The sequence below is a fragment of the Mustela putorius genome, unplaced genomic scaffold (genome assembly GCF_011764305.1).
Source record: "Mustela putorius furo isolate JIRA1106 unplaced genomic scaffold, ASM1176430v1.1 tig00003875_pilon_pilon_pilon, whole genome shotgun sequence".
NCBI classification, from domain to species: Eukaryota; Metazoa; Chordata; class Mammalia; order Carnivora; family Mustelidae; genus Mustela; species Mustela putorius.
This window is the reverse complement of record NW_025422026.1, coordinates 12,943,521-13,015,308: the sequence shown is the minus strand read 5'-3', so window position 1 is coordinate 13,015,308 and position 71,788 is coordinate 12,943,521. Positions and strand designations below refer to the sequence as shown.

Sequence of the window (71,788 nt, the reverse complement as noted above, 5' to 3'; positions counted from 1 at the left end):
TGTTGCCTCCAAGAAACACATTTTAAGCCCGAAGACACCTCCAGATTTAAAGTGAGGGGGTGGAAAAGAATTTACCATGCTAATGGACATCAGAAGAAAGCAGGAGTGGCAATCCTTATATCAGATCAATTAGATTTTAAGCCAAAGACTATAATAAGAGATGAGGAAGGACACTATATCATACTCAAAGGGTCTGTCCAACAAGAAGATTTAACAATTTTAAATATCTATGCCCCCAATGTGGGAGCAGCCAACTATATAAACCAATTAATGACCCAAAATCAAAGAAACACATCAACAATAATACAATGATAGTAGGGGACTTTAACACTCCCCTCACTGAAATGGACAGGTCATCCAAGCAAAAGATCAGCAAGGAAATAAAGGCCTTAAATGACACACTGGACCAGATGGACATCACAGATATATTCAGAATATTTCATCCCAAAGCAACAGAATACACATTCTTCTCTAGTGCACATGGAACATTCTCCAGAATAGATCACATCCTCGGTCCTAAATCAGGACTCAACCGGTATCAAAAGATTGGGATCATTCCCTGCATATTTTCAGACCACAATGCTCTAAAGCTAGAACTCAACCACAAAAGGAAGTTTGGAAAGAACCCAAATACATGGAGACTAAACAGTATCCTTCTAAAGAATGAATGGGTCAACCGGGAAATTAAAGAAGAATTGAAAAAAATCATGGAAACAAATGATAATGAAAATACAACGGTTCAAAATCTGTGGGACACAACAAAGGCAGTCCTGAGAGGAAAATATATAGCGGTACAAGCCTTTCTCAAGAAACAAGAAAGGTCTCAGGTACACAACCTAACCCTACACCTAAAGGAGCTGGAGAAAGAACAAGAAAGAAACCCCTAAGCCCAGCAGGAGAAGAGAAATCATAAAGATCAGAGCAGAAATCAATGAAATAGAAACCAAAAAAACAATAGAACAAATCAACGAAACTAGGAGCTGGTTCTTTGAAAGAATTAATAAGATTGATAAACCCCTGGCCCGACTTATCAAAAAGAAAAGAGAAAGGACCCAAATAAATAAAATCATGAATGAAAGAGGAGAGATCACAACTAACACCAAAGAAATACAAACTATTATAAGAACATACTATGAGCAACTCTACGGCAATAAATTTGACAATCTGGAAGAAATGGATGCATTCCTAGAAACATATAAACTACCACAACTGAACCAGGAAGAAATAGAAAGCCTGAACAGACCCATAACCAGTAAGGAGATTGAAACAGTCATTAAAAATCTCCAAACAAACAAAAGCCCAGGGCCAGACGGCTTCCCGGGGGAATTCTACCAAACATTTAAAGAAGAACTAATTCCTATTCTCCTGAAACTGTTCCAAAAAATAGAAATGGAAGGAAAACTTCCAAACTCATTTTATGAGGCCAGCATCACCTTGATCCCAAAACCAGACAAGGATCCCACCAAAAAAGAGAGCTATAGACCGATATCCTTGATGAACACAGATGCGAAAATACTCAACAAAATACTAGCCAATAGGATTCAACAGTACATTAAAAAGATTATTCACCACGACCAAGTGGGATTTATTCCAGGGCTGCAAGGTTGGTTCAACATCCGCAAATCAGTCAATGTGATACAACACATCAATAAAAGAAAGAACAAGAACCATATGATACTCTCAATAGATGCTGAAAAAGCATTTGACAAAGTACAACATCCCTTCCTGATCAAAACTCTTCAAAGTGTAGGGATAGAGGGCACATACCTCAATATCATCAAAGCCATCTATGAAAAAACCCACCGCAAATATCATTCTCAATGGAGAAAAACTGAAAGCTTTTCCGCTAAGGTCAGGAACACGGCAGGGATGTCCATTATCACCACTGCTATTCAACATCGTACTAGAGGTCCTAGCCTCAGCAATCAGACAACAAAAGGAAATTAAAGGCATCCAAATCGGCAAAGAAGAAGTCAAATTATCACTCTTCGCAGATGATATGATACTATATGTGGAAAACCCAAAAGACTCCACTCCAAAACTGCTAGAACTTATACAGGAATTCAGTAAAGTGTCAGGATATAAAATCAATGCACAGAAATCAGTTGCATTTCTCTACACCAACAGCAAGACAGAAGAAAGAGATATTAAGGAGTCAATCCCATTTACAATTGCATCCAAAACCATAAGATACCTAGGAATAAACCTAACCAAAGAGACACAGAATCTATACTCAGAAAACTATAAAGTACTCATGAAAGAAATTGAGGAAGACACAAAGAAATGGAAAAATGTTCCATGCTCCTGGATTGGAAGAATAAATATTGTGAAAATGTCTATGCTACCTAAAGCAATCTACACATTTAATGCAATTCCTATCAAAGTACCATCCATCTTTTTCAAAGAAATGGAACAAATAATTCTAAAATTTATATGGAACCAGAAAAGACCTCGAATAGCCAAAGGGATATTGAAAAAGAAAGCCAACGTTGGTGGCATCACAATTCCGGACTTCAAGCTCTATTACAAAGCTGTCATCATCAAGACAGCATGGTACTGGCACAAAAACAGACCCATAGATCAATGGAACAGAATAGAGAGCCCAGAAATAGACCCTCAAATCTATGGTCAACTAATCTTCGACAAAGCAGGAAAGAATGTCCAATGGAAAAAAGACAGCCTTTTCAATAAATGGTGCTGGGAAAATTGGACAGCCACATGCAGAAAAATGAAATTGGACCATTTCCTTACACCACACACAAAAATAGACTCAAAATGGATGAAGGACCTCAATGTACGAAAGGAATCCATCAAAATCCTTGAGGAGAACACGGGCAGCAACCTCTTCGACCTCTGCCGCAGCAACATCTTCCTAGGAACAACGCAAAAGGCAAGGGAAGCAAGGGAAAAAATGAACTACTGGGATTTCATCAAGATCAAAAGCTTTTGCACAGCAAAGGAAACAGTTAACAAAATCAAAAGACAACTGACAGAATGGGAGAAGATATTTGCAAACGACATATCAGATAAAGGACTAGTGTCCAGAATCTATAAAGAACTTAGCAAACTCAACACCCAAAGAACAAATAATCCAATCAAGAAATGGGCAGAAGACATGAACAGACATTTCTGCAAAGAAGACATCCAGATGGCGAACAGACACATGAAAAAGTGCTCCATATCACTCGGCATCAGGGAAATACAAATCAAAACCACAATGAGATATCACCTCACACCAGTCAGAATGGCTAAAATCAACAAGTCAGGAAATGACAGATGCTGGCGAGGATGCGGAGAAAGGGGAACCCTCCTACACTGTTGGTGGGAATGCAAGCTGGTGCAGCCACTCTGGAAAACAGCATGGAGGTTCCTCAAAATGTTGAAAATAGAACTGCCCTATGACCCAGCAATTGCACTATTGGGTATTTACCCTAAAGATACAAATGTAGTGATCCAAAGGGACACATGCACCCGAATGTTTATAGCAGCAATGTCCACAATAGCCAAACTATGGAAAGAACCTAGATGTCCATCAACAGATGAATGGATCAAGAAGATGTGGTATATATACACAATGGAATACTATGCAGCCATCAAAAGAAATGAAATCTTGCCATTTGCAACAATATGGATGGAACTAGAGCGTATCATGCTTAGCGAAATAAGTCAAGCAGAGAAAGACAACTATCATATGATCTCCCTGATATGAGGAAGTGGTGATGCAACATGGAGGCTTAAGTGGGTAGAAGAATAAATGAAACAAGATGGGATTGGGAGGGAGACAAACCATAAGTGACTCTTAATCTCACAAAACAAACTGAGGGTTGCCGGGCGGGAGGGGGTTTGGGAGAAGGGGGTGGGATTATGGACATTGGGGAGGGTATGTGATTTGGTGAGTGCTGTGAAGTGTGTAAACCTGGTGATTCACAGACCTGTACCCCTGGGGATAAAAATATATGTTTATAAAAAATAAAAAATTAAAAAAAAAAAGAAAAAAAAAACCCAAAAGCAGGTGTTGACAGGATGTGAAGAGCTGGAACCTGTAAATTCCTGGTGGGCTTGGAAAATGGCGCAGCCACATTAGAAATGGTTTAGTAGCTCCTCAAAATGCTGAACACAGAGTTGCCATATGACACACCAATATCACTCCTGTGTATAGAGCCAAGAAAAAAACTATGCCCACACAAAAACTTGTGCATGAAGGTTTAGGGTTTATTCGTTATAGCAAAAAGGTGAGAACAACCCAGATGTTCATGAACTGATGAACAGATAAATAAAATGTAATCCATCCAGCCAGTGGAATATTATTCAGCCTTGAAAAGGAATAGAATTTTGATACGTGCAATGACACAGAGGAGCCTTGAAAACATTCTGCTGATTGAGAGAAGTCAGTCACAGAAGACCACGTATTGCATAATTTGATTTATCTGGAATTTTCCAGAATAGCTAAATCTACAGAGACCGAAAGTAGATTAGCGGTTGCCTAAGACTGGTGGTGATGGCTAAAGTTTTCTTTTGGGGATGATGAAAATGTGCAGGTAGTTCAGTATAGTATAGTTAACTATACTGAAAGCCATTAAATTGTCCACATTAGATGGTGAGTGGTATGGCCTGTGAATTATATCTCAATTAAGCTGTCATCAAAAAATGCAAAGAACTTCTATATTTATCAAGTAGAAAAAGAATGAACTTGATTAAAAAAATCAAAAATGGGGAAAATAAAAACAAAATAAGATGGGAGGAATAAAATCATGACTATTTATCATTACTTTAAAGGTGTACAGATTGACTTCTTCTATTAAAGTGCCTATCGGGGGGTTACAGATCCACGCTGTTCAAGAAACATACTTAAAATGGCAAACGGGATTGAAAATGTATCAGGTGAGGAGATACCATGCAAAAGAGAAAGCCGGACTGGCAAAATTCATCACAGACAAGTTGGGTCTAAAGTTATAGGGACTAAGATGAAGAGGGACATTTTTAAAGGCAGAGATTGGAAAGAAGATGTTTAAGGTATAAGCAGGTATACATCTAACAACATAATACCTAAAGATGCTAAAAATGCAAGAACAAGGTAAAATTTTAGCTTTTCAAATGGGAGTATCTACTAGAAGGAGGGAAAAACAAGGACACACAGAAAATAGACATCCTGGGGGACCTGGGTGGCTCAGTGGGTTAAAGTCTCTGCCTTCGGCTCAGGTCATGATCCCAGGGTCCTGGGACCGAGCCCCACATTGGACTCTCTGCTCCGTGGGGAGCCTGCTTCCTCCTCTCTCTCACTCTCTGCCTGCCTCTCTGCCTACTTGTGATCTCTGTCTGTCAAATAAATAAATAAAATCTTTAAAAAAAAAAGAAAGAAAGAAAATAGACATCCTTATTTCCCTCGGAAAACATTTCTTTCTTACACCTTAGAAAAGCCATATTTGTAAAGATTAATTGCATACTAGGCAACAAAGGAAACCTTTACAAGCCTTCCAAATTAAAGATATAAAGAACAGTTCTTTGATCACAATCCAGTAGAGTCAGAATTAGATAACCTGGTAACAAAAAATTGAAACTACATACAAATTAAGAAATACAGTCTTCAATCAAAGAAGAAATCATAAGAGGACCAAAGAAAATCTTGAAAGCAATGGAAAGGAGACTATTTCATACCAAAACTTACAGAAGACACCAGAAGTTATACTCTAGGGAGACTTTAGTGTCAAATGTCTTTAATTTCAAACATTTTTTTTGAATAAAAGAAACTACTCATTTAAATCCATCAGAATAGGGCAGCTCAATAAATCAAAAGAAAGGAAGTAATTATAATAAAGATAAATTTTTATACTAATAAAAAATACGAGGGGCAAATAAACTCAAAGTTGTTTCTATGAAAGACTAATGATATAACAATAAAAAAAACTTCTTTGACATATTAAGGATAAGAGAGGGGGAATATGGGGTGTGGGAGGAGGTGGGGAGAGAGGGAAGGGGATGGGGAAAGGGGGGTTTTAGGGAGGAGGGGACAGAGAGAGGGAGAGAGAGAATTGCAAAACAGATAAGGATTGGGAACAGAGATATAAAAGCAAATGCATAATACAAAAGAATCACTAAATTGCAAGACACTTTATACTAATCAATTTGATAACCTAGAAGAAACGATGATTTCCTAGGAAAACAAAATCATCCAAATGATTCAAGAATGGAAAATTCAGAAGATGAGTTCCAAGACCAGACAGGTTTGCAGCTGGATAACTGTCATTTTACTGTTAAATGGCAACAGGCAATTAAACAATAATAAGCCAATTCACTTGATGAAGCTGAGCACAATTTTAATACCCAAACCTGAGAGGGGGGAGAGGGGAAGCTATTAACAAATCTGGCTTAGGACAGATTAGTTAACAGAAACTGAACTAATGTTAGCAAATAACAGAAGTCAGGCATCTATCAAAGGACTATATCCTGAGACCAACTTGGATTCATTCCAGGAAAATAAAGGGAGCTCAAGACCAGAAAATCAATAAGATTTACCTCATCACTAAATTAACTGTGAAAAAACTCTTAAGACCATAGCAATAAATGCATTTGATAAAAAATAAAGGCACCTGATAAAAGGTGAGCAGCCATTCTTTATAAAAATGAAGATAAAAACAGAAGGACATTATGTAGGAGGGATTATTAATGGGGAAGCACTAGATCAAGAGGTAGATAAAATGAGTCCATATTTGTTAAACAGTGACAGAGCCCCATGCGTGCGTGGATAGAGGCGAATGAGCTCATGGATGAGCACCAGGATGTCAACAGGTATCATAGGGACAAAGGCAGCGGTGAGGAGAGGAGAGTCTTAACAACAGGGAATAAGGTAAAAGGAGGATTGCAGTTAAAAATTGTGCATGATACAAACACATGCAAATAAGACCGGATATTTTCCCGTGTATAGTTTTTAAAACCCTGCACACATTACTGGAACTACCAACTCTTGCTTTTAGCTTCGCAGCCCTCGCGTGCTTTCCCAGTAACAGGAGGCAGGGGTAGATCCTCCGTTGGTGACATCCTATGTCATTGTACTCCTAAAGGGACAGGTGAGTCAGCGCAGGAGCTGCAGGTCGGAACTTAGGCATCGCTGCGCCCACCCAAGCTCCCTGCTCACCCAGCCCCCACTCTGAAGCAGCGGGCACTTGGAGCTGTTAAGAAGCAAGGATCTGAGCAGTTCCCTGGTTTCCCCTGGAGCCATCTGCATCCATTATGTTTCCCACAGCTCTCCCCGAGTGTTGGTGCTGGCTCCCCCCGAGTGTTCCCTTAGCTCCTAGCACACCCTTCTTATGAGAGCACCTAGTACTCCCCGTCACAGTGCTCTGTCGGTCACATACATCCATTGATCCACTTTGTGCTGGTTGAGGGCTGGAGCCCCCTCCTGTTAACTTCTCAAGTCCGTTTCTAATGCAGCAGCACCTGGCACTTAAGCACCCTGTCAGCACCTGCCAAATGAATGAAATGTACTCAAAACATAGTATGAAGTCTGCGTTCTGAAACTCCTTTTTGGAGCCGTTTGCTATCATTTTCCCAGGCAATTTAAAAAATTTCCAGCCTTGCTGCCAATAACCTGAAGGGGTAAAGGAATGCCAACGTGCCCCATGGGACATGTCACTCTGGATGGTCCTTTGCAGCAGGGACTTTGATAGTGCTCTTCCAAACCCAGCAGGATGGTGGAAGGGGTACATGGCTGAGTGCCTCCTGTGTCTGACCCTGTGTGACGCCACCCGGTGCCTGCAGCTGCCCTCTGGAAGGTGTTGCTTTAGCGGCAGAGCCGGAGGGCACCAAGCGTGTGTCTGTCTCCAAAGTCCTGGGCACCACATCACAATGCCTTCCTGAGAAGCAGAATCAAGGACAGTTGCTGATCTTCATCCCTTCCCACCAAAGGTATCTCATACACCATCTTTGAAAGTTGGAGCCAGGGGGCGCCTGGGTGGCTCAGTCGCTTAAGTGTCTGCCTTCAGCTCAGGTCATGATCCCAGGGTCCTGGGATCGAGTCCCACACATTTGCCTCCCTGCTCAGCGGGGAGCCTGCTTCTCCTTCTCCCTCTGCCATTCCCCCCACTTGTGCTTTCTGGCTTTCTGTGTGTCAAATAAATGAATAAAATCTTTTTAAAAAGTTTGGGCCATACTCTTTGGCCATTCTACTTTCCCTGGGGTAATCTGCCACCTCCCTGAATTTATCTGCATCTTTCCCAAAATCTACTTATCTTCCAGCCTTCTTGACCATAATGAGTCTATAAATTTTCAATAGACAGTGTGAACTTACACTTGCTAATATTTGCATAACATGCACCTCTTTTGATCTCAAAGAAAAGCTTCACACCGCAATGGTCTCTAATCTCCAATTAGGTTCTTTTCCGGGATCCCACTGGAATTCTACGCACCTGTCCCCTAAGATGCCATAAATTGTGGTCCAGTTTCCCAGCCAGCCAAGGAAAGCACATGGGAAATTTTCCTGAAGTATGAGTAAGAGCCAATGAAAGGGAACATATTTATCTGCCTCGAATGCTGGGACCTGAGGAAAGCAAGTTTCATTACAGACAAATCAGGAAGGAGGTGCAGATTGCTTTTTATGCCACTCTGGAGTGGAGGTCTGCCATTGATCATTAAGGCCATTTCCTGCAATGCACTCACCAAAGTGATACTCACTTCAGAGTGGACAAAACTTAGGAAATGGCCAAGGGGAGCTCTGCTTACACTTTACACTCTCAGCATTTATTTGTATAAATTTCTTTATAGGGCAGTATAGAGACATGAGGCCACATTGAAAAAGCAAAGCTTGTCATCCTATGGCCTTGGGTCAAGAATAGAGATAGTGCTGCTCATGTCAGTTTCAACCTCCAGTGGCCAAGGGTTTGATCTGATGCTCTTTCAAGTTTTCACCATAGCCTTTCTCAAGCTCAATGTCCAATAATCCCACAGGAGGAGATTTTAGGGCCCTCTCAAACTTCTGTTTTGATATCTCTCCCCAGCCTGCTTTCTCTGCAAAAATCACCACTTTGCCTGTGCACTTACCACCTCTTAGAGCCTTTGGAATCAGCCACGAATTGCAGTGCTGATTCCTTCCATGACCACATATTGTTTACAGAAAAACTCTTCTTCGTTATGCCTTGCCAGTCAGAGTGACGGTTTCATCTGCAACCTGGACCAGGTTCGGGAATGTTCTACACATAAATGTGAGCAAATGTCTTCTGTATTGAGAGACACGTACATTCTGTAAATGGGCTCTATTGAAAAACCAATACATAGGGTACACTTATGTCCTTACCCAGCTGGAAGGAGGCACTTCATTTCCATCTTTCAGAAAATTGGTGTAACACATTGATTTTCATAACAAAGAAAGCAGTTTTGTGTCCTCTACCAAAAGACTGTCATAGTAAGCAATAAATTGCCTCTTTAGAGTGAACAAATTAATAAGATATTTTCTAAATTTCAAAATAACAAAGACAGAACGATGTCTGTAATGCTAAGTGCATCCCCTTAGTTGCAGGACATTGTGTCATGGACCACCTGAGCAATGACACATGGCGGCCGGTAGTCTGATTTGTACATCAATTCACCTGGCAACCTGTTAAAAGAAAGTCTTGCACATGACAAGCTTTCAATAAGACACTGACAAGATGGCCAGGAAGCACCCTTAGCTGGCTTTTTCAGGTGTCCAGACATCTAGTCAACCTACCTCACCAACTCATCACCATGCTTACTGGAGTAAACCCAATCTCATCCTTCCCCCCTGGAGATGGGAGAAGAGCCACTCACACGTTTGTATGGAATTCTCATTCCCCCTCGCTCTGTCCCCACATGGCTCTGTCCGTGTAATAAATAAACAAATCTTTATGTCACCTGGTAGTTCCTGGGTCAAATTACACAACTCGGACAATTTTGGGTCACTACAGCCTTTTGTTTTTCTCTCCACCTTAAGCCTTCTGGGTGACCAACAGCTTTCTAAAACTCATGTTGCTGCCATATGCTGTTGTTCTGCTTCATCTTCCCAGTAAAGTTCAGTATTTTTCCCTAAAGTTTGGTTTATCAGTATCTCCAGCGTCTATCTCCAGCTCGGGTCACGATCCCAGGTCCTGGGATCAAGTCCCACTCTGGACTTCCTGCTCTGTGGGAAGCCTGCTTCTGCCTCTGCCTCCCATCTCTTATGAATAAATAAAGAAAATCTTTAAAAATTAAAAAAAATTCTATCTCCCTACTTTTAAAGATTAATTCTAGGAATTATTGCTACAAATCCAAGTGTCCTATCTCTTTCTTAAAAAGTCTTCTCCAGGGCACCTGGGTGTCTCAGTTGATTAAATGTCTGACTCAAGATCTTGGCTCAAGTCATGATCTCAGGGTCATGGGATTGAGCCCTAGTGAGGCCTCTGCACTCAATGGGGAGTCTGCTTCTCTCCTTTTCCCTTTGCCCCACCCCCCTACTCACATGTGCACACACGTGTTGTCTCTCTCTCTCTCTCTCTCTCTCAATAAATAAATAAACGAATCTTTAAAAAGTCTTCTCCAAAGGGAGTTTGAGAAATAGTCCAGTAAGGGGCTGGAAGAAAATATTACAAGTTTTATTCATATTTCATGTCATCCATTTAACTGTTTAGCTTTTGCATGTCATTTATAATGTGAATAATAATTTAGTAGAGTAGTAGAGTCTATAATTTATCAAAAATTTGCTTAAATTGGTGGTATGTCCACAAATATTTTTGTATGTATGTATGTATGTATTTATTTTTGTGAAAGAGAGGTGCACAGTAATAAAAGGAGATCACTGCTCCAGGGACCCAGATATTTCCCCAAGTCCTGTTTCCTTCCATTCCCTCTGGGCTTCATTAGACCCCCTTAACACCAATCTTGTCCCTAAAACACGGCCTCTGCAGCACCAAGTTTGAATGCTTAACTCGGGCCATCACTGCAGGCTATACCGGGATGACCTTAGGGAAAAGGGTGGTGGGTCTCACAGGTTTGCTGTGTCACCCCCATGAACAGTCCTTTGTTCTGAATAGCTAGTGCAGCCCACATTTGCAATCACAGGCTCTGGCACCAGAGTGGGCATAGATCCCAGCTGGCCCCTCAGTAGCAATATGGCTTTGGGAAAGTTGTGTCATTTCTGGCCCAGACTTAAGGCTCATCCATAACGTGGAGGATAAGACAATGTGACACTCAGTGGGCTGTTAAAAGGATCACGAGATGGAGCACTCATGTGCTCCGAGGTACCCAGCACACAGTAGGCCCATAGTAGAACAAAAAGTTCTATTGATCTTATAGTATTACTCATACTAACAAAACTGATCATTTGAGATGATTTTCAAGCGAAGTGTCTTCGCCTGGATTTCTAAGATTAACCTGTTTCAAAATGAATTCTGCTCTACTATGAAAAACGAGCTGGGGAGCCTGGGTGGCTCAGTGGGTTAAGGCCTCTGCCTTCGGCTCAGGTCATGATCCCAGGGTCCTGGGATCGAGCCCCACGTGGGGCTCTCTGCTCAGCAGGGAGCGTGCTTCTCTCTCTCTCTCTCTCTCTCTCTCTGGCTGCCTCTCTGCCTACTTGTGATCTCTGTCAAATAAATAAGTAAAATATTAAAAAAAAAAAAGAAAAGAAAAGAAAAGAAAAACGAGCTAACCAGCAGGTTTCTTCTGCGTCTTTTCTGAACTTTTTAGGATCCTCTCTAGAGAAAGGTTCTAAAGGAAGGCAAAGTGCAGAAATACTCTTGCTTCAAAGGATGTGTAGGAAATGATTAATTTTGCCAAAAAACAGTGCCTTGAACATAAAAGATGTTTGACGAAGCTCACTGTAGACAGTGTATCCCTCCAGGATTCATAAGTTGAAAACTCAATGTCCAAAGGGACATAACTAGGAGATGGGGTCCTTGGGAGATGTTTAGGTCATGAGGGCGGAGTCCTCATGGGCAAGATTAGTGTCTCTATAAGAGAGACCCCACAGAGATCCCTCCCCTCCTCCACCTTGAAGGTTATAGGGAGAAGATGGTCATCTGTGACCCAGGAAGTGGGCACTTGAACAGACACGGAATCTTCCAGGATCTTGATCGTAGACTTCCCAGCTTCCAGAACTGAGAGAAATAAGTATGTCTTTAAAGCACCTAGTTTATGGTGCTCTTGTTACATCAGCCCAAACTAAGATAAAGTTTGTCTCTTATACTGAAAAATAACACAAATGTTAACAACAATTAAAAAAAGGAACATTGTGGCCAATGATATGTAATGAACATCATCTCTCCTCTACAGAGCCAAGAGCTTAATTAGTTTCAGGCAACTCAGTAGAGTATGATTAAACCAAAGAGCAGCACGATGTCTAAATGCTCAAGTCCTCTGCCTCCTACTTTTCTGCCAAAACAAAAGAAAAGCCCTAGGCTGGTTTTGGTTGCCACCAAGCACAAAACAGCCAAATTCCAAATTAGAAAGCTCTGGGGTTTAATTGTGGATGTATGGAATTACATAGAAGCTCTCTTTGATCATTCCAAAGGATGTTTCCCTCAAAGGTTACAAATACATCTCAGCCTACCAACCATCTCAGGCCTACCACAAAAATTATATATGTACACTTTTAGCATTTTAAGATGTGTCTAAATTTCAGTTTCGGATCCAGTTTTGACTATTGTTATGGGCTTAGTTGGATGCCCCCAGATTCCTACGTTGACGTCCTAACACCCAGCATCTCAGAATGTGGCAGTATTCAGAGACAGGATTTTTAAAGAGGTGATAAAGGGAAAACGAGCTCACTGGGGGTGGGCACCAAGCCAACAGGACTGATGTGCTTACAGGAAGAGGAGATTAGGACACAGACAATACACACTGAAGGACAATTGTTTGAAGACAGAGTGGAGAACACAACTATCTGCAAGCCAAGGAGAGACGTTTGAAGAATCGAACCCTACTGCCACCTTGATATTGGACTTCCAGCGCCCAGAACCATGAGAAAATAAATTGTATGTTGCCTAAGCCACCCGGCTGTTGATATTTTGTTTACGACAGCCCATGACTCAGAAATTTGAGGACCTCCCCCACAGACTTTATCCTGAAGTTCTGTTTCAGCTTCAGGGGCTTGTGTAATACTACTGTATCAAGGAGGGAGGCTCCTGCCATTCCCTGCAATGGGTCATTGAGACACTACACAGCTGTCCCCAGGGCTGGCTACATAATTTGCAAGCCCCATGCAAAATGAAGATATAGGGCCCTTTGGGCAAAAGCAGGGAGGAAGTGTTTGTTAAAGGTACTAAAATAGAAAGCTCATTTCCTCCATGGTCTGTCTTCTGAAGGGGCATGGCTGCTGTTTTCTATTTGCATTTAATGTCATTCCAAGCAAATACAAATTTTAAAATGTGATTATGGGCATGATTTTTGCCATTCATCTTCGCAGGGTGCAAGGTCAGTGTTAAATAATTCACGCAGGGATTCCACAGCTGGGGCACACCCACGTGCCCTCTTCTTATCAGAACCATGGAAATCCTGCACAAGACCAGCTCTTCCATCTTTACCTCACCTGGGGACTCACACCTGTTCCACCGACCCTGCCGCCCTCGGCTTCCTGATGAGTAAGGAACTTGACAAGACCAGGAGCCAGGGGCTGCCTTTCTTTCCCTTCCCTCCTAAGTCACCACTTCCAAGGCTTGGATAACACAGGGAGCTGACATGAGTGAGAAAGGACAAGACAGGGTTCTGGGCTGCTCACAAGAGGCCACCGCCTCCTGGCGGTGCTCAGTCAAGCTCTGGTCTGTAGGGAAGGTGAGCTCCGGTTGACTCGGTCATAGACATCACGTGGTCAGTGAGTCTCATTGACCACCACTCACGAGGTGTCCATTTCCATGCTGTGCTTACCGGGCAGGGCGAGCAGTACATGCAAATGAGGAGGCAAGGAACGGTGGATACCCACAGTGGGCTGTCCCCTCCGCTATGTACGTGCTCCACTGTCCCACCTGTTATGCCCCAATAATGGGTCCATGATTAAAAGAGAGAGACTGATACAAAGCGAAGGTCAAACAAGGCTTTATTTCCCATCAAGCATCAAGAATCAAACTGACCAGCCAGGGCCGCTTCTCTTACAGAGAAGTCGACCCCTCTCTCCTTTACGGACTAGCTTTTAAGGGCAAAGGCCATGCGGTTGGGCCTGGCCACACACAGGTAGCCAGTGAAATTGTAACACACAAAGAAAGCTGCACAGTGATGCTAGGTGACCAATTGAATTACAACTTACCTTTTAGTAGACATTTGACCTAGCCTATCACCTTGGTTAGGATCGGCGCCCAAAAGACTCACAAAGGGCGGGACCCATACTCCTTGGTAGCTAGGGAGACAGTATGCAACCCTCCACTGATCAGATGTCTTCACCTGGCCTGACCCACCCTTGTATTTGAGCTTTGTTACCTGAGGTTGATTTCCGGGACTTGTTTTTAAGTAAGTCCCCTGGGAGAAGGGGAGCAGGGACAGCTTAAGGGTTAAACAACAAGGTTATTGTGTAACTTCAATGGAAGCCTATGGCTAAAATATAAAAATATAAAATAGGTCCTTACACCACCCACTTCGCTCAAAAAACACAAAGTCAAAAATAAAACTGAGTAATTCCTAGACAGTGAGAGAGGAGCACACTGACTTCACCTTAGAACCCTTCTGAGGGCGGTGCTTGGCGGGTGTAGGGGGGTGTGGGGGGGTGTGGATAATGGGACCTCTGAGGGTGTGGCCCAAAGGGCAGGGCCCTTTGAGAAGGGGCTTTCTGGGGGAGGGGCCCTTCTGGGAGCAAAGCCCTGGGTGGGGGCGTTCCCTCTGGGGGCAGGGCTGGGAGCAACCCCAGAAACCTGGCCCACAGAGAAGCTGGTCCTGTCTCTCCCTCTGTCCCCTTTCCTCAGGAACCCCTAGGCTTTGGAGACTAAAGTCAAAATTAAAGCCATATGTCTAAATGGTTCATACTGTGGTTGGGTAGTGTTTTTAACATATTAATTGACTGGTTTTTCTCAGTATTTGTCAAACCTTCCCCATCTCAAGGCTTTCTCTTAAGCAGCAGCGCAAGGCTGGCCCTTCAGTTGGGTCAAGCTGTTTGGTGATTCTCTGTAAAAACCCACCCTCTTGCGCTGCCCAGGAGGGCAATGCTGCGTCCTAGGATAAACATAAATATATATCAAATGTGTTTACAAACTATATTTATATGTATACATTCAATTCTATGTTTACATATATATGTATAAAATAAAAATAAAAATATTGTTTAAAATGCTGTTTTGCGGGGAACCTGGGTGGCTCAGTCCTTAAGCGTCTTCCTTCCACTCAGGTTATGATCTTAGGGTCTCGGGACTGAGGCCCACATTGGGCTCCCTGCTCAGCAGGAAGCTTGCTTATCCCTCTCCCATTCCCCCTGCTTGCATTCCTGCTCTGTCTCTCTGTCAAATAAATAATTTTTTAAAAAGAAATACTTTATTAAAAAAAAATAAGTAAAATGCTATTTTGCCCTCTATCCTGGTAAGATGGAACACATTCCTAACAAGAGATCTTCCTTGACTCCGTGATAAAAATTTAACATTGTCTTAATGAATCCTCACAACATCCGCCCCCCCAACCCTTCTTAGATGTTACAATTAAGGTTCAGTGAAGTCCAAACACTGGGCCTGAGGTAATATACCCGGTATGTGGCCTCTTGCCATAGTCTAGCAGCCCAAATTGGGGGCGAGGGTGTTTGAGTGTCATTGGCCAGGATGAAAAAGCTGAAAGATGAAAAGAAGGGTAGTCTTGCTTTTTGGCCCAAAAAAAGGGGATTTAGAAAGAAAGAGACCTGTCGCCCAAAGGAGGAGGCTCCCCACTGATCCCGGCTGGGCAGGAGTCAGAGCAGAAGGGAAACTCCTATCACCAAGGAGAATGGGCTTCTCCTTCATACAAAAGCATAGGATCCCTCTCACCTGATATGTTTCTGTCCCATAGTCATCCCCCTGTGCCTGTCCCATAATAGCATTCTCAGGAAATGGCTGAGAGATACATTCAACTTGCAGAATTATAGCAAATAAAGTAATCTTTGACCCATCCTAGGAGCTTCTGATTACTGGGAGGGGCCAAGCCATCCTAGGGCAAGTGCACTCATTTCAAGAACCAGTAAAATGACTCTAAGAGTATCATAAGGGCTAGTGATCATGACTGGTCCAGAAATATTTCTGGGAGTCCCTTTTAACATCCCTCCCATCATTTCTTCTCATCTTCAAGGGAATGGTACTTAGGTATTCTGAAAGAAATATGCATGACTAGTAAACTGTGTGTGACCCCTTCAGCCTAATTCATCCCTCACCAGCAATTAACACTGATGGTTTGAAGGATGGCTACTCCCCTGGCCGGGCAAGAGCTGAAGCAGAATGTATGGGGCGAGGTGGCTCTTCCCCCTGGATATAAATAATTAAACCCAGTAGCCACCCTTCCTGCCTGGCCACTGTCATTTAGGTATCCCTAAATGGGAATGAGATGGGGGCGGGGGTGGGGAGGGAAGCAGGGGACGGTCAAAAAAACTACAGTAGCTGCCACTGAGAGTCCAACCTGGCATTAGACTGAGCTCAAGTCCTGATTCCATCATATATGAGCTGTATGAACTTGGAAAACTGAGTTCAACTCTCGAAGCATCTGCTTTGCCCCCCCCTTGGAGTGAGAATAGTCAGTAGTATTGACTTCACAGGGCTTGTTAGGAGGATTAAATTAGATACTGTTTATTTAGCACAGTTCCTGGCCTATAGAAGGCACACATAAAAGTTGATTATCGTTTTTATGGACCTCCAACTTTAAGCCTTTTATAAAGAACCAAATGATAGCTCTGAAAAATACCAACTGCCTACAAGGTTGTAGGGAAAGTGGTATCTATGTTGACCTGATTAGAAAAAAGTGGAAAACCTCTTTTGTTTAAGCCTTGTTGAAATTTTTCTAAACTCTGTCTGCTCTTCTGCTTTAGTAATTAGAACAAACGTTGGAGACTCGTGGTTTTCTGATAATTGAGTTGCTCGTTGTAACGCAGGGCAATTCGACATTAGTGTTTATTTAAAAAATTACCACAAATGAAGATAAATGGTGAGACGTGCACTAAATTTGATAAAAATCCTGACGTGAGTGTTTCTTCTTGGGATTCTCTCTCTCTCTCTTTTTTCTCCTATGATCTGAGAACGGATTACACTCTACTTGGGTGATGGCTCAGGTCAAATGTGTGGTTTTGCAGGTGCCTAGCCTTTCACAGACAATCTTGGAAGAACCATCATTGTCTGTAAGAGAACGGAGGGAAAGATGTGATTTTAACACTCAGCCTACAACAGTTCAACAATCTACTAATGTGAATTTAGAAACGCTGAGCAGGTCCCCCTTCTAGTAAGGAATATCTCTCCCGTTTTCTTATAATACCTGAGTTTCTACAACTGAGAAATCTACTCATTTGTGTAAAACAGCTTCCCAGGATTGTTTCTCCTTTAAACGCAAGTGAACTTTGGGGATGGCACTCAGATCCCTTTCTTTTACTGGACAACTGTGGAGCAGGGGTTGGGTGTTTTCAAGAGGGAAAATATCCACAAGGGGACAGAAAAAGGACATAAATGTACAAAATCCCATTTTCCAAGAATGTAAAAACTTCCAGGGGAGCCTGGGTAGCTCAATTGTTAAGTATCTGCCCTTCGGCTCAGGTCATGATCCCAGGGGCCTGAGAATCCAGCCCTGTGTCAGGCTCCCTTCTCAGCGGGAAAACCTGCTTCTCCCTCTCCCACTCCCCCTGCTTGTATTCCCTATCTCATTGTGTCTCTGTCAAATAAATAAATAAAATCTTAAAAAAAAAAAGCGAACTTCCAATATGTATTTTTTTCCTTTGCTCTAAATATCTCAATGTTCACTTGTTGAAAGCATTTGATTGAAGCCCTGGGAAGAAATGGTAGATTGAAGCACTCATCAGAGTTGTTTGTGCTGCTTTGCAGGGGTCTGGCTGCACTAAATTATTTCAAGAAGTATTAATTATCTAAGTCACTCAGAAGAAGCCATTTACCTATTTCATTTTCTGTGGTTCTTGATCCTTCCCCCAAATTCTCACAGGCCTCCGCAGCTGGCACAGAGTCCGCTCCCATAACTATAATCCCTGTCCCATACTCTCACCTCCATCATACATCATACATACCTGATAAAACCCCACCTTGGTAAAAACCCAACCCTCTGTCCACCCTATGTCTGCCCCTGGCAGCTGAACGTGGTTGGAGAGAAAAGCAACGATGCTGGAGGCTTTCACATTAAATTCTCAGCCACAAATCCAAGTATGTTTCTCTGACCGACAGAATCTCCACTCTTCTCGTGAAATATTTTGACTATTTCACATCTTCTTTCCTCCAACCTTAAGCCAGGGCTTCTCAACACTGGCCACACTTTTGAATCGCCTGGAAGCCTTTAAAAAACAGGAGTGCCCACCTCCAGAGGATCTGATCTAATTGGTGTAGAACCAATTAGATTAATATCCAATTAGGGTCTGGATATACGTGTGCTTTTAAAATTCTCCCAGTGATTCTAATGTGCAGCCATTTTGTTCAGAGTGAGAACTGAACACCTTCCATCAGATAGAGCTGATGACCGACCATTCTGACGACTTCACTGAGAAAAGTAAATTGGGAGCACCTGGGTGGCTTCAGCTCTGGTCATGGTCTCAGGATCTCGGGCCCTTGCATTGGGCTCTCTGCTCAGCAGGGAACCTGCTTCTCCCTCTCCCTCTGCCTGCCTCTCTGCCTACTTGTGATCTCTTTCTCTCTGTGTCAAATAAATAAATGAATAAAATATTAAAAAAAAAAGAAAGAAAAACAAATTGGGTGGGTGTCTAGGTGGCTAAGTGGTTAAGTGTGTGAATCTTGGCTCAGGTCATGAGCTCAGGGTTATGGAATCGAGCCCCACGTCAGGCTCCATGCTCAGCGGGGAATCTGCTTGAGATTCTCTCTCTCTCCTTCTGTCTCTTCCCCCTGCATGTGTGTGCTCCTGCTCTCTCTCTCTCTCTCTCTCTCTCAAATAAATCTTGAAAAGAAAATCAAATCGGTAAGGAAAGAAGACCCACAGAATCCCACTAAGTTTACCTGGGTGGAACCCTTACTCCAATCCCTTCTGAGTGAGGACAAGCCCCTCCACTTGGGGTTTCTTATCATTTCCCTGACCTCTGAGTATGAACGTGCTCCAGGACCCAACCTCAGACTTCTCCTCTGTCTACACTGAGTCCTTGGTGACTGTCCCTCTTCTACCATCGATCTCCTGATGACTCCACATCTCCACCTCCAGTCCAGACCTGGATCTTGAAATTTCTTCCACTGCCTGCTTTCCAGATCTACCTAGATGAGTTAAACCCAACAGGTTCAAAACCAAGCTCTTATTCTTCTCGAGTTATGCTGGTCTTGCAATAGCTCAAACAGGAAACTGTAGAGTCATTCTTGATTCATCTCTTTCTTTCACTGCCCATGTTTAATTCTTTGGTAGAAGCTGTGGATTCTATCTTCAAAATATATTATAAATCTGACCAATTCTCCACACTTCAGTTACTCCCACTGTGGTCCAAAACACCGTCTTCTATAGCCTGAGTTATTGTAATAGTCTCCTATCTGGTCTTCTGGATTCCATCTTTGCTCTGTTCTAGTTTTTTTTTTTTCCACTTAGCAGTTAAAGCAATCCGCTTAAGACAAAAGTCAGACCTTGTTATTTCTCTGCTCTAAGATCTCCAATGGCTCCCCACTTCACTCAATACAAAATTCAGTCTTACAAAATTTAACACTCAACTTCCTTCTCAATTCATCTCCTACCTCTTCACTCAGCTGTCTCTGCCTCCGCTCACCAGCGTCCTTAGTGTTTAACAGAGTACAGCAAGTGCGTGCCTCCCTTGGGGGGTTGCACTTGTTTCCTCTTCTTAAATGTACCCGACTTGTTCTCTGAATCCCCTCAAGGATCTGCCAATGTCTTCTTATCAGAGTAATCTCCCCTAACTGCACACACAGCCAGCACCAGCATCATCACAATCAACATAATTTCTGTCCCTCTCTACTTTTGACTTCTTATCAACAGCTGACATATTATATATTTATTTATTTACTGTCTGTTCTCTCTCTTCTATTTGAATGCATGTGCTATAAAAATGGTATTTGTGGGGTTTTTTTTCTGATTTATTCTGTGTTCAGAAGAGGATTTGATACATAATACTCAGTACATAATTGTTGAATGAATGAATGAATGAATGAATGGAAATATCAGGTTATCTCAATCATAAGAGAGATTTCTCTCAAGCATTTTCTATAGTATTCCCTTATTTCATTCTCTGCACCTCTGGGTTGATTAGTAGATAAAATCATCATGTAAAATCAGTTTGAGCAAGGTTGAATCCTTAAGCTTCTATGTCACCTAGGACTCCAAATGTCACGGTGTACCATGCACATTTGCCTCCAGCCTTCTCCCCCATATTTTGGTCATGGTTCAGCAGTTGTGGCATCGTTAAGCTTTCTTTTCCCCTCCTCTGTCTCAGTTCCAGGAGGTCATCCTTGGCTTTGGGCCCCCTTCCTTGTGGGTGATGAAGGCAATGTAGGGAGAGGCAGCAGCTGCCCTGACTCACCCCTGCTTTCTCCATTCATACTGATCCAGTAACACATAGCCTGTGCAGTACAGGGCTGGCCAGGTCAGTCTCTGCCACCTTAGGACCTCATTTTTTTTTTAGATTTTATTTTATTTATTTGACAGAGAGAGATCACAGTAGGCATAGAGGCAGGCAGAGAGAGAGGAAGGGAAGCAGGCCCCCTGCTGAGCAGAGAGCCCAATGCGGGACTCGATCCCAGGACCCTGAGATCATGACCTGAGCCGAAGGCAGTGGCCCAACCCACTGAGCCACCCAGGCGTCCCAGGACCTCATTTTTGTTCCTTGCGGCAGCTTGGCCATTTGCAAAATCAGAAATTGTAAAAGTACAAACAGGAAACAATATGCCATATTTTATGGATTTTAAGATGCCCCTCCCCTCCCATTTTCTTTCACATCTCCAGTGTCAGGAATTGTCTTATAGTTGGAGCTGAGCAGGTGGAAGTCCCTATAAAGTTACCACAGCTTGACCCTGTGCCATGTGGTTACTGCTCCTAGGGCACAACCAATCATCTACATCCCTTGGCATGCCAAGCCACAGGCCTTTTGAGGAAAGAAAATAAACTGGTTATTATATGAAAATCTCAGATAAGGAAAAAAAAAAGAAAAGGAAAAGAAAGAGAAACCCCACCAGCATCCAACCAAGCAGAACGGAGGGGTGGCAATTTGGATGACCTCAGAATACTTTTATAAGAAGTGCAGCATGCAAAACAATATTGAGAAAGGAGAACAAAGCTGGAGGTATCAGTTTCTTGGATTTCAAGATATATTACAAAGCTATAGTAATCAAAACAGTAGGATACTGGGAGAAAATATATGCATAAATCAATGGAAACAGGATAGAGAGCCCAGAAATAAATCCACAATTATATGGTCAATTAATCTTTGACAAAGGAGGCAAGAATATGCAACAGAAGAAAGTCTCCTAAAAAACAGTGTTGGGAAAACTGGAGAGCCATATGCAAAGGAATGAAACTATACCACATTCTTTTACCATACACATAAAGAAACTCAAAACAGATCAAAGATCTAAATGTGAGATCTGAGGTGTGCCTGCCTGACTCAGCCTGTACAGCATGCGACTCTTATTCTTGAGGCTGTGAGTTTAGGTCCCACATTCAGTGTAAAGCTTACTTAAAAAAAAAAAAGTTAAATGAATAGATGAGAGACCTGAAACCATAAAAGTCCTAAAAGACAATAAGCAGTAATCACTTGGAGATTGGTTTTAGCAACATCATTTGTGGATATGTCTGCTTAGGCAAGGGAAACAAGAACAAAAATAAATTATTAAGACTACAACAAAATAAAAAGCTTTTGCACAGTAAGGGAAACCTGCAACAAAATCAAAAGGGAACCTACAGAATGGGAGAAGATAGTGGTGAATGATAAATATAATAAAGGATTAATAACCAAAATATGTAAATAACACACACACACACACAAAACCCCCCAAAAACCCAAACCCCAACATATAATCCAATTGAAAAATGGGCAGAGGACTTAATAGACATTTTTCAAAAAAATACATACAGACATGCAATAGACATGTGAAAAGATGCTCAATATCACTCATCATCAGGAAAATAAAATCAAAACCACAGGGAGATCTATCACCTTATACTTGTCAGAATGGCTAGTATTAAAAAGAAGAAAGAACAAGTGTTGGCCAGGATGTGGAGAAAAAGGAACCTCTGTACATTTTTAGTGGGAATGTAAATTGGTGCAACAACTGTGGAAAACAGTATGGAGGTTCCTCAAAAAATTAAAAATAGATTAAAATTAAATAGATTAAAAATAGATTAAAATTAATCTATTAAAAAATTAAAAATCAGTAATTCTAGTACTTGATATTTACCCAAAGGAAATAAAAACACTTGATTCAAAAAGATATATGCCATCCTAGGTTTTCTGTAGCACTATTTATAGTAGCCAGGATATGGAAGCAGTCCAGGTGTTCATCAGTAGATGAATGGGTAAAGATATGGTGTATATAGATATATAATGGAATATTATCCAGCTATAAAAAAGAATTAGATCTTGCCATTTGTGACAACATGGCTGGATCTAGAGGGTATTAGGTTAAGAGAAATAAGTCAGACCGAGAAAGGCAAATACCATATGATTTCACTTCCTTTTTTTTTTCTTTTTAAGATTTTATTTATTTATTTGAAAGAGAAAGAAAGAGATCACAAGTAGGCAGAGAGACAGGCAGAGAGGCAGGTGAAGCAGGGTCCCCACCGAGCAGAAAGCCCGACTCGGGGCTCGATTCCAGGAACCTGGTATCATGACTTGAGCCAAAGGCAGAGGCTTTAACCCACTAAGCCCCCCAGGCGCCCCTGTAATATCACTTCTATATGGAATCTAAAAAAAGAAACAAGTGAACAGACCAAAAAAAACAAAAAACAAAACAAAAAAACAAACAAAAAAAACAAAAAAAACAAAAAACAAAAAAACCAGAAATAGACTCTTAAATACAAAGAACAAACTGGTGGTTATGGGAGGGAAGGTGGATGGGGGATGGGTGAAATAGGTGAAGGGGATTAAGAGGTACAAATTTCCTGTTATAAAATAAAGAAAATAATTTCCTGTTCTCATCTGGAGATGAAAAGTACAGCATTGGGAATACAGTCAATGATATTATAATAAGTTTATATGGTGATGTGATGATAAACTTACTGTGGTGATCACTGAGTAATGTATACAATTGTCAAATTACTATGTTGTACACCTGGAACTAATTTAACATTGAATGTCAGCTATATGTCTAATAATAATTTTTTAAGTGCAGCACAACAGAAGCTCTGGGTGGCTCAGAGGAACATATTGTGAGAAAAATCTGGGCACTGAAATCTCTCAGTTAGAAAGTAAATAAGAGTAGTGAGATTCTTTTTTTTTTTTTTAAATTTTATTTATTTATTTATTTATTTTTTAATTTTTTATTTTTTATAAACATATATTTTTATCCCCAGGGGTACAGGTCTGTGAATCACCAGGTTTACACACTTCACAGCACTCACCAAATCACATACCCTCCCCAATGTCCATAATCCCTCCCCCTTCTCCCAAACCCCCTCCCCCCGGCAACCCTCAGTTTGTTTTGTGAGATTAAGAGTCACTTATGGTTTGTCTCCCTCCCAATCCCATCTTGTTTCATTTATTCTTCTCATACCCACTTAAGCCTCCATGTTGCATCACCACTTCCTCATATCAGGGAGATCATAAGATAGTTGTCTTTCTCTGCTTGACTTATTTCGCTAAGCATGATACGCTCTAGTTCCATCCATGTTGTTGCAAATGGCAAGATTTCATTTCTTTTGATGGCTGCATAGTATTCCATTGTGTATATATACCACATCTTCTTGATCCATTCATCTGTTGATGGACATCTAGGTTCTTTCCATAGTTTGGCTATTGTGGACATTGCTGCTATAAACATTCGGGTGCATGTGTCCCTTTGGATCACTACATTTGTATCTTTAGGGTAAATACCCAATAGTGCAATTGCTGGGTCATAGGGCAGTTCTATTTTCAACATTTTGAGGAACCTCCATGCTGTTTTCCAGAGTGGCTGCACCAGCTTGCATTCCCACCAACAGTGTAGGAGGGTTCCCCTTTCTCCGCATCCTCGCCAGCATCTTTCATTTCCTGACTTGTTGATTTTAGCCATTCTGACTGGTGTGAGGTGATATCTCATTGTGGTTTTGATTTGTATTTCCCTGATGCCGAGTGATATGGAGCACTTTTTCATGTGTCTGTTCGCCATCTGGATGTCTTCTTTGCAGAAATGTCTGTTCATGTCTTCTGCCCATTTCTTGATTGGATTATTTGTTCTTTGGGTGTTGAGTTTGCTAAGTTCTTTATAGATTCTGGACACTAGTCCTTTATCTGATATGTCGTTTGCAAATATCTTCTCCCATTCTGTCAGTTGTCTTTTGATTTTGTTAACTGTTTCCTTTGCTGTGCAAAAGCTTTTGATCTTGATGAAATCCCAGTAGTTCATTTTTTCCCTTGCTTCCCTTGCCTTTTGCGTTGTTCCTAGGAAGATGTTGCTGCTGCGGCAGAGGTCGAAGAGGTTGCTGCCCGTGTTCTCCTCAAGGATTTTGATGGATTCCTTTCGTACATTGAGGTCCTTCATCCATTTTGAGTCTATTTTTGTGTGTGGTGTAAGGAAATGGTCCAATTTCATTTTTTCTGCATGTGGCTGTCCAATTTTCCCAGCACCATTTATTGAAAAGGCTGTCTTTTTTTTCCATTGGACATTCTTTCCTGCTTTGTCGAAGATTAGTTGACCATAGAGTTGAGGGTCTATTTCTGGGCTCTCTATTCTGTTCCATTGATCTATGGGTCTGTTTTTTTGTGCCAGTACCATGCTGTCTTGATGATGACAGCTTTGTAATAGAGCTTGAAGTCCGGAATTGTGATGCCACCAAACGTTGGCTTTCTTTTTCAATATCCCTTTGGCTATTCGAGGTCTTTTCTGGTTCCATATAAATTTTAGAATTATTTGTTCCATTTCTTTGAAAAAGATGGATGGTACTTTGATAGGAATTGCATTAAATGTGTAGATTGCTTTAGGTAGCATAGACATTTTCACAATATTTATTCTTCCAATCCAGGAGCATGGAACATTTTTCCATTTCTTTGTGTCTTCCTCAATTTCTTTCATGAGTACTTTATAGTTTTCTGAGTATAGATTCTGTGTCTCTTTGGTTAGGTTTATTCCTAGGTATCTTATGGTTTTGGATGCAATTGTAAATGGGATTGACTCCTTAATATCTCTTTCTTCTGTCTTGCTGTTGGTGTAGAGAAATGCAACTGATTTCTGTGCATTGATTTTATATCCTGACACTTTACTGAATTCCTGTATAAGTTCTAGCAGTTTTGGAGTGGAGTCTTTTGGGTTTTCCACATATAGTATCATATCATCTGCGAAGAGTGATAATTTGACTTCTTCTTTGCCGATTTGGATGCCTTTAATTTCCTTTTGTTGTCTGATTGCTGAGGCTAGGACCTCTAGTACGATGTTGAATAGCAGTGGTGATAATGGACATCCCTGCCGTGTTTCCTGACCTTAGCGGAAAAGCTTTCAGTTTTTCTCCATTGAGAATGATATTTGTGGTGGGTTTTTTCATAGATGGCTTTGATGATATTGAGGTATGTGCCCTCTATCCCTACACTTTGAAGAGTTTTGATCAGGAAGGGATGTTGTACTTTGTCAAATGCTTTTTCAGCATCTATTGAGAGTATCATATGGTTCTTGTTCTTTCTTTTATTGATGTGTTGTATCACATTGACTGATTTGCGGATGTTGAACCAACCTTGCAGCCCTGGAATAAATCCCACTTGGTCGTGGTGAATAATCTTTTTAATGTACTGTTGAATCCTATTGGCTAGTATTTTGTTGAGTATTTTCGCATCTGTGTTCATCAAGGATATCGGTCTATAGCTCTCTTTTTTGGTGGGATCCTTGTCTGGTTTTGGGATCAAGGTGATGCTGGCCTCATAAAATGAGTTTGGAAGTTTTCCTTCCATTTCTATTTTTTGGAACAGTTTCAGGAGAATAGGAATTAGTTCTTCTTTAAATGTTTGGTAGAATTCCCCCGGGAAGCCGTCTGGCCCTGGGCTTTTGTTTGTTTGGAGATTTTTAATGACTGTTTCAATCTCCTTACTGGTTATGGGTCTGTTCAGGCTTTCTATTTCTTCCTGGTTCAGTTGTGGTAGTTTATATGTTTCTAGGAATGCATCCATTTCTTCCAGATTGTCGAATTTATTGCCGTAGAGTTGCTCATAGTATGTTCTTATAATAGTTTGTATTTCTTTGGTGTTAGTTGTGATTTCTCCTCTTTCATTCATGATTTTATTTATTTGGGTCCTTTCTCTTTTCTTTTTGATAAGTCGGGCCAGGGGTTTATCAATTTTATTAATTCTTTCAAAGAACCAGCTCCTACTTTCGTTGATTTGTTCTATTGTTTTTTTGGTTTCTATTTCATTGATTTCTGCTCTGGTCTTTATGATTTCTCTTCTCCTGCTGGGCTTAGGGTTTCTTTCTTGTTCTTTCTCCAGCTCCTTTAGGTGTAGGGTTAGGTTGTGTACCTGAGACCTTTCTTGTTTCTTGAGAAAGGCTTGTACCGCTATATATTTTCCTCTCAGGACTGCCTTTGTTGTGTCCCACAGATTTTGAACCGTTGTATTTTCATTATCATTTGTTTCCATGATTTTTTTCAATTCTTCTTTAATTTCCCGGTTGACCCATTCATTCTTTATAAGGATGCTGTTTAGTCTCCATGTATTTGGGTTCTTTTTAAACTTCCTTTTGTGGTTGAGTTCTAGCTTTAGAGCATTGTGGTCTGAAAATATGCAGGGAATGATCCCAATCTTTTGATACCGGTTGAGTCCTGATTTAGGACCGAGGATGTGATCTATTCTGGAGAATGTTCCATGTGCACTAGAGAAGAATGTGTATTCTGTTGCTTTGGGATGAAATATTCTGAATATATCTGTGATGTCCATCTGGTCCAGTGTGTCGTTTAAGGCCTTTATTTCCTTGCTGATCTTTTGCTTGGATGACCTGTCCATTTCAGTGAGGGGAGTGTTAAAGTCCCCTACTATTATTGTATTATGGTTGATGTGTTTCTTTGATTTTGTTATTAATTGGTTTATATAGTTGGCTGCTCCCACATTGGGGGCATAGATATTTAAAATTGTTAAATCTTCTTGTTGGACAGACCCTTTGAGTATGATATAGTGTCCTTCCTCATCTCTTATTATAGTCTTAGGCTTAAAATCTAATTGATCTGATATAAGGATTGCCACTCCTGCTTTCTTCTGATGTCCATTAGCATGGTAAATTCTTTTCCACCCCCTCACTTTAAATCTGGAGGTGTCTTCGGGCTTAAAATGTGTTTCTTGGAGGCAACATATAGATGGGTTTTGTTTTTTATCCATTCTGATACCCTGTGTCTTTTGACAGGGGCATTTAGCCCATTCACATTCAGGGTAACTATTGAGAGATATGAATTTAGTGCCATTGTATTGCCTGTAAGGTGACTGTTACTGTATATGGTCTCTGTTCCTTTCTGATCTACCACTTGTAGGCTCTCTCTTTGCTTAGAGGACCCCTTTCAATATTTCCTGTAGAGCTGGTTTGGTATTTGCAAATTCTTTCAGTTGTTGTTTGTCCTGGAAGCTTTTAATCTCTCCTTCTATTTTCAATGATAGCCTAGCTGGATATAGTATTCTTGGCTGCATGTTTTTCTCGTTTAGTGCTCTGAAAATATCATGCCAGCTCTTTCTGGCCTGCCAGGTCTCTGTGGATAAGTCAGCTGCCAATCTAATATTTTTACCATTGTATGTTACAGACTTCTTTTCCCGGGCTGCTTTCAGGATTTTCTCTTTGTCATTGAGACTTGTAAATTTTACTATTAGGTGACGGGCTGTGGGCCTATTCTTATTGATTTTGAGGGGCATTCTCTGAACCTCCTGAATTTTGATGCTCGTTCCCTTTGCCATATTGGGGAAATTCTCCCCAATAATTCTCTCCAGTATACCTTCTGCTCCCCTCTCACTTTCTTCTTCTTCTGGAATCCCAATTATTCTAATGTTGTTTCGTCTTATGGTGTCACTTATCTCTCGAATTCTCCCCTCGTGGTCCAGTAGCTGTTTGTCCCTCTTTTGCTCAGCTTCTTTATTCTCTGTCATTTGGTCTTCTATATCACTAATTCTTTCTTCTGCCTCATTTATCCTAGCAGTTAGAGCTTCCATTTTTGATTGCACCTCATTAATAGCTTTTTTGATTTCACCTTGGTTAGATTAGATTTTAGTTCTTTTATTTCTCCAGAAAGGGCTTTTATATCTCTCGAGAGGGTTTCTCTAATATCTTCCATGCCTTTTTCGAGCCCGGCTAGAACCTTGAGAATTGTCATTCTGAACTCTAGATCTGACATATTACCGATGTCTGTATTGATTAGGTCCCTAGCCTTCGGTACTGCCTCTTGTTCTTTTTTTTGTGTTGAATTTTTACGTCTTGTCATTTTGTCCAGATAAGAGTAAATGAAGGGGGAAGTAAAATACTAAAAGGGTGGCAACAACCCCAGGAAAATATGCTTTAACCAAATTAGAAGAGATCCAAAATCGTGAGTGGGGAGAAAGGGGATAAAAAGAGGTTCAGAAAGGAAGAAAGAAAAAAAAACAAAAGAAAAAAAAAAAGAAAAAAAAAAAAAAAAAGAAAAGAAAAGAATTTTTAAAAAAAGAAAACACCTAAGAAAAATGTAAAAAAATATATATATATATTAGATAAACTAGTAAAAAATCGTTAAAAAAGAAAAAGGTAACAGTTAAAAAAAAAAATGTACCCGAAGGCGAGAAAAAAAAAAATGAAAAAGAAAAAATTAAATTAACTGCAAGACTAAAAAAAATCACAGGAAAAAAGCCATGAGTTCCGTGCTTGGCTTTCTCCTCCTCTGGAATTCTGCTGCTCTCCTTGGTATTGAAACCGCACTCCTTGGTAGGTGAACTTGGTCTCGGCTGGATTTCTTGTTGATCTTCTGGGGGAGGGGCCTGTTGTAGTGATTCTCAAGTGTCTTTGCCCCAGGCGGAATTACACCGCCCTTACCCGGGGCTGGGGTGAGTAATCCGCTCGGGTTTGCTTTCAGGAGCTTTTGTTCCCTGAGCGCTTTCCGTAGAGTTCCAGAGGACGGGAATACAAATGGCGGCCTCCTGGTCTCCGGCCCGGAGGAGCCGAGAGCCCAGGGCCCCACTCCTCAGTGCGCCCTCAGAGAACAGTGCCCAGTTACTCCCGTCTGCCTGACCTCCGGCCGCGCTCCGAGCTCACCGAGCCTGCGACAGGTTCAAGGTAACACGGAGCTGCGAGCTTACTGTCAGCTCTGCCTCTGTAGCCGGCTTTCCCGTTCCAATACCCGCAAGCTCTGCGACACTCAGACACCCCCGATCCTTCTGTGACCCTGCGGGACCTGAGGCCACGCTGGCCCCGCGTGGGCTTCGCCCCGGTTTAGCCTCTGGAGCGATGTCCCTCAGCGGAACAGACTTTTAAAAATCCTGATTTTGTGCGCGGTTGCTCCGCCGCTTGCCGGGAGCCGGCCCCTCCCCCCGGGGTCTATCTTCCCGTCGCTTTGGATTCACTTCTCCGCCGGTCCTACCTTTCAGAAAGTGGTTGTTTTTCTGTTTCCAGAATTGCTGTTCTTCTTCTCTTCGATCTGCCGATGGATTTTCAGGTGTTTGCAATCTTTAGATAAGCTATCTAGCTGATCTCCGGCTAGCTGAAGCAGTCTCAGCTTGCTTGCTACTTCTCCGCCATCTTCGAGTAGTGAGATTCTTAATGTGAGGTTTGGAAAAACGTTAACCAACAATTTTAACTTTTATTTTTATGTATGGATTAAGGCCATACGTGATAAAAATCTGTTTAAATACTTACCAAAGAGCTTTTTGAATACATTTAAATTAAAGCATTAATGAAAAGGAAACATTGTATCATAGTTTGAATGGTAGCATTTTTTGTTTCTTATTAAACTATACCAGGAAAGGAGGCCAAGACTCTATGAAATATGGCTATTATCCCAAGTTTCACAAGAGCATGAACCTCTCTGGCTTAACAAAGCCTAAGGAATCTACTACAGAAATGGATTGTTCTTACTACCCTGGAGCCTTTTGTGCAGACTATGAACCAAAAGCTCAATATTAATCTTAAAATTAATTATATTACAAAGTTGTATTATTTGGAAGATGTGTTTAAATGACTCAAAGTTAAAAGATCTCAGTATAATGCTGGTTCTATAATTATCCTCCCAGACAACATTACTTGTAAAGCTTAATGATGTAGAACCATAATCATAGCATCGAGTAGGAGGTTGCCAAGCAGATGGGAAAGTTTTTTGGTTTTTGTTTTCCAGTTGTTTTCTTCCCTTTCCTCCCCTCCTTTCACAAGGAGAATCAGCCACCTGTTTTTAAAGGCTGAAGTATTTTTACTGTTCTTGGTTGGAAACATTTGTTTAAACAAAGTAGCACTTGGTTGCTAAACCCTTGATTCTAAATGGACATAGCCATCTCATTTTTGTTGGGCCAGGGTTTGGATAACAATTTGATTTCCCAGTCTGTTTCTTTTGTGACCATATAATCCTCTCCCAGTGTTGCAGGCTCTGTGAGCTACAAGCACTTGAGAGCTCATAAGCACAAAGACTCTAAGGTTTCTTTGGGATTAGCACCATACAAATGCAGATTTGGGACAATGGAAGACTGTGTCCATCCTTGTAACTGTTACTGCTCTACTTCCTGCTTCCTCTGGGTAGCAAAGCAAGCCACTGTTTTAAAAATACACACTCACTTTAGCTGCTGACGTTTTCATTGGCTGCCTGGAGAAGAGAAGGAGTTCTTGCCTATGTATTTCAGTGTTTTGATCCCTTTCAATTATTTTTTAAAATATATATCATTAAATTTTACAGGAGTATTACAGAATTCCTAATTGCAGAATTTGAACTTGAGCTACGCAGTCTTACTTTTCGTCTTCAATCTATGTGTCATTGACCTTTTTAAGTCTGATTACCTGTATGAACTCTCTTCAGAATCTTTCCCTGGTTAACACAGTATAGAGAAGTGCTGGAAACCAGTTCTTTTCTGTGACACAATTCTTCCAACGGAGTTGAAATGCTTTGCAAACAATTTCACGTATATCAGCCAATTCATATACAAAGCAATGTCATGTGAATCCTTTCCTTTTTATATATCATCTTTCAGTGATGATCAGGAATTCATGCTGGTATAGAGACTCTGGTTTGGGAGGAGGAAACAGGGGCTTGCGAGGGGAGGGCGAGAGCAGAAGCTGCTCACCTGCTGTTAGAACTGACCATAGCTGGTGGTCCCAACATCTTCACCCTTTATGCATCTGCATCCTTTATGCATGAAATAGCAATATGCCTTTCCCTTTCGTGTAATCCTTATTTAGTTAATACCCAGTAGGTTTTGCAAGCCCTTCACATCTCTGTGGATTTATTTTATTTCAGAGTGCAAGTGACTTTATGGCCCAATTACCATCATTGTGACTTATTGCATTATTGTGGGAGGGAGAGAGGAGCAAGAAACGCCTGATCATGTGTATCATCATCAACGGAATGAGTGCCACGCACTCCTGGCCAAGGCAGAGGGATGGATAAAACCTTTCTGATCTATTGTTTATCAGAACACTGAAGCCTGGGTGATTGTGCCGTATTTTAACAGACAAGTGTGTCAAATGTATGGGTGAAGATGTTGCAATGGTGGTGTTAGAGTAATTAATATTTGGAAGGTAATGAATATTTTGAGTTTAAAGATGTCAAAGGTCAAAGACGGGAGGAATGACTAAGATCGGATGTTAACCCCCTCAAATTACAGGGGTATTGAAGCGAGACTGAGTCACCACCTGACCCCAGGAATGAACCGGCGAGGCGGGCTTCTTATTAGAGCAAGGCTCCCGGAAGCCAGATAGCCCCTGTGCTTGCAAGAGCTCAAAGTACAGCCAGCTGTGGAGCACAGAAGCAGCAGCAGCCGCAGCAACCACGGGAATCATGACCCTCGGGCCCGGCGCCTACCTGGAATTTACGCAGCACCTGGTTCAGAACCACCGGGGCGGACAGCTCCCCGCCGCTGCCGGCGCCGACTCCCCTTGCCGCCGCCACTCTCCTAGCCCCGCTCGGCCGAGGGGCGTGGGGCGTGCCTCGCGCCGGCCCCGCCCCACCCTGCTCCCCATTGGCCGGCGGGCCGGAGGAGCGAGGAGGCGGGGTCGGTCTCTGGCGGCTCGCGCCCGGGAAGGTCGGCCAGGGAGCGCGGGGTGCCGCGGGAGGGCGCGCGGGGACGCAGCGGGCGCCGAGGAGACACAGCGGCTGCTGTAGTGGCTACAGGAGCGGCGGCGGTAGCGGCGGCGACTGGGCCCGGCCGCAGCCCCTGCCTCCCGCCCGCGCGCCCTGCGTCCCGCCGCGGCCTGCAGCCTGCGGCGCCCGAGCTCCGAGGGCGCTTCCTCGGGCGCTGGGCCCGAGGCAGCCAAGACGGCGGGCCGGCCGGGCGCGGGGAGGCGGGCGCTGTGCTGCGGACTGCGCTGGTGGGGGGCGGCGGGCCTTGGCGCGGGCCCGGGCCCGGCGCGTGCGGCTGGGAGGCGCTGTGGGGGGCGGGCGCGCGGGCGGCGGCCGGGGCCTTGGCCGAGGTCGGCGGGGGCGCGCGGAGGAGGGCGCCGGCGCTGTTCTAGGCGGCCGGCGCGCGCTACGAGAGCCTGCACATCTGGGACGACGTGTTTGGCGAGTCTGGCCCGGACAGCGGCGGGAACCCCTTCTACAGCACGTCCGCCGCCTCGCGCTCCTCCTCGGCCGCCTCCTCGGACGACGAACTCGAGCGCCCCGGTCCCCCGCCGCCTCCTGGCGCCCGCAGGAGTCCGACGAGGACGAGGCCAGCGCGGGTTAGAGTGCCACGCTGCGGGACCGCCCGCCCCCGCGCTTCGAGGACACTGGCGGTAAGGCGCGGCCCGCGGGGGCGGGGGCGGCCCGGGGAGGCGTGAGCTCAAGGCCGGGAGAACTCCAGACGCTCCGCGGGCCGGCTGCTCGAGTGAGGCTTTTCGCGTCAGCACACAGATGGGGCCGCGCGGCAGGGGGGATTTGAAGTGCCAGAATCAATCTGGTTGCGTGGTGGTGGTTGGTGGGGGCCGCTCCGACTTCCCCGCCGATGGAGAGGATGAGGCGGAGGCCCAGGCGGCACCCTGCCGCTGGCAAGGACCCAGGGGGGGCCTTCCCTCCCTTGCTGGGAGTGTCCAACCCAGTCACACCTGTGGGGTTGCTCATTAGGGGTGCGTTTGAGTTAGGTTCCTAAAGCCCGATGCAGCTTGTGTGTGTGTGTGTGTGTGTGTGTGTGTGTGTCTGTGTCTGTGTCTGTGTGTGTGTGTTGCGGGTGGGGGGTGCGTAAATCGTTTTGTGTGGATGGCCCCAGAGCAGCCTTACCGAGGTGCCAGGGGTGGGGCAGCCAGCCTTTGGAGGGAGGCCCAGTGCAAGCCGGGACGTCTTCACTGGCTCTTGTTTTCTCCAGTGAATCTGACCAACTTTGTCCATGCCTTTCAGGATCACTTGCTCAGAGCAGAGAAGAGTGAGAGGACAAGTTAGCAGCGTTAAGCTGTCTGCTCTCACTCCGGAAGGCATTTGTGTGTTCTGCTTACCGACACGGTCATGGTCAAGCCCCTGATATCTGGAGGTCGCAGGCCTGCTGGCAGTTGTGGCTGCTTGAAGTCCTCCTTTACTGCCTTCATTTTGGGAAGGTAATTCTGAAACGTCTCTGCTTAGCCTGCAGAAGCTCTGCGGTCTCTGCCCTCTGGGAGAGGTGGAGACCAGCCAGCAGTCCCACCTGTCCCCTGATGCTCTCTGTTCCTTGCTCAACAGCCTACTGCGGCAGGCCCTTGTTTCTGCACACCATTTTCGTGTGTGGAAGAGTGTGCAACCAGTGTTGTGGAGGACCAGGGAGTGGCCATACTGGACCCAATGCCGCTCTCCCTGTGGCTCTCCATGATTGTTGTTCAACCATAGGAGGGCAGGCCAAAGGGAACCCTAGCTGGTGCCTGGGCTTGGATCTGGACCTTGTGCCACAGCCTGCTGGTAGGCTGATTGGGTTGGCTGTACTCTCTCAGCAGGGAGTGGTCTCCAGACCTCCCACAGCAGGCTGCAGTGTGGACACCCTGAGCTACAGCTTGGGCTCGTAGTGTCCGAGTCAACTGTGCCGTGTTTTGGAATGGGTGAATTTAACATATTCTCATTTAGGCTTCAGTTCAGAGTTTGGGAATTTTCAAAGTCACATCACCCTGCATAATCCTTTTAAACTCCATACATTTCCCAGAATGTCATAAGGGTTTCCAGCCCCAGATGGCTGTTTTCCATTCAATTAGCTCTTTAAGAATTGTACGTACCCAGAGCTCTGGTTTGGCAGACTTGATGCTGTGAGTGCTGTGATCCAGTTTTTGATCTTGGCACATGAGAGACATGTCCTCTTGTTTCCCTCCCTCTCCGGGGAAAATAGGGGAATCGTGTTAGCTTAAGCCTGGTTATGACTAAGAGCCATGAGTGTTGGTGTGAGAAGGATGAACGCACCTAAATACATTTTCAAGCAATATTATGTTTCTCAGTAACCTATACTTGGGAGAAATTCTGCATCAGAGCAATTTAATCTAGCCCCTGTGGCACTTAAATGGTCATGAAGTTCAGGATCATTTGTCATTTAGCATCAAGTTCAAATTCTGCTTCCTTTAGATGTGCACTGAGCTCACACCTGGACCCGAGAATCACAGGCAGACAGGCGCTTTGACCAAAGACATTTAGTGGTTATTGGATGGTATTTATACCCAATTTTGTTTTCCAGTTTTTTGTGGAAGCTTGCTTTTAAAATCCAGCCCTAATGAAGAATTTCCTTTTCTTCTTGAAACAGTCTTTCCCTGTGGGAAATTCAGGGTGGTGGCGGAAGGGTGAGGTGGATGGTTTATTAAGCATGAGTTCAGATGGCCTGGAACAATGGGATATGATTTATGGGGCCTGGAAATAGATGCCGGGCAGAGAAAACCCTTGTGCCCCACGGTGGGGGGAGAGAGATGGACGGGTTTGTTAAGAGTGAGAGCTGCACCCTGGCCACTCTGAGAGCAGAGAGGCTCAGGCTCTGAGGTTTATTAAAGTGTCAAATACAACCCCACTTTCAAGGAAGGCAGCTTGGGCCTGTCTTCCACCTTTGTTCCCTGGTTCACTGACAGACGTCAGCGGGCCAGTGGGGTAGGAAAGTGTGGCAAACAGGACGGTGGCATTTGGATCTATGATCAACCCTCGAATAGGAAAATCCGTAGCAGAAATGGCTGTTGGTGCTAGAAGCAGATGAGGAAAGCAAAGGACTTAGGGAACCGGTTTCCTGCCTGCCTTCTGCTGCAAAAGCGTGTGTGTGTGTGTGTGTGTGTGTGTGTGTGTAGATAAGTGAATGTGTATGTATGCATAGGTGTCTTACGCATAAATATGTATTGCTTGTGCTGGCTTGGGCTGGTTGGGGATTTGGGTTTTGGTTTTAAATTAGAAATTGCAGGTGCTGTCTGGGAGCCCCGCTGATGCCCTAGAGTCCCTGCGCCGGAGAGAGGCATCGGCACTGGGCACCCCTGAGCTTGGATCTGCATCTGGAGAGCACACAGTAGGGAGGCACCTGGTGCCCAGCCGAGGGGAGGAGGGCAGGGAGGCAGAGGTGTTTCTGTGGTTCAGGTTGAGACTAGTCCACCTACGGCTCTTCTAGTCTTCCAGTCTTCCCAGAATCTTCCTTCTGTTCTGTCCATGCATTTAGCTTCCTGGATCAGGTGCTCCAGAAGTGCAGCCATCAGATAGGAGTGGAGGTACCCTCTCCCTCTCCCCCTTCCCTCTCCTCCCTGGGTTCTGGTTGTGCGTGGGAGGGCCCCAGAGCCCCCCACCCCACCCCAGGGTGCTTCCACACCCCATCCCGCTTCCCGGCAGCCCCTCGGTTCCTCATACTCTAATGTGAAGGACCTTTGGGTGGGACCTGGGTCAGGAGGGGAGAGAGGCCTCTGAGAGGCACCCAGTCCTTTTCTGAGATGGTGAAGAGGACACTGATAAGTCAATGAGATTCTGGTGTTTCAAAGCCACCCAAAACTGTCTATGGCAAAGTGATTAAAAATTGAATTATTTTGGGGCTTCCTGGGTGCCTCAGTTGGTTAAGCATCTGCCTTCAGTTCAGGTCATGGTCTCAGGGTCCTGGGATCGAGCCCAAAATCGGGCTTCCTGCTCAGTGGGAGAGTCTGCTTGTCCCTCTGCTTATGTGCTCTGTCTCAACAAATCACAATTTTTTTTTAATTTTAAAGACTTTTATTTATTATTTTGGATGGAACTGGAATGGGAGGACACCTGTTTCCTTCCTTAGGAAACTGTTACAAAAAGAAGATCATGGATTGGGACAGAGGATAATTTTCTAGGAAGAAAAAAGGTAAATAATTGTAATGGTCTAAAAGTGGTGACAGTCTTGCTTGTAGATGTTCCTCCTGCATTTTGGGAAGTTGGAGAATCCGTAATACCTTCAATTAAAGTTTTCCTGAGAATCCCCAGCTGACTTTGGGGGTGGGGGGCATTGTCCTTTGTGAAGATTCTGAGCTTCTGTGAGTGAGCAGACCTCCACTCCAGAGTGACATAAAAAGCAATCTGCACCTCCTTCCTGATTTGTCTGTAATGAAACTTGCTTTCCTCAGGTCCCAGCATTCGAGGCAGATAAATATGTTCCCTTTCGTTGGCTCTTACTCATACTTCAGGAAGATTTCCCATGTGCTTTCCTTGGCTGGCTGGGAAACTGGACCACAATTTATGGCATCTTAGGGGACAGGTGCATAGAATTCCAGTGGGATCCCGGAAAAGAACCTAATTGGAGATTAGAGACCATTGCGGTGTGAAGCTTTTCTTTGAGATCGAAAGAGGTGCATGTTATGCAAATATTAGCAAGTGTAAGTTCACACTGTCTATTGAAAATTTATAGACTCATTATGGTCAAGAAGGCTGGAAGATAAGTAGATTTTGGGAAAGATGCAGATAAATTCAGGGAGGTGGCAGATTACCCCAGGGAAAGTAGAATGGCCAAAGAGTATGGCCCAAACTTTTTAAAAAGATTTTATTCATTTATTTGACACACAGAGAGCCAGAAAGCACAAATGGGGGGAATGGCAGAGGGAGAAGGAGAAGCAGGCTCCCCGCTGAGCAGGGAGGCAAATGTGTGGGACTCAATCCCAGGACCCTGGGATCATGACCTGAGCTGAAGGCAGACACTTAAGCGACTGAGCCACCCAGGCGCCCCCTGGCTCCAACTTTCAAAGATGGTGTATGAGATACCTTTGGTGGAAAGGAATGAAGATCAGCAACTGTCCTTGATTCTGCTTCTCAGGAAGGCATTGTGATGTGGTGCCCAGGACTTTGGAGACAGACACACGCTTGGTGCCCTCCGGCTCTGCTGCTAAAGCAACACCTTCCAGAGGGCAGCTGCAGGCACCGGGTGGCATCACACAGGGTCAGACACAGGAGGCACTCAGCCATGTACCCCTTCCACCATCCTGCTGGGGTTAAAAAAATTACCTATATATTAAAAAAATGAACCAAAATAGTGGGAATGAATGAAAAATAAAAGTTTTCCTATGAAGTAGTGGTGGTTCTCTTGTAGTCCTTTTTTTTTCTCTCTCTTTTTTTTTCTTTCTTGGTTTGTTTTCTGGGGAAGGGGCTGCCACGTGGGTTTTCAGTAAATGATGTTCCCTGACTTAAGTCCTCCTACCCCCCTCAAGGGTAGGGCTCTGAGGAAACTTTTTTTTTTTTCAGGCTTTTGTTCTCTGGCAGTTTTTTGTTTGTTCACTTTTTTTTTTTCTCACTTTGACCGCTTTTGATGGTTTTTGTAGTTTTAGAGGAAAACAAACCACACCCTGATCTCCCTCTCAGAGAGAAGCCTCAGTCTGGCTGCAGAGCCCAAATAAGTTCCCCCTTGGCCGCTGGCAGAGCAGGTTCCAAGTCGCTGTCCCTGGGGATGGAGGATCTTTTGCTTGTACCCAAAACCACGGCAGCAGCAGCTTTGGGCACCTCCAGACCGCTAGAGAGGTTCCAAGCCGCAATCGCACACTGAGATTTTCCCGCTGGCCCTGGCTGGGAGTGCCTGGTCTTTCTGGGTCTAAGAGCGCCCAGCTTGCACGCACCAATTTCAGGGGAGGCAGAGGTTCGCGCGCGGGTCTCAGGCTCTGAGAACAGGGCACAGGTCTGAGAGCAGCAGGCTGGGCCTTTGCGCACCTCTCTGGGGGGAGTTTGGTGCAGGCTCTGAAACAAGGGCGTGTATCAAAGGGCACCTGCTGGGCCTTTATACCTCTCTCAGGGGAGTATCTCAGGCTCTATAGCAGGACTCTCGCATTCTGCCCCCTGGCATGGCTCCCATCCCCTCACAGGAAATGGACCCCACGCAGAAGGACCCCATGCATTCTCTGCACGCTGGCAGCTTAGGGACCAAGAGCTGGTTTCTCCACTGCACTCTCTCTGCCTCAGCGCCATGGGAGGCTGTCCTGGGACCGGGGACTTAAGCCCCTGTCCCTAGCTGCCCTGATTCCCACAATTTCCCCCGAGATCCTTTGCTCTTTTGGAGTGCTTTCAACCAGTCTTTGAGTTAATGCTGGTCCCCAGACGCAGGGCACTCTCGCTTTTATTGGGGTATTACTTTCCAACTGGTCGCCTCTGGTAGCTTCCTCCCCCTTTTGTTTATCTTCTGATATCAGTTCCCAGTTCCCACTCCGCTTTACCTGCCCACTGGCATCTTCTCCCCCTGTAAAGATCCAGATGTGTATAATTCTGTTCTCAGGCTGATTTCATGGGTGATTGGAGTTCATGGGTGATTGGTAGGTAATCAGCTCATTTTGGGGTATGAGTTGAAAAGATGCCTCCTCCTACTTCCGCGCCATTTTGTCCCCCCTCTTAACTTTTTTTTTTTTTAATTTTATTTGACAGCACAAGTAGAGGGAGAGGATGAACAAGAAGCAGTATCTGCACTGAGCAGGGAGCTAGATGCAGGGCTGGATCCCAGGACCCTGGACAGATGCTGCACTGAGGGAGCCACCCAGGCACCCTTAGACCTAGGATGCAGGTAGGAGAAGCAAGCCAGGGGTTCCTTGCCCCAACACTAATGACCATGGCTCAGACAAATCCATCTTCCACTGCAGGCTTCCATATACTCTGCGAAGGAGACATTCCCCTTCCTGTCCCTGAATGCTCTGCCAGTTCAAGGCAGATCCATGTTTCTGACGGTTCCTCTTTGGTCATTCTGCCAGGGACAGCCAAGAGGGCTCCAAGCCTTGTGTGGACCCCAGGCCTGGGGGTCCCAGCCCTGAACTCTTTCCTCTGCCCTTGATGACCCCAGAATAGATCAATTCAGCGACTGTCAATCCATGCCAGGTCAGGGAACAAACACAGCAGTACACAAGATCAACTCGCTTTGGCCCCAGGAGCCTGGATTCCCCAAGGAGGGCTTCACCTGGTCTCTGAAGGGGGTTCCGGGGGTTCCAAGATGGCCATGGGTGGAGCCCACCAGGTAGAGAGGCCCCTGGAGAGTGTCCACTGGGGCTGAGCAGACGGAAGATCCCCTCAGGCCTTCCCTAGAGGCTCCACTGTGCCCTGGGGAGAGACGAGGGCCGGCCACACCGCACCAGGGCCACAGCTTGGCCGCCCAGGAGTGGCAGCGGGCTTAGCCTGGAGCTCAAGCAGGGGCAGGGAGGCCGGGACTGGGCGGGGGATTGGGGTCCTGGAGTCAGCCGGGCAGAAGAGCGGCGGGAGCCGGCAGGGGGCACAGCCAGCCCCCTCACAGGACAGGACAGAACAGGAGGCTGGGCGAGGGCGCGCAGGCCTGCAGAGGCGTGCACCGCTGTTTGCCTCCCCCCACCCGCCGCAGCGCGCCCGCACCTGCCTGCCCCACCCACTGCCTTCTGTGGGCCCAGCGAACTCACTGCGCAAGTAGCACCTCCCGGGGAGGCAGGGGTTCTGGGCTGGCCCGGCAGGGCGCAGGGGATTGCATCGGAGCCCCGCTGATTCAGGTACTGAGGGGCTGGGGAGGGGTAGGGGCGCTAGGGAGAGAGGGAGGCTGGGGCCCTCCTGCCCGCTGCCACCTGCTGCTTCGTCCACGGGAGCGGGAGGGGGGCCTGGTGGACAGGTTCCTGGTGGCCTGGTGCTCCTACACCCCCCAGCCCTTGCCCCACAGCCCTCGCTCCACTTCTCGGTATCCAGGGAACCCGTGGGGCCCTACTGACATTAAGGGGCCCAGCACCACTGGGCTCGTCTGACCCCCGGAGAGACGCCTGTGCTGACAGGCTTCTTTTCCAGAACTTGATGGAAAATTTTGTCCCTCAGAATCGCCGGGCTCCCCAGCCCGAGAAGAGCTGGCTCTGCCCGTGTAGCCTGGGCCCCACTGGGCCCCCTCCACCTCAAGTGCCTTTTACCCAGGAGCCCCAGGATACCATTTCTTTCTGGCCCATGGACCCCTTCCCCCCACCCCCCCCCCACACCTCTACTTTGGGGCTGCGACCACCCTGGGATCACTTCCATCTCCGGCCCCCTACCCCACAGGTCCTTGTCCACCTCCAGGCCTGACCCCTGGCCCCTCTCACCTCTGGAGTCACTGAAACCCTTCCACTAGGGGGCCACTGGCATCTGTGATCCCAGACTCCCAGGACTCCCCTCCACCTTGGAGCTCCCTACCCTGTTTCCTCTAGGAACTGCTGTGCCTAGAGGGCAGAAACACTACATTCTCAAGCCAGCTGTCTTCGGGCCAGGGATTCAGATATCCTCAGGGACCCTCATTTCTGGGGCACATACTCCTCTCTGTGCAGGAGAGACCAGAGAGAGCAGGCTTGGGGATCCTTCCCTCCAGCTGGATGGAGGGGCAGAAGCTGGGGTGTGTGTGTGGGGGTGCTCACAGGTGGCCTCCCTGGGTAAGGAGCTTCCAGGAGGAAACTTCAGGGCGAGGCCATGATGTGGAAGCCTCAGGAAGCACTGGCTGCACAGACTCCAGGCTCCTGGCTTGAGCAGTGTGCATTCAGTGGCCAGAGCCCTACAGGGCCAACCCCGTCCAAACCCACCTTCACCCCCCACCCCACCCTGGCTGGCTTTATTGTCTTGAATTTGCACAGCACCCTTTTCTCCAGTATGAAATTGAAAGCTTTGCTTTGAAAAGTTTTGTGTCCAGGAGGCTCCTGGGCATCCACTTACTTTATTTCCGGAGGCTAGTTGAGGAGGGTGGAGTCTTTGAGACCTTAACAGCAGGTCTCCTGATCCTTCCTGACTTCCTTTTTTTTTTTAGATTTATTTATTTGAGAGAGAGAGATAAAGAGCACACCACAGAACACATGCAGGCACAGGTGAATGGGCCAGGTAAATGGACCTGTGACAAAACAAAGAGTCAGATGCTCAACCAGCTGCAACCACCACCTCCCGCCCCCCATTTATAGATGGGTTACATCTACACACTGTTAGGTGCTTTGCCTGGACCCAGCTAGTCTTACAGCAGTCTTAGGACACTGTCTCTTGCCCAGTGTCTCTGGTCAGTACCAACCCATGCCTCCAGTGTGGGAATGACTTCTTCCTGACTCCTTCTTAACTCCCTGTCCAGCCTGCATTGCCCACCCACCTCCAGGCTGTCCTAGTTGTATATATTGGATCCCTGTAGATTGTGGGCACCATTGGATCCTCACCTGTCATGGCTGGTGCAACAAATCAACCAGGAACATGAGGGTAAGAGGATGAAGAAAAGAACTCGAGAAGCAAAGAGATGTGCAGGAGGAACACTGAGGAGGATGTCCAACAGTGCTAAGTTTATTCAAAGCATTGAAGCCATATATATAGTGACATTACATCTGTGTCTAGTTAAGCAACCACGGTTCCTCATGACACCAAATGGCTGATGCCAGTACAAATACAGCAAACCTGAAAGTAATTTATGGGCTGTACTAAGGCAGCAAGGACCAGCAACCAAATTGTTAGCCCAACCGAATTGTTCTCATTTGTTTAGCAAGCGTGTGGGAAGTCATGTAGTCGAGCGTACAACACATAGCACAGACCCTTTCTCAGTGCTACTCAACTTTTCCCATCCTAAACCTTTTGTTAGGTTATTTGGACTTTAAAGGAGGCACAAGTCAGGGTCTGGTTTGGTTCTCGTCTCAAGCCTTATTGCGGCCTCCCACACTCACCGAAATGAGAACATGGCTCAGGGTTATGGAGTGAATATACCCTTTAGGAAACATTAAAGGATGTAGCATAACTGGTCCGGGGTCACCCAGCCTGTGAGAGGCATGGGTGAGATTCAGACTGCACTGGGTCCCACAGACATTTTCAGCTCACCTTAGTGTCCAACCTGGTCCCAGAAGGTTCCTGCTCAGGACTTTGCTTTGTGCTGAGCTGGGCTTGCTTCCTGCCTATGAAACCATTTTCACAGTGTGTCCCCAGCCCACCCTCTCACATTGAGCATCAGTGCTGCCTTGGCTGGCCTCTGTTGATCGTGCCGTTCCTCTCCATCCCTCTGTCACCCCTCGGGCCCACTGTCCTACTGCCCTCTGTCCAGTGGGCCAAGTTCTGAGTTTCATGCCTGCACTTCCTCTTAACTGTGCTCTGTTGAAATCCTCTCTAACAGGGAGGACCTGTTTATCAGAGCAGCTTGATTTGGAATCCGTCTCCCCTGGGGGTCAGAGCTTCTGACCATCATGTCCCCAGCCTCAGCACTTGGGATGCCTGCCCAGCCTATTCTGGGTGCTCGTGGAGCTCTGGGATCTTGGAGAAGATTTGCCATGAAAATAAGCATTTATACATAATACGGAAGAGAAGATTTGAGGAAAACGAGTGGGTGTCATCTGGTAATGTTTGTGTTAGGATGGTTCTGAAATTTCTGGGCCCTGAGTTACCAAGAATCCTAGGTTGCCCAGCTGGAAGGACCTCAGATAGATCAGCTGGGCTCCTCACCTCATTTGACAGATGGGAAGTTGAGGCCCAGAGCTTAGTGCCACAGAGTAGGAGTGAGGAGAGATGTTAGTGACAGGAAGAAACCATAGGGTAAGCACAAAGTGGCTGAGCCTGGGCTTTTTTTATGCAAATGAGTTGCTAAAACAGTGGGCCAGAGGCTGCTGACCCTATCTAGTGCCCAGCAAGAAGTAACACCAGCCCACATCTTCTGAGGTTTAACTCCTGCCAGGAATGATTCTCAATGTTTTATTTGTGGGCACCTGGGTGGCTCAGTTGTTCAGCTGAGGTTATTCTCCCAGGGTGCTGGGATCTAATCCTCACCAGGCTTCCTGCTCAGTGGGTAGCCTGATTCTCCCTTTCACACTCCTCGTGTGTGTGTTCCCTCTCACCCTGTCTCTCTCTCTCTGTCAAATAAATAATAAAATCTTAAAACAACAACAAAATCAAAATGCTTTATTTGCCTTAGGAGATAGGGTCTGTTATGGCTACCATTTTAATGCATGGAAATATGGGGCACAGGGGAGCTAAAGGAGTCCAAGGTCACACAGCTTGCAAGTGGAGGAGCCAAGATTTGAACCCTGGGCAGCCTGCCTCCAGAACCTGCATTATTTTTTCCCCTTGTGTATGTCATTTTAAAAAACCTTTCCTTGAATTCTTTTTTTTTTAATTTTTTTAAATTATTATTTTTTTTATTTGACAGACGGAGATCACAAGCTGACAGAGAGGCAGGCAGAGAGAGAGAGAGGGAATCAGGCTCCCGGCTGAGCAGAGAGCCCGATGTGGGGCTCAATTCCAGAACCCTGGGATCACGACCTGAGCCGAAGGCAGAGGCTTTAACCCACTGAGCCACCCAGGTGCCCCCGTTCCCTGAATTCTAACACAGATGTGTAAACATTGTTAAGCATGTAGTTTATTGATCATCACAAAGCTTAGGTTCTGAAGCATTGCAGCAAGCTGGGGTGGGCTTTGATGTCAGACCTGGTTGGAATCCAGTTTCTGGTGCTGCATGACCTTAGGTGACTTACTCAGCCTCAGTTTCTGCACTGAGTTTGGCAGCCTTGTGATGAGTAGAGCGTGTGACAGTGCCTAGCGTGTTTGGTGCCTGGCGAGTGTTTAATAATGGTTTTCTCTTCTTTTTTTTTTAATTTTTTATTTTTATAAACATATATTTTTATTCCCAGGGGTACAGGTCTGTGAATCACCAGGTTTACACACTTCACAGCACTCACCAAAGCACATACCCTCCCCAATGTCCATAATCCCACCCCCTTCTCCCAAACCCGCTCCCCCCAGCAACCCTCAGTTTGTTTTGTGAGATTAAGAGTCACTTATGGTTTGTTTCCCTCCCAATCCCATCTTGTTTCATTTATTCTTCTCGTACCCACTTAAGCCCCCATGTTACATCACCACTTCCTCATATCAGGGAGATCATATGATAGTTGTCTTTCTCTGCTTAACTTATTTCGCTAAGCATGATACGCTCTAGTTCCATCCATGTTGTCACAAATGGTAAGATTTCATTTCTTTTGATGGCTGCATAGTATTCCATTGTGTATATATACCACATCTTCTTGATCCATTCATCTGTTGATGGACATCTAGGTTCTTTCCATAGTTTGGCTATTGTGGACATTGCTGCTATAAACACTCAGGTGCACGTGCCCCTTTGGATCACTACCTTTGTATCTTTAGGGTAAATACCCAATAGTGCAATTGCTGGGTCATAGGGCAGTTCTATTTTCAACATTTTGAGGAACCTCCATGCTGTTTTCCAGAGTGGCTGCACCAGCTTGCATTCCCACCAACAGTGTAGGAGGGTTCCCCTTTCTCCGCATCCTCGCCAGCATCTTTCATTTCCTGACTTGTTGATTTTAGCCATTCTGACTGGTGTGAGGTGATATCTCATTGTGGTTTTGATTTGTATTTCCCTGATGCCGAGTGATATGGAGCACTTTTTCATGTGTCTGTTGGCCACCTGGATGTCCTCTTTGCAGAAATGTCTGTTCATGTCCTCTGCCCATTTCTTGATTGGATTATTTGTTCTTTGGTGTTGAGTTTGCTAAGTTCTTTATAGATTCTGGACACTAGTCCTTTATCTGATATGTCGTTTGCAAATATCTTCTCCCATTCTGTCAGTTCTCTTTTGATTTTGTTAACTGTTTCCTTTGCTGTGCAAAAGCTTTTGATCTTGATGAAATCCCAGTAGTTCATTTTTGGCCTTGCTATCCTTGCCTTTGGCATTGTTCCTAGGAAGATGTTGCTGTGGCTGAGGTCGAAGAGGTTGCTGCCTGTGTTCTCCTCAAGGATTTTGATGGATTCCTTTCGCACATTGAGGTCCTTCATCCATTTTGAGTCTGTTTTTGTGTGTGGTGTAAGGAAATGGTCCAATTTCATTTTTCTGCATGTGGCTGTCCAATTTTCCCAGCACCATTTATTGAAGAGGCTGTCTTTTTTCCATTGGACATTCTTTCCTGCTTTGTCGAAGATTAGTTGACCATAGAGTTGAGAGTCTATTTCTGGGCTCTCTATTCTGTTCCATTGATCTATGTGTCTGTTTTTGTGCCAGTACCATGCTGTCTTGATGATGACAGCTTTGTAATAGAGCTTGAAGTCCGGAATTGTGATGCCACCAACGTTGGCTTTCTTTTTCAATATCCCTTTGGCTATTCGAGGTCTTTTCTGGTTCCATATAAATTTTAGAATTATTTGTTCCATTTCTTTGAAAAAGATGGATGGTACTTTGATAGGAATTGCATTAAATGTGTAGATTGCTTTAGGTAGCATAGACATTTTCACAATATTTATTCTTCCAATCCAGGAGCATGGAACATTTTTCCATTTCTTTGTGTCTTCCTCAATTTCTTTCATGAGTACTTTATAGTTTTCTGAGTATAGATTCTGTGTCTCTTTGGTTAGGTTTATTCCTAGGTATCTTATGGTTTTGGGTGCAATTGTAAATGGGATTGACTCCTTAATTTCTCTTTCTTCTGTCTTGCTGTTGGTGTAGAGAAAAAATGCAACTGATTTCTGTGCATTGATTTTATATCCTGACACTTTATTGAATTCCTGTATAAGTTCTAGCAGTTTTGGAGTGGAGTCTTTTGGGTTTACCACATATACTATCATATCATCTGCGAAGAGTGATAATTTGACTTCTTCTTTGCCGATTTGGATGCCTTTAATTTCCTTTTGTTGTCTGATTGCTGAGGCTAGGACCTCTAGTACTATGTTGAATAGCAATGGTGATAATGGACATCCCTGCCGTGTTCCAGACCTTAGCCGAAAAGCCTTCAGTTTTTCTCCATTGAGAATGATATTTGCGGTGGGTTTTTCATAGATGGCTTTGATGATATTGAGGTATGTGCCCTCTATCCCTACACTTTGAAGAGTTTTGATCAGGAAGGGATGCTGTACTTTGTCAAATGCTTTTTCAGCATCTATTGAGAGTATCATATGGTTCTTGTTCTTTCTTTTATTGATGTGTTGTATCACATTGACTGATTTGCGGATGTTGAACCAACCTTGCAGCCCTGGAATAAATCCCACTTGGTCGTGGTGAATAATCCTTTTAATGTACTGTTGAATCCTATTGGCTAGTATTTTGTTGAGTATTTTCGCATCTGTGTTCATCAAGGATATTGGTCTATAGCTCTCTTATTTGGTGGGATCCTTGTCTGGTTTTGGGATCAAGGTGATGCTGGCCTCATAAAATGAGTTTGGAAGTTTTCCTTCCATTTCTATTTTTTGGAACACTTTCAGGAGAATGGGAATTAGTTCTTCTTTAAATGTTTGGTAGAATTCCCCCGGGAAGCTGGTTGGCCCTGGGCTTTTGTTTATTTGGAGATTTTTAATGACTGTTTCAATCTCCTTACTGGTTATGGGTCTTTTCAGGCTTTCTATTTCTTCCTGGTTCAGTTGTGGTCGTTTATATGTTTCTAGGAATGCATCCATTTCTTCCAGATTGTCAAATTTATTGGCGTAGAGTTGCTCATAGTATGTTCTTATAATAGTTTGCATTTCTTTGGTGTTAGTTGTGATCTCTCCTCTTTCATTCATGATTTTATTTATTTGGGTCCTTTCTCTTTTCTTTTTGATATGTCGGGCCAGGGGTTTATCAATTTTATTAATTCTTTCAAAGAACCAGCTCCTACTTTCATTGATTTGTTCTATTGTTTTTTTGGTTTCTATTTCATTGATTTCTGCTCTGATCTTTATGATTTCTCTTCTCCTGCTGGGCTTAGAGTTTCTTTCTTGTTCTTTCTCCAGCTCCTTTAGGTGTAGGGTTAGGTTGTGTACCTGAGACCTTTCTTGTTTCTTGAGAAAGGCTTGTACCGCTATATATTTTCCTCTCAGGACTGCCTTTGTTGTGTCCCACAGATTTTGAACTGTGTATTTTCATTATCATTTGTTTCCATGATTTTTTTCAATTTTCTTTAATTTCCTGGTTGACCCATTCATTCTTTAGAAGGATGCTTTTTAGTCTCCATGTATTTGGGTTCTTTCCAAACTTCCTTTTGTGGTTGAGTTCTAGCTTTAGAGCATTGTGGTCTGAAAATATGCAGGGAATGATCCCAATCTTTGGATACCGGTTGAGTCCTGATTTAGGACCGAGGATGTGATCTATTCTGGAGAATGTTCCATGTGCACTAGAGAAGAATGTGTATTCTGTTGCTTTGGGATGAAATGTTCTGAATATATCTGTGATGTCCATCTGGTCCAGTGTGTCATTTAAGACCTTGATTTACTTGCTGATCTTTTGCTTGGATGATCTGTCCATTTCAGTGAGGGGAGTGTTAAAGTCCCCTATTATTATTATATTATTGTTGATGTGTTTCTTTGATTTTGTTATTAATTGGTTTATATAGTTGGCTGCTCCCATGTTGGGGGCATAGATATTTAAAATTGTTAAATCTTCTTGTTGGACAGACCCTTTGAGTATGATATAGTGTCCTTCCTCATCTCTTATTATAGTCTTTGGCTTAAAATCTAATTGATCTGATATAAGGATTGCCACTCCTGCTTTCTTCTGATGACCATTAGCATGGTAAATTCTTTTCCACCCCCTCACTTTAAATCTGGAGGTGTCTTCGGGCTTAAAATGAGTTTCTTGGAGGCAACATATAGATGGGTTTTGTTTTTTTATCCATTCTGATACCCTGTGTCTTTTGACAGGGGCATTTAGCCCATTAACATTCAGGGTAACGATTGAGAGATATGAATTTAGGGCCATTGTATTGCCTGTAAGGTGACTGTTACTGTATATGGTCTCTGTTCCTTTCTGATCTACCACTTGTAGGCTCTCTCTTTGCTTAGAGGACCCCTTTCAAGATTTCCTGTAGAGCTCGTTTGGTGTTTGCAAATTCTTTCAGTTGTTGTTTGTCCTGGAAGCTTTTAATCTCTCCTTCTATTTTCAATGATAGCCTAGCTGGATAAAGTATTCTGGGCTGCATGTTTTTCTCGTTTAGTGCTCTGAAAATATCATGCCAGCTTTTTCTGACCTGCCAGGTCTCTGTGGATAAGTCAGCTGCCAATCTAATATTTTTACCATTGTATGTTACAGACTTCTTTTCCCGGGCTGCTTTCAGGATTTTCACTTTGTCACTGAGACTAGTAAATTATACTATTAGGTGACAGGGTGTGGTCCTATTCTTATTGAATTTGAGGGGCGTTCTCTGAACCTCCTGAATTTTGATGCTCATTCCCTTTGCCATATTGGGGAAATTCTCCCCAATAATTCTCTCCAGTATACCTTCTGCTCCCCTCTCTCTTTCTTCTTCTTCTGGAATCCCAATTATTCTAATGTTGTTTCGTCTTATGGTGTCATTTATCTCTCGAATTCTACCCTCGTGGTCCAGTAGCTGTTTGTCCCTCTTTTGCTCAGCTTCTTTATTCTCTGTCATTTGGTCTTCTATATCACTAATTCTTTCTTCTGCCTCATTTATCCTAGCAGTGAGAGCCTCCATTTTTGATTGCACCTCATTAATAGCTTTTTTGATTTCAACTTGGTTAGATTTTAGTTCTTTTATTTCTCCAGAGAGGGCTTTTATATCTCTCGAGAGGGTTTCTCTAATATCTTCCATGCCTTTTTCGAGCACGGCTAGAACCTTGAGAATTGTCATTCTGAACTCTAGATCTGACATATTACCAATGTCTGTATTGATTATGTCCCTAGCCTTCGGTACTGCCTCTTGTTCTTTTTTTTGTGTTGAATTTTTCCGTCTTGTCATTTTGTCCAGATAAGAGTATATGAAGGGGCAAGTAAAATACTAAAAGGGTGGCAACAACCCTAGGAAAATATGCTTTAACCAAATTAGAAGAGATCCAAAATCGTGAGGGGGGAGAAAGGGGATAAAAAGAGGTTCAAAAAAGAAGAAAGAAAAAAAAAGAAAAAAGAAGAAAAAGAGAAGAATTTAAAAAAAGAACACACCTAAGAAAAATATAAAAAAGAATATATATATATATTAGATAAACTAGTAAAAAATCGTTAAAAAAGAAAAAGGTAACAGTTTAAAAAAATTTTACCCGAAGGCGAGAAAAAAAAAACAAAAAATGAAAAAGAAAAAAATTAAATTAACTGCAAGACTAAAAAAAAAAAAATCACAGGGAAAAAGCCATGAGTTCCGTGCTAGGCTTTCTCCTCCTCTGGAATTCTGCTGCTCTCCTTGGTATTGAAACCGCACTCCTTGGTAGGTGAACTTGGTCTCGCCTGGATTTCTTGTTGATCTTCTGGGGGAGGGGCCTGTTGTAGTGATTCTCAAGTGTCTGCCCCAGGCGGAATTACACCGCCCTTATCCGGGGCTGGGGTGAGTAATCCGCTCGGGTTTGCTATCAGGAGCTTTTGTTCCCTGAGCGCTTTCCGTAGAGTTCCGGAGGACAGGAATACAAATGGCGGCCTCCTAGTCTCTGGCCCGGAGGAACCGAGAGCCCAGGGCCGCACTCCTCAGTGCGCCCTCAGAGAACAGCACCCAGTCACTCCTGTCTGCCTGACCTCCGGCCGCGCTCCGAGCTCACTGAGCCTGCGACCGGTTCTAGGTCACCCCGAGCTGCGTGCTTACTGTTGGCTCTGTCTCTGTAGCCGGCTTTCCCGTTCCAATACCTGCAAGCTCTGCGACACTCAGACACCCCCGATCCTTCTGTGACCCTGCGGGCCCTGAGGCCACGCTGACCCCGTGTGGGCTTTGCCCCGAGTAGCCTCTGGAGCGATGTCCCTCAGTGGAACAGACTTTTAAAAGTCCTGATTTTGTGCGCGGTTGCTCCGCCGCTTGCCGGGACCTGGCCCCTCCCCCCGGGGTCTATCTTCCCGTCGCTTTGGATTCACTTCTCCGCCGGTCCTACCTTTCGGAAAGTGGTTGTTTTTCTGTTTCCAGAATTGCTGTTCTTCTTCTCTTTGATCTGCCGATGGATTTTCAGGTGTTTGCAATCTTTAGATAAGCTATCTAGCTGATCTCCGGCTAGCTGAAATAGTCTCAGCCTGCTACTTCTCCGCCATCTTGACTCCTCCTCCCTCATGGGTAATTGTTAAGAGCAAGTAGGTTAAAAACAAGTCCCAGAAACCAGTCCCAGGTAACAAAGCCCGGTTTTCTCTTCTTAATAATGAATATTCTAAGTTGTGCTGGTTTTGTTAAGTGGTCCGAATACCTTCCTCATCGGTCAGTTGCCTGTCAATCGCCTTGTCGGTACTTGAGATGAGTCACTTTGGTAAGTCACTATATATAGCTGAAACATTTGTGGCTAGTGGAGGGACACCCCCCTGCCCCCACTACCCCTGAATTGAAAGTCTGTAATTTAAAATGTTCCACCTGTGCCTATTTTTTTTTTTAAACATAACCACTTTGGGACAGTGAAAGCTATATGTCTTCTCCTTAGGGTTGTGACGGAGCCTTTGGGGACCTGCAACAGCTTACTTCCAGTTTCTGTCTGGCATCTGATGGGCCAGAACTTATTTTAACAACATTCCATCACATTCTAGGCACCTGGAAAGAGGAATATGTTGAACTTCTAGGAAATTACTTTTTGGAACTGTTTTTATCCTGAGGAATAACCCATTTAAAAATCGAATGACCTTTATGGTTGACTTTTCCACTCTACATAATGCAAACTGAAAAACCCATTTTTTTCAGCTGCTTCTGCAAGCAGTGGGAAGAGCAAGCCTGTGGGAGTCCTCCCCAGGTTGACCCCAGCACAGAGCTGCATCATTCTACACACCCCCCATGACTTGTCTCCTTGTCTGTGAGGTGGTAATGATGGTGCAGGGAGCTCCGGGGGTTGTCGTGAAGGTTACAGAGATGGGGGTTGTAAACTTTGAACAGTGTGTCCCACATAAAATGCAGATCTGGTGATCAGAGGCAGCTGCTCACATTAATTGTTGATGCCAAAGCACTAGAGTTCCACAACAGCCTATGCCTTTCTTTCCTGGGTCCTTTTTGTCTCAGCCACCACCTTAGAGAAAGTGACTCAGCAAGGCTGGTGCTTGTGGAGCCCTCTACAAAGCCAGCTAATTCACATGGGCGATGCCCTGGAGATAAGGGGGTTTTCCTGGGTGGTAGGACCCCATTTCAGAGGCTTAACTAGCCGGTTTCTCCTAACTGGTCCTGTCCTCCAGGGTCAAGATGAAGGCCTGCCAGGAGACTGGTGGTCTCACCAGAGTTTTCCACTGGAAGCATGAAGGACCCCATGGGGCCTCGTGCAGAATGACATGGGTGTTGGAGGGAGAACAGGGCGGACATCGCCTGTACCATCATGGGCAGGTCACTATATCTGGCTCAAGCCAGCTTTCTTCCCATCTGGGAAATGGGAGAAGACCATGCTTTTTCACAGGAGGTATGAGGGTTTAGGGAGGTATTTGATGACTGTGTTGGGGCTGCATGAGTAGTAGCAGAGTTGACAGAGGGGCCTTGGAGTCACAGACTTGGGTTCAAGCCCCCTGCTGCTGCCACATAAAAGTAGATCGCTTGGGTAAGCCATGGACCTCAGTGTCCTCCTCTGTGCTCTGGGGATAATACCTAGCATGTTGGTCTGTGAGGCGTACAAAATAGAAGGCCATATTAGGAGCTTAGAGCAGAGCCTGGTACTCACTAGATTGTAGTTTTATGGTGATACTCTGGCATCACTGGTGTTTCAGACCTGGTCCTACCCTCTGGAAGCTTTGGCTGTGTGACAGATGGCTTATGAGGCCTTGGCTGACAGAAAGCGGTCTGTCTGTCTTTCTTAAGATTAAGGGTACAGAGGGGTGCCTGGTGGCTCAGTCGTTGAAGCATCCAACTCTTGGTTTCAGCTAAGGTCATGATCTCAGGGTGGTGGGATTGAGCCCTGAGGTGTGCTCTACTCTCAGTGTAGAATCTGCTGAAGGTTCTATCTCCCTGTATTTGTGTGTGTGTGCTCTCTCTGTATCTCTGTCTCTGTCTCTCCCTAAAATAAATGAATCTGTAAAAATAAATAAATACATACATGCATAAGTTAATTAATTATGGGTACAGAAATCAGTGATGGAGCTGGGCTGATGGGACGCTTGGCAGCAAAGACAGGTGCACCCTGCTTGAAGGCTCAGGGGTAGCTGCGGTGTCGCCAGTGGTGATGGGGGTGTGAGGAAGTTGCCTCGTGCAGCATCCAGAGAGGAACTTAGATGGGGAGGGTTCCAGGGAGTAAATGCCCATGGGTAGGAAGCATCTTCAGGCAGATGAATGTCAGAGGTGTCCTCATGGATGGGGAGCACCCTTTCTTTCTCCCTGAAGCTGCCCACGAGTGGAGGTGTGCCTGCTGGGGACATAACTAAATCATTGGGGTTTAGCCTCCTAAGCTGTTAATTTATGAAGATATAGCCAAGACCTTGTCTCACTGCTTTTTAAAGAGAAGTAAATTAAACTGTTTGGGATGGTGTTGTCTTCCAAAGGTTCATTCAGAGTCAGTGGCAGAGCTGCTGTGGGCTTTCCAACTTGTCTTGAAAGCCTGGTCCAGGCAGGGTGAGGGATATTCCCATCTCTTGGGGTCTCTTGCCCTCTCTGCTTATGGAAGAATGTGGTTTTGTGACTGGTAAATAAACAGGCATCTTGTGCAGATCCTTCAGCTCTTCGTGTGGCTGCAGTAGAGGAAATTCCCATTCACTGGGCACAGACTGTGGCTGGACGGGCGGTGTGGCGGGGCTCTCACCGAGCATTCTCCTTTCACGTAATCCCCGACCAGACATGAGTTTTGTGGTGTTGCCACTTTCCTGCTGGCCAGGAGGGAAGTTGGGGCCCAGTAAAGTTACACTTTCTCGCTGTGGTAAGCGGCAGAGCCATGTCAGCCGGTCCAGGCCCTGGCTTTCAGGTCTGTTTGCTGTGAGCATTTCCTCTTGTGTTTCCAGCTTTTGGCCTGTTTGACCTATCAAACTATTGATGGTGTATTGATAATTCTAATACTCTCGACATTGTGAGAGATTAGCTCTTCACTTTGTGCTAGAAATGTTTCTTGCTGTATTTTTCTTTTAATTAAAAAAAAAAAAAAAAAAAGTCCCACGTTTCTGCCCATTTGAATCTCCCTGAGTCTCCCTGTTGTGAAGTGGTTGGGTTTGGGGATTTCTAGGGCAGGGGCCCTGACATAGTTGGTGGTGGCTTTGCCTGGAGGAGCCCATGGCTCAGGACTTAGAGTGGGGACTGGAGCAGTGTGAACTGTGGCCTGAAAATGTGTTCGTGTGTGCTGAGGTGGTGCCCAGATTCTTTTGGAGGATGAACTGAGGTTTTGATCAGTAGGTTAGAGAAACACTTGATGGAATAACACTGATAATTTTGTTTTTGTATTCAATCCTAATTTTGTGTTTTTGTTTTCATGTAGTGCAGTGTGCTCTATGTTCTAAGAAAAAATTGGCAATCAATTCATACAGTATCATGATTTAATAATCCTTCCTCACTCACCGGGTCATATTTCAGGTTTTTATATGTAGTTTTTATATCTGTAGTTCTGTTTCTGAATTCTGCATTTTGATTCATTCCTTCATTTTTAAATTTCTTATTTTAAAGATTTTATTTATTTGAGAGAGAGAGAGAGAGAGAATGAGCTAGGAGCAGGGGCAGAGGGAGAAGGAAAGGGAGACTCCTCACTGAGCAGGGAGCCTGATGTGGGTCTCAGATCCCAGGTCTCTGAGATCAGGACCTGACCCAAAGGCAGATGCTTAACAGACTGAGCTACCCAGGTGCCACCACATTCCTTCATATTTTTATTTTTTACTCCAGTGCTGCACTGTTTGGCTGGTTGCTTCAGTTTCTGGGAGGGAGGGAGATGACCCCCTCCCCTGTTCTTCTAACAAGTTTGCTTTTGCTGCGTTGACTGGAGAAGGGCCAGGCTTCCTGAAGATGAGTAGGATGATTCAGTGACACCCAAAAGGCAGTGGCTATCATTGTTCCCACTGTGCTTCAACAACTTCACCCCCACTGACTCTTTTGATGATGGCAGCCACCAGCAAATCTTCTGCAGAGGACTGCTGCCTTGGGATGCTTTTCTTGTGGTGCTGGACTTCATTCCCCCTGGCAGCCAGTACAGCTAGGATTAGAACCTAGGAAAAGTCCCATTAGAACCCAAGAAAGTGGGGTGCCTGGGTGGCTTAATCGATTGTCTGCCTTTGGCTCAGTTCATGGTCTTAGGGCCCTGAGATCAAACCCTGCACTAGTATCCGTGCTGGCTGTGGAGCCTACTTAAAATCAAACAATCAGAAATCAGCCCAAGAAAGTACCATACTTTGTGTTGTTCTATACTGTGGATCAGATTTTATTTTTCTTTTCTTTTTTTCTTTCTTCTTTCTTTTTAAAGATTATTTATTTGTCAGTGAGAGAGCACAAGCAGGGGGAGCAACAGGCAGAGGGAGAGGCAGGCTTCTGGTTGGGTAAGGAGTCCGATACCGGACTTGATCCCAGGACCCTGTGATCATGACCTGAGTCATGTTAGGCTGCTGCCTAACAGACTGAGCCAACCAGGCATCCCCCAGGATCAGACTTCAATAACCCTACCAGATTTCTTTAGCTTTGACATTTTAAAGGACAATGAAAGCTAGCTAAAACTACACCAGGATTCTGCATCTGCTGGGGCTGTGCTGTCCGGGCCTATGTGCCTCCTGTTCTTCGAACCCCATCAATTCCACCCATGTTTTAGCCAGAGAACTGTAGGCAGGTGTGGGTGTGTCACTGAAAGCTTTGGCTCATCATTCATATCTTTATTGTAAGCTTATAATCTTTATTTTTTTCTTTTTTTTGGGTAAGATTTTATTGATTTGTTTGTTTATGAGAATGAATGGGGAGCAGAGGCAGAGGGAGAAGCAGACTCCCTGCTGAGCAGGAAGTCTGACATAGGGCAAGATCCCAGGATTATTTATGACCTGAGCCCAATGCAGATGCTTAACCGACTGAGCCACCCAGGCGCCTCTTTATTTTTCCTTTATTGATTATCTGCCTTTCTGAGGCAGCGTTCTACCTGGGTTTTCATAACTCCACACTAAGGTATTCTTCCACTAGTGTGGCCTGTTTTGAGGTAATTCCTATACATTCTGGCTATGCTGCTAAATGATGCTATGATCTTGGACTCTTTTTTTTTTTTTTAACCTCTCTGAGCCTTGGTTTCCTCTGTGCTAATGGGGATAATATACCCTCTCTTGCAGATGTGTGGAGGGCCATGGCTGACTTGGATGCAGTTGGAGTCATCTCACGGCACATGGAATACACAATTTATCTTGCTTCCTGTCTTGATAACGACATCTTGGTTTTCATGCTGTCTTAGAACAAGTAGAACTTGACTTACATGTAAGTTGTGAATTCACGTACTTTTGACAGAGGTGTTATTTTAGTTTAGTTTAGTTTAGTTTAGTTTAGTTTAAAGCAGGCTCCACACCCAGTGCAGAGCCCAGTGTGGAACTCAAACTCACCACCGTGAGATCAAGACCCGAGCTGAGATCAAGAGTTGGCCGCTCAACCAGCCTAGTCACCCAGGCATCCCTTCTGTTTATCATTTTTCAAAAAATGTGACAAGTAACACTTTCTCTGCCTGGACCTGTCCTCACACCTGCTATGCTGGCCTGGGGGTCAGACGTGTAACTGGTGTGGTGCTGGTGATGATGAGCAAGACAATTGTTAAGTCTTTTCAATCTAATTGCTGTTGTCCTATTATTTCCTTTTTTTTTTTTAAGATTTTATTTTATATCGTGGTGATATATGCTAAAACTGTTGCTTCTGGTCCTGCATTAAAATTTGAATAAGTAGGTCATTTTTCAAGGATTCATCCCTGGAGATACAGCATTTGTTTTTCTCTGTCTGACTTATTTTGCTTAGCACAACACCCTCTAGGTACATCCATAATGTTGTAAATATCAGGATCTCATCCTTTTTGATGGCTGAGTAATATACCATTGTGTGTATGTACCACTTCATCTTCTGTTGCCGGACACTTGGACTGCTTCCATATCTCGGCTATGGAAAAAAAAATGCTGCAGTAGGCTTAGGGGTGCCTCTGTGCTTTCAGAATGTTGAGTCTGATGTGTCAACTGCCACAACAGTCGTGGCAACTCAGGAAGGGAGCCAGGTGCAGGAGGTAAGAGGAGGAGTGCAGCTTTAAGCAATCTGAGTTGAGGTGTCTTTGGGACGTGCAGGTGTACGTTCTGGTTGGACAGTCAAAATGTAGGGATGGGTGCTTGGGGGAAGAGAGATGCAGTCATGCTGTTGCCAAGGGATATATTCCTTGTAGAGAGAGTGACAGTTAAGGATTCAGGGTAATTCCTTCTTTTCTTGGGCAGATAAAGGGGGAGAATAAAGGAGTAGTGGATGGAAGGGGAGGGACGTGGCTTTGATGCCAGGAAGGCATTTTTGCACAGATGTCTAGAGAAGAGAGATTTCAAGGAATGAAATGTCAGCAATGTTCGATGATGTGAAAAGTTGCAAAGCAGCTTGATTAGGGGGTGGGGGTAGATCGAGGAGGTTGTCACTGAGTACTGAAAGAAAATGGGAGGTGAGTCGTGGAGTCCTAAGCCAGACAGAGAGATAGAGTGACTGGGCGTGAGACCATGGAGGTCACACACAAGAATAGCCTTTTAGAAAGTTTGATGGTAAAGACACAGACGATCATAAACTCCAGACATAGCTTGGACAAGGGTGGGTTTTTTACAGGCTGTGTTTACCTATTTGCAGGTTGACTGAAGGGAGATGACAGATGGTGCATGCTGCTGGGTGTTGTGGGTTGAGATGGGATCAGGTATACAGAAAAAAAGCACACAGAGAGGAGTGTATGGATGCCCTGACTGCTTCTGTAGAACGCGAGGCCAACATTAGGCATGGAGGGAATGGAACGTGGCTCAAGGAGATGTGCAGTCTCAGATACAGACCACATGGCTCAGAGTCTTACAGGGCTCTCCTTGCCTCTGCGTGGCCCTTCTCACAGGGTTTAAGTTTTGAACAGTCCTTTTGTTGCTCTGGGTTTGGGGTGTGACTGGAGAGACAGAGCAGAGAGCAAGGGCTGAGGAAAGACCAAGAGGGCAGGAAACTCACAGAGGGGAGTCTACTACCCTCTCTGCCTTCCCTGGTATGGGCTCTCTCCTGATCTGGATGGACGGATGACCTGCCATTACTTCTTTTAAAAATGCATTTGGCTTTACCCTGCCAGAAAGCAACACATGTTTATTGAAGAATAGTGGGAAACCCCAGAGAAACTGAAGGAAGAAAATAAGCACACTCAGCTGAAGACAACCATTCAAAAGTTCTGGCACCTTTTCCTCCCAACTTTCACTGAAGTTGAAACAGATAAATGTATATATATGAAGTGATTTCTGGGAAAGACCAAAAAAAAAAAAAAAAAAAAAAAAAAAAAAAAAAGATACCAACAACAAGAAAACAAAAAAGAGAACAAAGCAGAAGAAAACGGTGTTCATTTTCTTCCTGAGGCTGCCCTTCCTCCGTACTGCTACTTGGTTTTACTACCTGCTTTTCTCCCTGGGCTTTCTTGACAAAACATGGTTCCACTACTTTTACCTTCTTCAAAGTGTTTGACAGAGTCGTTTGCTTTCAACATGGAGTTTGAGCAAAATGGACTATTGTTTTAAAATATTCTATCATGTGTGCTGTAATATCTCATCCTGGACATGATACAAATGCTATGATAAAAAGAGGAGATGCTTTTAAAGTGATCACCAGAGTTGTGAAATTCATTGGCATGATCCTTCTTTTTTTTTTTTTTTTAAAGATTTTATTTATTTATTTGACAGACAGAGATCACAAGTAGGCAGAGAGGCAGGCAGAGAGAGGAGGAAGCAGGCTCCCTGCAGAGCAGAAAGCCCGATGCGGGGCTCGATCCCAGGACCCTGGGATCATGACCTGAGCTGAGGGCAGAGGCTTAACCCACTGAGCCACCCAGGCGCCCTGAAATGATCCTTCTTTTGAGGGTCATAATTCGTTTAATTTTTTTCTGCTCCAGCTTAACCTTCGCAGTCTTCAGTTGTTATGTGCATTAGACACAGTATTAGCAGTAGTGGCAGTAAAAATACTCCTGTCACCCTTTACAGGTACCATTTTACTAGCATCGCCTTACCACTGTAGCAGCTTTAAACCCTGTTTCCACCCTGTTCATTCCTTTAAATGCCTTTTCTCTCTGGCTTTCCTTAAAACCTTTTCTTAGTTTTTGGTGTTCTATAGCTTTACCACAAAATGTTTAATTGAAGATTTCTCATCTTGCTTGGTATCTGTGCATTTCCTGTATTTCTGGATTTATCATTTCTGTAATATCCTCAGCTGTTTTCTTCTGAAATGTTGACTCTGTCCTTCTGCTGTACTTCCCAGGATTCTTATTTAAACCTCCCATCTGTTGTTCGTGTCTCTCAAGCTGGCGTTCATCCTCTTCTCCTGCCTCCTTGTGTTGCATTCTGGGGAATGTCTTCACTTCTTGGTGCAGTGTTGTGAAGTCCTTCATTCGGGGCTCATCTACTGCCCCACCATTCTGGTGTGTTTTCTGTTGTGTTTTACATCTCAGTGATTTTTGGTCCCTGTTTAACTTCCTTCAGTTCCATGTTCACACTTGGCCTGTTGCTTTTGATAGGCTCTTGATCCTTCTTCATTTTTAAACCTCTTTTGTGTTCTTAAACAATTAACATGTAATATTTTCTATTCTGTATCTGATCATTCCAGTGTCTGAAGTCTTCATTTTCCCTCAGTCTTCTGTCTCTCACAGTGGCCTCATTTCTTGCATGCTCTGTGAAGGGATTTTGAGACCAGATTTATTGGAACATAGATGTAATCTCTTTTAATTCTGTTTTTTCACCAGAAACAAAAAATTCTGGTGTTTTTTTGTTTGTTTGTTTTTTCCTGGAGGGTTTGTCTTTCCTTTGCCAGGAGGCTGGGAGTGTTCTTGGTTGGGATCACTTTGGTCCCATTTGAGGGTCCTGGTTTATTAAGGAAATCTCAGGTTCAGTTCTCCCAACTTACCATGTGGTGGGAACGGGGTCTGGAGGGCACAGGCCTGTAGAGATCCTGCAGTGAAAATGGCATTTGTTCTCTGGCACCCTGATTTGTTTCTCTTGAACTTGTTGCTTACAGATCAGGTTTTGGCTCACTTGTTTCTGCCACCTCCCTCTTCCTGCTTTTTTTCCTACCGTTTTCTAAGTCCTTTGTTAGTTTTCCGATGTCCTCTAAAGCCCAGAAATGTTTTGTGAATTCCATTTGCCATCACTAATTGCAAGTCTCATCCTGCAGCAGCAGGAAGGCCAGAGCCAGACACTGTAATGCTCTACCTCCCACAGAGGAGATTTTAATACCCTCTCCTCGTGTTCAGAAATTCTAGATTGGAGATGGAGTTATGGATACATTACCATCTACAGAGGATTAGTTGCCTATATAATAGAACAAGTATGCATTATTCTAATCTTCCTAAAACTTCCATTTTGCATAATAAATATGAATGAATAAGGAACCCGCATTACTTTAGTTTATGCAGATGTTCTCTTTCTGTCTCTGGCTTTAGATGTTAGGTTGTAATTTGTATGGTTCATTCTGAAAATTGGGTAACTTCATTCTTTTTTTCTACATGTTGGTGCCATATAAAGTGATGATTTATGGAGATTCAGAGGTAAATATTTATCAACATCTAAATAATTGGGGAAGGCTTCCTTTACAAAAGGTAGAATTATTAAGATCTGTTTAATCACAGAAGGGATATCCTGTAAAGCTAGCCCATAAATAAAAAGTGGATCAGAAGAAAGCAGAGAGAGGAGAGAATTTGGAAGGAGCACGTGTAGGGACACCTACTGCCTATCCCTGTAAGTCAGGGGCAATCCGGAAGGGAAACCTTGTTAAAGGAGGCAGTAGTGTTTAGATGTAATGAGCTACTGGAAACCTCACAGTGTTCTGGTGAAGCAAGTGGTGTGCAATCAAGTCCGCCAGCCCAGTTGAAGTTGTGGCTTCAGGCAGCAAGCGAGCAGGCCTTTCTGTCTGCCTTTATCTCCAGTGGGAGCGACTTGTCCTCCTTGAAGTCAGCCTCCAGACATCTTTTCCTGTCGCTACACATCTGTGCATCACTGAGAATTTCTGCGGTTGCTGCTTCATGGAGATGTTTGTCAGTTTTGGGTTTTGTTTGTTTTGTTTTTTACCGAGGTTCACTTGCTAACTTTTCTCTTCTCTTAAAAAATATATATATATTTAATCTAGGGGTGCCTGGGTGGCTCAGTGGGTTAAAGCCTCTGCCTTCAGCTCGGCTCGAAGGCATGATCCCAGGGTCCTAGGATTGAGCCCCACATCAGGCTCTCTGCTCAGCAGGGAGCCTGCTTCCCTTCCTCTCTCTCTGCCTGCCTCTCTGCCTATTTGTGATCTCTGTCTGCCAAATAAATAAATAAAATCTTTAAAAAATATATGTGTTTAATCTAGGGGCACCTGGGTGGCTAAGTGGGTGGGTTAAGCCTGTCTCTTCAGCTCAGGTTATGATCTCAGGGTCCTGGGATTGAGTCCTGCATCAGCAGGGAGCCCTCTTCCTCCTCCTCTCTCTCTCTCTCTCTCTCTCTCTCTGCCTACTTGTGATCTCTCTCTGTCAAATAAATAAGTAAGTAAATAAATCTTTTAAAAATATATATATAATCTCTTCCAGGAAGAGATTATGCTGAGTGAAATAAGTCAAGCAGAGAGAGTCAATTATCATATGGTTTCACTTATTTGTGGAGCATTACAAATAGCATGGTGGACAAGGGGAGATGATGGAGAGAAGGGAGTTGAGGGAAAAACTGGAAGGGGAGGTGAACCATGACAGACTATGGACTCTGAAAAATAATCTGAGGGTTTTTGAAGGGGGTAGGGGGTGGGAGGTTGGGGGGAACTAGGTGGTGGGGGTATTAGAGAGGGCACGGATTGCATGGAGCACTGGGTGTGGTGCAAAAACAACGAATACTGTTACACTGAAAAATATATATATATATATTTTTCATCTATCATTACCATGTATTTCAAATGGTAGTGGGGGATGATGGTGTGGGACCCCATGAAGTGAATTTACACTGCCATCTTGACAATATAAGTGTCGTACACAGCCGTCCTGTGTCCCCTTTCCTTCTGAAATGGATTCTCTCTTCCCAGCTGTTATCAATAGAAGACAGGGGTCTTTGTTCTTGTAGGTGACTTGTCCAAGATCGCACAGCTTTCGAGGTTTAACCTTTGGTCTGATTGTAGGACCCATTTTCTTTAACTCAGTGCCATGCAACCTACCCATGTAGGAGTCTCAATACTCTCCTGCTTTTGAAGCTGTACTCCACAGGCCACGTCTACCAGTGCATATCTATTCTTGTCTAGTTCACTCATTTATTGCACACATTTACTGGATGCCAGCTATGTGTTTCAGGCACCTTTCTAGGTGCTGGAGATATGGCAGTGAGCAAGTCAAACACAACCCCCTGCCCTCATTGAGCATGTTCCATTTCCTACTACTGGAAGCATCCACCAGGAACAATGGACTTATGCCAGAAGTCCAGCAATGATATGAGTTCCAGAAATTTCTGAATGGTTCTTTGTGGAAGTGATGATTTGGCGGCAGCCCTCGAGGTAGCTACCTGCACAGGCAAAAAAAAAAAAAAAAAAAAGGGCTGGTGTAGTAGAAATGCCTGATGAATGGGCTTCAAGGTCAAATAACTGAGCCAGGTCTTTAAGGTCTTATTTAGCTCTGAGATTTTTCAAGAACTTTCCATGATACATATGCATATTATAGAAAAAACCCTATTCAAAGCACACTGTAAATTTGGAGGACGATTGTCTTTGCATTATTTTTGTGATTAAATGACAGTTGATGATACAGGCACTGTTGTAAGTCACTTATCCCCTGTGCCAGCACTTTGTGGTAAATTCTTTTATCATCCTTATTTTTTTCAGAGGTAGAGACTGATGCAAACGGAGAAGTTTGGTGGTTCTCCACTGGCCACAGCTAAGCTAGCAAAAAGCAAAAAGCAGAGCCTGCATTGGAACCAGGCACTGTGGCTCCAGACCCCAACTCTTCACCCTTGGGCTTCTTGCCGCACGCACGCCTGCTTCCTTGTCACTAAGAACTTGGTGCAGGAGTTTAACGGTACCTTTAACTTCTTCTAGTTTTTCTTTCTCAGAACTGAATCTGCATTGCAGTGCATCTCTGCATAAACATGTGTTTAATTTTGTCACCTTTAATTTTGTTTTTAGGTAAGATCTGAAGGAGTCAATCTGTTTCTTCTGTGGCTTCAAGCACTTCAGACAAAAAACTTTGCAGAAGAGCAGGTGCTGATTTTTGCTTGCCTCGTGCCTGGTTTCCCAGCGATCATGTCATCCAGAGGGACCTGCATGGTGGAGACACTCATCAGTCCTAGCCCTGGTGTGGCGGATGGTGAGGAACATTTTAGCCAGCCTTACAGGTTGAAATGACTCTGGAAGTTCTCTTGAGGGATTCCTCAGCTTGTCATGATCCTGAATAGAACCCTTTATTTCGTAGATGGGTTTGGAGGAGGAATTATCCCCTGCTCTTGTTCACAGTAATGTCTTACAGACATTAGAATAGAAAGAATTAGAGCCTTTTTTATATGCAATGAGGACGGGAGACATTTACTGAAGTGGTGGAAACAGGAATGGAAGGGAGGACTCAGATGTTGGAAACAGCAGGAAGTGGAGACACATCATGTATCTGGAGTGTTTTCTTGGCTGTGAATGAAATTTAAATCTGCCATCCAAAACTACTGTTTATTGTCCTCAGCATGATTGTTTCACGAGTGGACATTCATCTGCTCACCCAGCTGTGTATTTTCATGCCACATTCATGGAAAGACAGTAGCTGCTTCCTGGGAAAGTCATGGCAACCATCTGTGTCCCATGAGTTTTTAAGGAACTTGCCAGTTAGGGCCAATGATTGATTAATGCACATCACTTTATTGCCCAAAGACAGGTATTTGATCCTTAGGCTGACCGAAGCAGAATTTGGCAGAGAGAAGAATAGTTTAGAGGGAGAGGTGGCTTCATGGGACTTTGTACCGTATTTCCAACCCCTTGATGCTCGCTGGCCTGGAGTGTAGTGTGAGCAGGTTCCAAAGGAGGGGCAGATGTATTTTAATGAAGGCCATTTTTTAAAAACCCTTTGAACGTTGGTGAAAGAACTCCTTTTTTTCCCACTCTGGAGCAAAGATATATCCACAAGAATCACTCCACTCTTGCCGGCCATATCAGGGGAAAGGATTGCTGAGGACCAAACATGCTTTTTCCTTCAAGTACTATTGAACTGTATGGTTATTCAGGTAAAAGCAAAATCTTGGATAATTCAGGAATGGACTTTCTCTTGATAGGAAAGAGGAAACATTGCTTATTTTCTCCCAGCTCATCCATATTTTGTATGTTTGCTTGTTTGTTTGTTTGTTTTTTGAGTTGACTCTTTATGATATTTCACTAGAACTTGAATATGTGCTATATCACATCAGCAAAGACCTGGCATACATAATATTTTGTGTGAGAGTGTATGTCAAGGAAACATTTCAGTTCTCCCATCTGCTTTCATATTACCATATTCACACAGAACACTTTACTTCTAACACTGAGGCTGAGGCTGTGGATTTTTCCCTCACCAGGCAACTCTGCAACACCAGCTGGGTGTCCTGTAGTTTCACTCAGCTTTGACACTGTCTGCCTTGATATGGCATCTGATCCCACAGGTTAAGGTCTCAGTCCCGTGAGACTGTTCCATCACATTCAGGTGCCAGTCACAAGTAGGAGGGGCCCAGGTTACCCACAACTTCTCTACAACTTGGCTACAAATCAGAGGTTCCTTCAGCTCCTCCTCCGGTTCAACTGAGTGGCTCGCAGAACTCTGGGAAACATTTGTTTTCATTTACAATTTATGAAAGGTATGATAAAGGATACAGATGAACAGTCAGATGCAGAGACACAAAGGGCATAGTCTGGGAGGGTCGCAAGCACAGGAAGGTATTCCTGTGGAGCTGGGTTTCATCCCCCTCCTGGTACCTGGATATGTTTACTTACCTGGAAGTTTCCTGAAACCCCTGCTTTGAGGATTTTTTTTTTAAAGATTTTATTTATTTATCAGAGAGAGAGGGGGGGAGAGAGCGAGCACAGGCAGAGGCAGAGGGAGAAGCAGACTCCCTGCTGAGCAAGGAGCCCGATGTGGGACTCGATTCCCAGGACGCTGGGATCATGACCTGAGCCGAAGGCAGCTGCTTAACCAACTGAGCCACCCAGGCGTCCCTGCTATGAGGATTTTTATGGAGGCTTCCTTACATAGATGTGCTCTGCTTTTAGCCCCCTCCCCTCTCTGGGGGAATGTAGGGGTTGGGGTGGGGGTGCCGAAGATTCTAAATTCTAATCATGGTGTGGTCTTCCTGGTGATGTGTCCCCACTGAGGAGCCATCTGGGAGCCCACCCAGAGTTGTGTTATTAGAACAAAATATTAAACTCATAATGGATGAAAGACCTCAATGTAAGATAGGAATTCTTGCCAGTTTTCTTAAGGTGATTCTTTCTCTCTGCTATCCCTCAAGATTCTGTCCTTGCCTCCCTTCCTGACTGCACTGTCCTATTGGGCAATCTTGCCTAATGGGCAGGTGGAATGGACCAGTAGGGTCAAAATGCACAGCTTCTAGAAGACAAAGGGATACTCCAGTCTGCTCTCAGGACTTTGGAGTCTTTGTGTTTTTGGTGCTGGCGAAAGGAAATGAGAGAGGAGAGCAGACAAGAAAGAATGCTAAGTCATTAGAGAGAACTGGTGGGATAAAATACAGGCATGATGAGTAGAATGAGTTTAAAAACATGATACCATTGGGTGATTTTTTTTAATACTCAGTAAGAATATTTTTAACAAAGTGAACCATTTAGTTTTGAAATATTCATTCTTAGCATGTTTTGAGTTTTAAGATAGGATTACATTACATGATTGTCAACATTATTTGTCACCATGACTTTTTTTTTTTTTAATTTCGGATAGGAATTTTAATAAGATAGCATTTTATTTCAGTAGACATTTAAGTTAAAATTTAAATGTATATATGTTCTTTCCCACATATTATCCAAAGGCTACAAATTAGAGTGGAAGAATAAGGAGAATCAAGATACTTGTTTTAAAGTTCTTTTTACACTGTTTTAAAAATATTGTCTTCCTCATTTATTTCCATCATTTACCATGTTAGCAAAATCTACAAACTTGTACTTGGTAAGTACTGATTGGGCTGGGTATAGAGGATGTCCACAGGGAAGCTGCCATTCTCTTTCAAAGTGACCTTTGTTTATTTTTAAGCAAAATAGTCACTTTATTCTTATATTTAATGGTAACTTTATTGTAAGAGGTTTAAAGTTTCCTAATAAATGATTTTACCTATTTGTACAAACTATTTATTTGTACCTCAGGAAGACTGTGGCTCCTAAAATAATTCAACATGTGTCATGATTCTTCTTGGTATAATTATATTTAAAAAATTAAGTTTTAAAATTTTAATTTTTTATTGAAACTGTTTATTGAAGGCAGTGTTTATTTTCTCAGGCAAAGATGGTGAAATAAACATTCTTGTTGAAGCCTTCTCTTAACGGTGTTGAGGTATGGTGACCCCAGACCCCAGACCTTGCCCAGTGGTGAGGCAGACCATCCCAGGCCATGCAACTGCCCAGAGTAGCCCTTCCTTATATCCTGGATCTTTCATCCACTAGGTGCTACTTACAGCTTCTTATGGAGGGGCCAATATTTGGGCAACTGTGCAACCTAAGGGCAGTAAGCTCCAGAAAGGAAGGAAACATGAGGGAATTTCTAGTTTCACTGCTCAGGGTTTTTTGGATGTTTGTTTGTTTGTTTGTTTTCCCCTATGAAAAATGAAGGCTCACAGGACAGAAGTATCCCTTTGATTGGTGCTGGGGTGGGGAAGCAAATTTTCTTCTCCCTATTATTGGAAAGCAGGCAAAATTAGTTAAAGTGAATAATCAGAAACAATTTGGGAGGGAAAGAGATCACAACAGGCATTAATCCATGTGGTGAATGTGGACTACTAATTCAGTTGTCTTTGGGTGTTTACTTACATACACACAAATGTGCATGCTTGGATCAGGGGAAAACAGCAGAAACTTGATGCCTTTTGAAATATGTGGAAGTACTAACCTTTAGAGGTACCGGGCTGTGTATTTGTTAGCTATCTGTATATGGGTATTTTTTTCAGAACTTGTTTCTGATTTGATAAATAGTCTATATTCACTGTGGAAAACATAGTATACTTTAATATATTGAAATTAAAGTTCTTTATTGAGAACTTGTCTGCCTCATGCAAGTGCCTCCAGGTATATAAAAGGTGGGAGGTCGGGGTACCAGGTGGTGGGTATTATAGAGGGCACGGATTGCATGGAGCACTGGGTGTGGTACAAAAACAATGAATACTGTTATGCTGAAAATAAAAAAAAAAAAGAAAGTCAGTAAGAGAGCTGGACATACAGCAAGTAGTAGCTCAAGTCCAATACCATGTAACTTTTTGTATTGATTATGAAATTTAAAGAAGGAGAAAGGGACTTTTTTTTATTATTCTATTTCTTTTCAGTGTTCCAGAATTCATTGTTTATGTACCACACCCAGTGCTTCATGCAATAGGTGCCCTCCATAATACCCATCACCAGGCTCACCCAACCCCCTACCTGCCTCCCTTCTAAAGCCCTCAGTTTGCTTCTCAGAGTCCACAGTCTCTCATGGTTTGTCTCCCCCACCAATTTCCCTCAACTCACTTCTCCCCTCCATCTCCCAATGTCCTCTGTGTTACTCCTTATGGTCCAGAAGTAAGAAACCATATGATAATTGACTCTGGTGACTTATTTCACTCAGCATAATCTCTTCCAGTCCAGTTCATGTTGATACAAAAGTTGGGTATTCATTCTTTCTGATGGAGGCATAATAATCCATATTGTATATGGACCACATCTTTATCCATTCATCCATTGAAGGGCATCTTGGTTCTTTCCACACTTCAGTGACTTTGGCCATTGCTGCTATGAACATTGGTGTACAGATGTGCCCTTCTTTTCACTACATCTGTATCTTCTTGGTATATACCGAGTGCAGTTGCAGGGTCATAGGGCAGCTCCATTTTAATTTTTTTTGAGGAATTTCCACACTGTTTCCCAATGTGGCTGCACCAAGAAAGTGACTTGTTATTAATTCTGTGGAGCTGGTCAAGTCTGATACTCAAAGATGAATTCTTTCAGACATAAAGTAGTTTATACTGATTCTATTCTTCAGATTCATCTACAAGGAAAAGGCTATATAAAACTAAAGTCCCATGGATTTGATTAGGGTAGTATTGGATGTTAAAGTACCTGAAATGATGAAGAATGTCTGTACATTCTTCTAGATTTGTTTCAGTCCTAAAATATTAAATTAGTTATAATGTATGTGAAAATATCCTTACTATTAGAATTGCTTATCCTTTCTCAAATTTTTTAGTGGCTTAGTACTTAGTACTTCCACCGCTGTATGCCATAGCTGTAATAAGCAAGCAGTAACAGGAGCCACCATCCCACCTTTGTCAGGTCACAAGGCAGAATCAGAAACAAGTCTACCAAAAAATGTCATCCCTAATAATTTCTGGTACTTTAATTTTAAAGTTTTAGTTGATATTCATCCAACCAAATATATAGCTGAGGTATATGTTTGTGAAAAATTGAACTGTTTAGGGTGGTGGGTTACACTCACTCCCCTAATCGTGTATTCTGTTTCCTTCCAGACATCCCCCATTTGAGACCAGCGCCAGTGTATGTACATTACTACCACTCAAGACAATGAAAACATTTATAGTATAAAAATTCCATACATGGCAATTCACATTGTTTTTATTAAATGGATTATAAATTTCTTTTTGGAAAAAAAGTATCTAGCTATAATCCCAAACACTCAAAATCGAGTTGCTGTACTGCCCCAAATCATACAGGTATGTCATTCCTCTTTTTCTTATATTTTACATAGGTAAAAATACACTAACACATACCAAAGTAATTGACTCATAGGGGTTTTGGTTCCTAAAGGATGCTGGTTCTAGGGATTATGTTTATGGGTGGGCTCTCTCTCTGTTGCTGAGGTGTCAGAGGGACTTCTGAGGTAGCACTTGCCATGCTCTGCTGACATTGCCATGACAAGGTGATCTTGGGGGCCAGGGAGATGTTCTGAGAACATGGTGTTGTGTGCAGTCTCCTGGACCCTCTCATTTTCCTTCCTTTGCTCAAGAACCAGTGACATCAGAGCATAAGACCAGGGGCCTGTGTTGCCTTCACCCATCCCCAGCACCAGGCAGGCCCTCAAGAATCATGTAGGTGGGCTGTGGGAAGGACCTATTCGACTGCCAAGTGCCTTTTGGCATCTCAGGGGGAGGAGTGGAAGAGCATCTCAGGATTTTGAGGTGCCATGATGGAATGCCTGGAAGAAAAGGCAGACTCTCTTTTGAAGGCTTTCAGTGAAGACCTCTTTCTGTGTGGGGCCCATGGTATACCTTCCCTCTCTTGTGGTCCTTGGTCATAGAGAAATGGGCTTTCCCAGCAGGTTGAGTTGCTTAGAGACTTTGTGCTGTGTAGAGAAGGACAACTTGGGGAGGTTTGAGAGGAGCTGCTTCATGGCAGGGGCCTGCTTTTATGCACAAAGCATGGTCCCCTTAGAGCAGGTTCGCTGATGCCCCAGAGTTCCCAAAAGTGTGACTAGGCCTGAGCTGCAAGAGTTCACACACCTGAGTGGCAGGTAGCATCTTGGTGGAGGAGCACCAAACTGAGGTCCAGAGCATGTGTCCTCATTGATTAAGAACTGACTACAGAGCTAGAGAAACTTACTGTCAAGAAGTCTGAGGGGGATACAGTTACAGTAAAGAGCAGCAAAATACTTACTGAAGATTTTGAAAGGGAGCTTTGGGGTGCGTGGATGGCTCAGTTGGTTAAATGTCTGCCAGAGATCAAACCCTGTGGTGGGGGGTGGGGAGTCCCTGCTAAGTGGGGAGTCTGCTTCTCCCTCTCCCTTTCCCTCTGCCACTCTCCCTGTCTGTGCTCACTTTCTCTCTGTCTCTCTGTGTCAAATAAATTTTATAAATCTTTTAAAACATAAAAATACAAGAAAGATTTGAAACTTAAATTCACTAGTTGTAACATGTAATAGGAACCCTGTAAACAGTAATAACCACTGCTGAGAACAAAATTGACTTTTTTAAAGATTTTATTTATTTGGCAGAGAGAGATCCCAAGTAGGCAGAGAGGCAAGCAGAGAGAGAGGAGGAAGCAGGCTCCCCACTGAGCAGTGAGCCCAATGCAGGACTCTATCCCAGGACCCTGAGATCATGACCTGAGCTGAGGGCAGTGGCTTAACCCACTGAGCCACCCAGGGGCCCCACAAAATTGATTTTCCAAAGGAATATCCCCGAACACCTAGGAAAATTTCAAAGAGATGGAAATGAGAAATGAAAAAGTAAGATCTGAGGTCAGGTCCAAATCTACCTTGCAAGTACCCTGAGGACAAAAGGAGAAAATAACAGAAGTTATAACTGAACTAATGCAGCATTTACTTGAGCTGAAAAACAGTCATGCCTTCAGTTCATAAAGCCTTCAAGTCCCAGGGAGAATTAGCTGAACAGACTCAAACCAAAACAGACATAAACCTATTTGACTTTCAGGGACTAAGAAAAAATTGTCAGAGTTCCAAACAGAAACCACCAGTTCCTTCTAGAAAACGAGACAGAGTATCATTGAATATTGACTTTAAGCTCTATCCCTCAGAGCTGAAAGAACTCTCTTTCTTAGAACTCTTGCTTCCTGTCACATATGTAAGCAGATGTCAGATTGATTAACCTTGTGAATTGGTTTAAGTTCTAACTCTACAAACAAAATGATAAAGAATTTGGAGACAATCTAGGGGTATGTAAAAATTTGGGAAGTGGTAGACTACCTTAGGTAGAAATAAGACCCACAGACCATAGAAGAAATGACATGCCACTTTATTTTAAAAATTTGAAAAAGATTTGTATATCAAAAAAGAGTAAAGCTGCATGTGGGCAACAGGCTGTGAAAAGCATCTGTAACATCAGCTGTTCAAGGAGTTCATGTCTCTGACGTGCCTACAAATTGAGAAGAAGACAAACAGTCCGATTGAAAAACAGACCAAATGAGAGGAAGGAGAAGTTCATGGAAAAGGAAACAGAAATGACCCTGGATTTCATAGTGAGCCAGGGAACACCATTAGTTCTGGACCATGTTGAGACACCTTTATTCACTCACCCTGTAGACAAAAACTAAAAATCATCAGGTAGACAAAAATTTGCATGAAATCATATATAAGAAACTCAGCCCCACTCTTTGATAAATTTTACAGTCTATCTTGTGTGATTGTTAAGTCAATTCAAAACAATCTGTTTAGAGACTCTGTTCCCTACTTGGTTACAAATTTTCAGGGAACCATCACTGTATTCATTGAGAATAAGTTCCTCATTCTTGAAAAATACATTTGAGTGATGAAAAATAGCAAGAATAGCGGAATAACCACAAATTCAAGGTTCTAGTTTTCCCCCCGCCCTTAGTTGGAAAGGAAACTTTTCACACATGTGAGTCATCTACTTTTATTATCTGGCTTTCTTAGTTTCCGTAAAGTCTGACGTCCTGAATCAGTTTGGATGGTTGTCTCATCCTAACTCAAACTGTCTTAAAGATTAAAAAAAAAAACAAAAACAAAAAAACCTTCAATCTCATGAAGAAGCAGCTCATGGCAGGGCTTGCAGAGAATGTGTTTTATTCACACTGTCTCCATGATTTTCTCCATTTTTCCCTACTCTGCCCTTTCCCTCTGGCCAGTTTGTCTTCCACCCCCTGCTGACTGTGTGATGGCTGCCCGCAGTGGGGGCACTGCTTTCCTTGTTCACATTCAGAGACAACCCAGATATTTCTGTAAAGCCCTTCCCGTTTGTGTGTGGGGGACAACCTAGGTTACTGTCTCTCGTAGAACAGTAACAAGGCACTGACTGTCGTGCAGCTGGTTGTGTGAATGGCCCAGGAGGAACATGACTGGCTTCCATGACAGAACCCTTCCCTGTCGTGTGGATGGGGCCAGCTTCCTGTGAGTCACCTGGGCTGCAGTGGAGGAGGCACACAGTGCACTGGGGTTCAGGGAGGGGGGGGGGGAGGAAGGAGGAGGCTGGCAGTCAACTCTCCAGACCCAGTACTACCACACCCTGAAGATAGTCCTACCTAGAAATGGTCCCTGCCATTGT

At 44.1% G+C, this 71,788-nt stretch overlaps 1 protein-coding gene across 1 annotated transcript; it reads left to right on the top strand.

The window, feature by feature from the left end:
• Positions 1-13,656: 13,656 nt before the first annotated feature.
• Positions 13,657-62,798, top strand: LOC123388113 (translation initiation factor IF-2-like). The gene is made up of 5 exons (XM_045067222.1): positions 13,657-13,749; positions 13,850-13,919; positions 14,977-15,058; positions 32,191-33,086; positions 62,742-62,798. Exons 1-4 carry the CDS (start codon positions 13,657-13,659, stop codon positions 33,035-33,037), a joined length of 1,092 nt encoding a protein of 363 aa, XP_044923157.1. The 3' UTR covers positions 33,038-33,086; positions 62,742-62,798.
• The last annotated feature ends 8,990 nt before the right edge of the window (positions 62,799-71,788 follow it).

Excerpts from the sequence above, each read along its gene's own strand:
- LOC123388113 (XM_045067222.1), top strand. The coding sequence starts at position 13,657 with ATGAGTGAGAAAGGACAAGACAGGGTTCTGGGCTGCTCACAAGAGGCC. Across the intron at positions 13,750-13,849 it reads AGCTCTGGTCTGTAGGGAAG|GGCGAGCAGTACATGCAAAT; the intron begins GTGAGCTCCGGT and ends CTTACCGGGCAG. Across the intron at positions 15,059-32,190 it reads CAGTTGGGTCAAGCTGTTTG|CACCTGGTTCAGAACCACCG; the intron begins GTGATTCTCTGT and ends GAATTTACGCAG.